General features: G+C 48.9%; 1 protein-coding gene across 5 annotated transcripts; it reads right to left on the bottom strand.

Moving 5' to 3' along the window:
* Positions 1-28,189: 28,189 nt before the first annotated feature.
* RASSF2 (Ras association domain family member 2) lies at positions 28,190-71,043 on the bottom strand. Of its 5 annotated transcripts, none has more exons than XM_084776877.1 (11): positions 70,735-71,043; positions 48,115-48,205; positions 45,238-45,313; positions 42,835-42,986; positions 40,451-40,539; positions 39,406-39,566; positions 37,873-37,974; positions 36,499-36,550; positions 35,885-36,006; positions 34,218-34,315; positions 28,190-32,429 (listed from the first exon to the last, which is right to left on the bottom strand). In XM_084776877.1, exons 2-11 carry the CDS (start codon positions 48,171-48,173, stop codon positions 32,360-32,362), a joined length of 981 nt encoding a protein of 326 aa, XP_084633003.1. In that variant the 5' UTR covers positions 48,174-48,205; positions 70,735-71,043; the 3' UTR covers positions 28,190-32,359. The 5 variants fall into 5 exon arrangements, with proteins under 5 accessions (XP_084633003.1, XP_084633004.1, XP_084633002.1 ...); XM_084776878.1 differs by having other exon boundaries at positions 70,761-71,043; XM_084776876.1 differs by having other exon boundaries at positions 70,794-71,043.
* Between the last annotated feature and the right edge of the window lie 444 nt (positions 71,044-71,487).

The raw sequence follows: 71,487 nt of genomic DNA, 5'->3' as shown, positions 1-71,487 counted from the left end.
CAATCTACTGTGCCTTGAGACATCTCTAAGCCCATCCTAAACTGTCCAAAGAAGGTCCCTAAGAAACACACTGAACTGGTTCATTAGCAAATAAGAACCATTAGTTGAGCTTGGGGTCTTGGGGGAGTGCCATCTTTGAACAGGAATAGGCACCAAAAATTACTAAGGTTTGGTCCTCTGGACCCTAAAGCCCGGAAGCTGTCACACAAGCACTGAACCCAGATAGATGGGCAGAAGAATTGGTTTCTCTGAAACTGTGCTGGAAAATTCAGACCAGAGTAAGCCACATGAGCTGACCACCCCTCATCCATAAAGATCTTGTGTGGCGCATAAGTGACCCTGCAAATTGTGCATCTTCCAGTACTCAATTGCCACCACTTTCCCCCAAAACACCTTTCCTGTGCACTGGTCTTTGTTGGCCTGGCCCACTTGGGGATTCCCAGATTCTATTTTGGGGCTAATCCTTTTGTGGAAGTGCTGCCTTCTTAAACAATGCAGATTGTTTTAACTCCAGCCAACTTGGCCGAAAGCTGTGAAAGGAAATTGACAGGAGACAGAAAGGAACTAGAGGAAGCCGGAAACAAGCAGGTCAGGGCCAGAGGTACTAACCTGAACAGCTGGGCCTCCCTGGAGGAAGAAAGGACAGTGTCTGGAAACTGTGGAGGGCAGTGGAGACAGCACCCATGGGTGTCCAGGGAAGAAGTCTAGACTCGTGTTCGTTAGAGATGAAGCGAGGATTGAGACCGAGACTGAGAGTTAAGTATTAACCCCATCTCCCCTCCCCCACGCAACCCTCACCAACAGTTCAGCACCTCGGAGAGAGGTTTTAAGGACACAGCGGAGAATAGCATTCATTGTTGGGTCAAGACTAAAAATGTGTTGGTGTGTGATTCTAGGACTCTCAAGCCCGTATTTAAGCTGCGTACATTTTTAGCTGGCCTTTTCCCCCTCTCGCAATACCTAGCTCTCACGAACAGAAAGGGATGAGGTATAAGTTAATGGGAGGACATTTGCCCAGCATCCACGAGGCCCAGGATTCAACCCACAGAACAAAAGAAAGAGAGAAGAGGAAAGGAAAAGGTGGGAGAAAACAAAAGCTTGACTAATCCAAAACCTGTCCTTGGAGTCTGGAGAGAGGTTATAGCAGTTCCCGTCACTGTCTGTTCTTCAGATGACCTTGCTTCCGTCCCTTGCACCCACATGGCAGCTCACAAATGTCTGTAACTCTAGCTCCAGTGTTGTCTTCTGGCCCTTGCAGGTACCAGGCATGCACACACTGTTCATAAGCATGCAGGCAGCATACCCATACACACAAAATAGAATAAAAATAAAATAAAGCCAAAAACAAAATCATGTTTTCCTCTCTGCTTTCCTGTGAACAAGAGGCAAAGTGTTGGTGAGTCATCCTTAGTCTTTGGCACACTTAGAACGACCAAACGGTGGAGACATGTCCCATCCCTCACTCTTACCTTAGCAGCAATTTCTGGGCTTCTTTGATTTCTGAGCAGAGTCAAGGAAGCACCCCTGGCTGAACTTGGTGTTGCCTGTAGTTTTGTTCCTCTTGTCTGAGAGGATGCTGACCTGCTCAGACAGATGCTCCCAGAAATGCAGCTGTTGGGCCTCACCTGGGGTAGGCTGGGGCCTCCATCATTTTCAGGGCCATTGGCCTTGGCTGATGGATTTGCTTAGGTCAGATAACTTTTCCCCTGGGTATCAGTGTCTCAGATGGCGTCCACTTTTGCCTCATCCTGGGGGATTCTGTGAGCTCAACACATCTTTATTTCATTTTTATATCTATAATTTCTGCCCACATCTGGAGCTCCTATGCTGTGCTGCAACACAGTAACAGATGACAGAGACACCATTTCTACATCTGTACCTGTACATAACCAGAGGTGTGCTAGTATGCCATATTGAGGTGGGAGTACACTATTGGTCAGTTTCTACAGTGTAAATGCTGACACAGCCAATTTCAAGGCACTGGCTTGATATTACTAAGTGTAGAGTGTGAGTGAGCTAACGTGTGTAATGCTGGACAGCCAGTCTGACCAGCTCCAACACAACTTTCGGTTCAAGTTTATGTTATAACCTTTACACATATTATTAGTTAATTTCCATAAACATTTTCTATGCCCCTCCCCTTGCAAGTCAGAGCTCACAGCAGCTCAAATGGATGGGTGAAAGGCAGCCCCTCAGCCAGGTGGAGACCCAGCACTAGGTGGGCCCAGGAAGAGAGGGAAAGAGATCAGCTACGATGGAGTTGAGGATAATTTAGCAGTGACTATGGACTTTTTGATACACGCCCAATGGTCCACCAGGCTGTTCAGACATCGCCGTGAGTGAACCGTTATCACCAGCTTCCCATGTTCATAGCCCGAGGGAGACATGAGAAAGTGCCAGCTAACCCTAAATGTCCTCAGGTGTAGCTCAGTGGCAGAGGGGAGGAGAAAGGGATGAAGGATGGATGGGGTCCAGAATCTTCCAGGAAGCCATGAAGGCTTTAGCAGCTACTTTGTGGACACCTTGTTCATCAAGAACATTGGTGAGAGGGAAGCGGCATGGAAGGCCGCGGTCAAGTTTGCATTTCTGGAGATGACTCCAGGCACCGTGGGCATTGGCTGCAGAACCGCAGAGGCAAGGCTGAGATGAGCCTGGGACACAGTGAGTTTGCGGGGTTCCACGGGATCCTGCTTCTGTCAAGCTCCCTCGTCCCCACCACCTGTTTTGTCTATTCCTCCTGAGTGGGCGTCGGAGCCCAGGGTCCCACCTGCTCCAGGACCTCACCAGGCTTCGGTGAGCCAGCCAGGCAGCCCCGATTGGCTTCTTCATGCTCAGAGTCTCCCAGTCCTACTGCGCAGGGACTCGGTTTCAGCATTTTCAGAACACCTGTCCAGGGAGTGTCTGTTTGAGAATGGCTTGTGTTTCTCCCCCCCCCCCCCCCCCCGCCCCCCTGAACTTTGCTGAAAGGGAGGTGTTACAGTGAAATCCCCAAAGATCTTAAGCCTGTATCCCACAGTGAGGGGGGAAAACAATAGAGGCTTAAAGGGTCTGTCATGTGACTATGAGAGCTCAGGATGGGGGCTTTTAGCTGGTCCTCAAGTGGGTCCTCAAGTGATCGAGATAAGACTTGGGCACAGTCTAACAAAAGGAAAGAATGGGACCACGAGGACATGTTCTCCTACAGAAGATAAGATGCTCAGGAGAATGAAGGGCCAGGAAGGAACAACACGTTCTGTACACCCCGCACTGCTGGTGCGAGTCCAACATAGACTGAGTGGGGAACGGTGAGAAATGAACCAGAGAGCAGATAGTAGGACACAGTGAGCCTCCTATACAGCCAAGCTGCCCACACTGGCCTCACGTCACTCTTGGAAACAGGATTGACTGGGCTGGCCTGGTCCCAGACACACAGTAGAGGGGTCCACTGCACAGAATCTTCAACAGGCCAATAGCTGATCAGTCTGGGACCTGGAGTCTTTAATTCTGCATGTGATAAGGGCCATTAACAAGTAAAGGGGCTTTGGGTATTAAATAAAAGGTTTTCACGGTCTGGAGGTCAGGGAAGACCTTCCTACAGAAGCGATGTCTGGGTTGAGATTGAAGATTTAATTAGAATGAAACCCATTAAAAACCCACTCCCAGGCACCTTGAGAGCCTGCTTGGCAATTTCTAATAGTTCAACACGTGGCCTAAGCAATCCCAGGCCTAAGCATGTACCCAAGAGAACTATTCACAGCAGCCTTCTTTCTGCCACAGCAAAACCTGAAGAAACCATAAATGTCAAACGGCAGGTTATCAAAGAGCCACCCAGAGCTACTCGGCAATGAAAAAGAGTAAAACTCCTACAACTGATTAGAGAGAACGGTGTGCACAAACCATACAGTTTATCACTGAGCAGGGACAGGTGCTCAAGATGTACACATTGCATGGTTCTGTTTTAACGGGGTTCAAGAACAGACAAGCCAACCTGTGTCGAGCAGGGCAGAATGGGGCAAAATGGCTATTTGAACGATGAAAAGAAATCCCAGAGGATGGAGGGTTCTGTATTTTAATCTGCAAAGAGGTTCTGCAGATACACACCTACTGATTTTTTTTTTAATCAAATAATTTAACCTCTTTGTTTTATGCTGCTGGGAAGGCACCCAAGCCCTGTACATCCTGGGCAAGTGCTGAGCAATGCAGGCAGCCTCCTCTTTGAATTTCAGCTTCCTCATCCTTTTAGTGAGTGTGGTACCCACCCTCTCTGGAAGCCCTCAAGCACATCAGACAGGAGGTTGCCTCAGAACTAAGGGTTGTGCCGCTGTGCCAAGATTTAAAAATGTAGGCTCTTAAGTCGAGAAGGTAAAACATACTTAATCCAGTCTAAAGAGGGAAAATCTTCCTGCTCCTTCCCTCCCCTTGCTGGCTTCGTCCCACCGTAGGTCCCCAGCCATGCCACTCCTGGAGGGAACGCAGTGGGCCAATGCATCATGGAAGTTCAAAGAGAAACTTAGTACAGGAAGTGCTGGCAAGTTCACGGTTTGTACAACTTGGGGCTCTGGGACACATGCCTCATGGTCATCCTCCCCACCAGCATCTCAAACACTACTTAAGGACAGCTCCCAAGAGGCCTTAATTCCCTTTAGCTGCAGCCTGCTATGAGCCTGGCCTCAAAGCACCTCAGATCACACAGGTCTCATCACCTGATGGTGACAGCTTGAGTCACAGGAGCAAATAAACAAACGGCAAAGACTCGAATCTGTGAGAAAATGATCCATCTGACCCTTGCCGGCTCTGGCAGCCCCATCAGTCCTTGCCATGTGTCTAGTTCAGCTGCTTGGGGGATGGGGTGGGGCAGTTTAGGGATTGGTGAGGTTTTGTTCAGACTTTTTGCCTAAAATTAGCATAAATCTGGGAGGGGCTCCACTGAGGGGCTGGAGATCAGATTACTGTTGTGACAGTTGGAAGCTGCAAATACCATTTTGACGTTTGGAAAGGTATCAGGGAGGGACCTATTAACTCATGCCTCAAGGGCTTGAGCTCTAAGCTAAACAAAACAACTTTCCTTAACTAAACTATGAATTTATACTAAGGGGTCAGATTCCTGGTCCTGGTCCTGGTCCCTGGCTGGCAGTGTCACGCCATGTAAAGCTCCCTGTTTCATAGAGAATGGCTAATTTATACATTGTTACCACAAAGATGGCCACAGGAGCTCTCAGATTCATTCCAGCTGGCCACCCCTCCCTTTCTAAGTTCCCTGTCAGCAGCAGCCGTAACTGAGGCCTCAGGTGCTGCTGGTTTTTTCTGTGGCTTTAGCTTCTGGGTTTCTCCAGGAGTCTGATCTCAGGTCACTGGGCTGTGGAAATTTAGCCTGAGCAGCTCTGGAGTCTTAAGGTGTTGGCTCTCCTGAAATGTAGAGAGGACAACAGCACAGCTTGACTATCCGAGCACCTCTGTCAAAGACCACGGGGTAGGGGTGGGGCACGGCGCACCCAAGGAAAGATGTAGGGGGAACCTACAGGCAAAACTTGAGGCCGCCTGGCCTGGCTTGCTGGAACTCCTCAGGCAGGAGCCTGGACACTTTCCTGCAAAGTATACAAAGTTTGCAACGTATACCAAGTTTACAAAGGGAGGCCACAGCAGGGGAGGTTTTCCCTGCAGCTTGAGTCAGCATGAAAGGCCAACAGGTATAGTCTGTCATAGCAAGGACGGCACTGCAAGCCTGAGTCTGGATCACATGGCATCTGTAGTTAGGAAGCAGAGAGACGGCTGCTGTGCTCTGCTCTTGTGATGGTTTGATTGAGAATGGGCCCCCAGGGGCTCGTGCGTTTGAATACTTGGGTCCCAGTCAGTAGAACTGTTTGGGAAGGATACGGAGGTGTGGCCTTGTTGTAGAAGGTATGTAACTGGGGGTGGCTTTGAAGGTTCAAAGACCCACTATTCCCAGTCTGTCTCTGTCTCTGTCTCTGTCTCTGTCTCTGTCTGTCTCTCTGTCTGTCTCTGTTTCTCTGTCTCTCTGTAGGTCTCTCTTTCTCTCCCCCCCCCTCTTTCTCTCTCTCTCTCTCTCTGCCTCCCACTTGCAGATCAAGATGCGAGCTCGCCACTGTTCCTGCCACCATGTCTTTGCTCAACATGGGCTCTACTCCACTTAAACTACAAGCCCAGATTAAACACCTTTCTAAGTTGCCATGGTCATAGTATCTTATCCCAATAGAAAAGTAACAGACAGCTCACGTTCTCCTTTTATTTATCTCAAGATTCCAACCCAAACTTAAGGTGGCTCTCCTCACCTTGGTTAACCTAACCTAGATAATTCCTTACATGGATGCCCAGAGGCTTGCCTTCTTAATGACTCTACATCCTGTCACAATAATAATCAATATTAGTAATTACACCAGGCAATAAATATGCTTTAGGATTCATTTTTCAACTGCAAATATGCACCATAACTCAGCCTAAAGGCCTTACAAAGCATATGCTAAAAACATCTGACAGTACTCAATGTGAAAAGTAGGGCAATTGCTTTTTTTTGACAGATGTTATTCTTAAGATAGGACCATAAACTGTGCATCGCACCTGTGATGAGAACAGCTTCAACTTCTAACTATAGAGAAGGTTCTTGAAAGAGCTGCTTAGTGGCTCACACTGAAAATGTGCATGTGACGGAAGAGACGGCTGCACCCCAAGCTCCACCCTTCCTGAGACACAGCTCAGGTCTATGAGATACATCCGGGTGTGAGGGCTTGCTGGTGAGCACAGGCCAGCAGGGGAGCCCTTCCCATGCAATCGGTCCCTGAGTGCACATAAGTCCTGTGCCGTGGAGACATGTGCCCATTGTACCAGCTTCCTGCACAGGACTATTCATCTGGACTGGCCATACCCTACTCCTAGAATTCTCCCACCTGCCTCAAAAACCGCAAAGATCATCTCTGAAGTCTCAGCGTCCTTACATTTACCAGCAGGTTATGCTGTACTGCCTTAGCTGTTGCTGGTCTTGTTCTCCCTCCCAAGCTGACTGGAGACCCTTGAGTGCAAGGACAAGACTCCTGCTCCTTTCATACCATTTAACTCCTGACACAGAGCTAAGCACATCCGGCCAGTGAGCGAATGAGCGAGAAAACGAATGTGCTGTGGAAGCCACATCTCTTCCTTCCTGTTGTCCCCACACCCACCCAGGAGACTCTGTTATGTGCGCCATTGGCATAGCAACATTTTTATAAGTAGCTCAAGGTTGTCTGGTTTGAATTTCTTTCCCTTCTCGTTCACACAAAAGTCCAGTTGCTCCAGAGTTTAACTGCACCCTAAAAAGTACACAACTCTTGAAGAGAAATATGAATATTTATAAGAACATCCTTTCTTCAGAAGCAACTTGAGCTGTAAATATATAAGTGTCTACAAAGAAAACAGAATAAACTGTTATCACATCGTTTCAAAAATCCTTTTAGGGATCCACCATGCAAAGCCCACAACTCCTCCAATAAGTTCAGGATATAGCCTAAAGCCTGCCTGGCTCCCCAGGCTTGCAAGAAGCTAGCATGTGCCTTAGGACATCCCACCAAGCTCCTCCAAGCCCTTTCCCCACCCTATACTTTATGCAGGATCAGGGTCACAAGCAATTCTCTTCAGGAATGTGTATGAATTTCTTCTTATTGGAACTGAACAGGGAGAGCCTGGGGGTGGGATTGAGATACAATCTCACTATGTAGCCCAGGCTAACCTCAAACTCGTGGCAGTCCTGCTTTGCCCTCCCAAGTGTTGTGATTACAGGTGTATACCACCATGCCTTGCTTGTACGGATACGTCCTTCTTGACACACGTATAAGCTGTTGGTCTTGAGGGGCGAAGGCACAAGCTTACCAAGCAGTCTTTTATAGCCATTGGTCACATATCTAAAATCAGGGAGGGAGTGCAAACCTTCAGCTTATACTTTTTCAAGAAGTGATGCAAGGTGCCCCCCTGGGGAGATCTGATCTCTAGGTGGCTCTTATTTCCGCCATTTTTTATCCAAGGGTCTTTACTAGACTTCCAGGCACATCTGGAGTTTAGGTTAGACCCTCCACAGACCAACTATGAGTTGGCCCCGTGCTTGCTCAGCCCCCAAGGCCTTCTCCATTTCTCTCATTCTGCACTTCAGCTGATGAAGCTGCTTCCCACAGAGGTGTAGAATGACAGCCCGACACAAACAAAGTAGAAATGTGTAATGAATTAAATGGATGGTGGGAAGGAGGAGTCGATCTTCTCACTGCTGTAGTGGGAATTTACGGATGAGTAAGAGGCGGTGCTGATGATTCATGTGGTAATTGAGTTGTGGTGAAGACATCCTATTAACTGGGCTAGCTTAATCCAGCTACAGAGATCTACATATAGAATCCTATGCTTATCTGTATGCATACCAATAGTACATACACATACGCATTTTCTTATTCTGTTGACTGAGAAGACCTAAAAGAAATGCCATCCCATCAGTAACTAACACACCTGGCACGCAAGTTTTTGCTTTCCAACTCCGAGAATCCTTAGAGAAATGGCAGTTTTTATGACACACAGAATGTCCAAGGCACAAGATGACTGGGGCATCATATGGGGCCAGAAAATAAAAGAAGTATCGTGAACAAATAGACACAGACAAACACAGTGGGACAGCTTGGGTCTTGGGTGTCTCCAGCCCGTCGTGCCATTGGGAGGTTGGCTGGTCTTTAGAGGATGGTGCCTAAAGTGAAGGCAGTTAAGTCACTGGGGATGTGTCCTTTAAGGCAGTAGTGGGATCCTGTCTACTTCTGCCTCAGCCACTATGAGGAGAACTGCTTCTTACCCTGTGTCTCCCCCCATTAGTGCTGCCTCACCACAGGACCAAGAGCAGTAGGACTGACCTGCAAGGACTAAGAAAAAGAAAATGAACCCTCTGTCTTACAAATCAAATATTTCAGAGTAGTGTTGCCGCTACAGTAACAGAAAGCTAACACATCCATATTCCCAGGTCTTTGTCAACAAAACACAAGGGCTATAGAAAGGGTCCCCAGTGACCAAAGCCAGAATATTCTGAGCCACAAAGCAAAGCAGTGCTGAGTTTAAAAACCTACCACAAAAACAATGAGAGTCCCTAGTAATGTGAGCAAGTGGGAAGAAGAGAGAATCTCCCAAGCCGAGTAATTGCAAGCAATGAATGCAAATATCTCTTCATCCTGGGGAAGGGGGTGGGGCACACATCTCCACTTAGGAAGAGTGAAGCAAGCTGGAGACAGAGGCTGTGCAGCTTCAGAGTGGAGGGACTGTCAACAGGACCTCAGCTGGTGGTCAAGGTCAACAGCAGGAGCCATGAATCCTACCAAGGTTCTCGAATGTTCTCCTGACATGGGGAATACTAGCTTTCCCTGTGTCTTCTTCCTAAAAATCTACACCCCTTGTCTAAGCACCAGAACGTGTCAGCTAGTCAAGGAGATAGTCACAAAGCTCTCCTCCAAACTCCCAAGCCATCCACAAGGGGAGCAGCACAGCCCAGAGGAGCCTGGAAAGACGTGACAGTGAGAACCACATCGGCACTGGCTTGGTCTGTAACTGGTTGCCTCACCAAGGTGGGGCGCCAAGTGTGGATGGAGACTCTGTGCTGTCTCTTTGGTTTTTCTATAAGTATAAAATCATTCTAAGCAACAACAGACATTCCTCTAAAAAAACACACACAAGCAATTGGGAGAGGGGGCAGAGGAGGCACTGGAGAGATGGCCCAGTGGTTCAGAGCCCTCATCGCTCCTGCAGAGGACCCAGGTTCTGTTCCCAGCACCTATGTCGGGTCCCTCGCCACCATCTGTCATGCCAGTTCCCAGGGAATCTGATGCCTCTAGCCTCCACTGTCACCCGCACCCAAGTGTGCAAACCTACACACACGTATACATTTATACATAACTTAAAAATAGTAAAAATACATCTTGGGGGGGGGGGAAACAAAAATGGAAAATAAGGAAATGTTTGCAGAGCATGAGAGACAGCAGAGTACTGTCCAGACAGCACAAAGCGCTTCCATAACTGGACTGACTATGCAGGGTGGTGGGTAAGGATTTGTAGACAGTCCCCAAGCTTGATGCCCCGCCCCAGTTTCACCCGCTAACACTAGACAGGAGACAAACAAGAATAGAGGGGAGAGTGGAAATAGGAAAACCCCTGAATCCAATTTCTTTCCTTTTGTTTCTTCTTTGATCACAGATCACGGCTACTAGCAAACTGCAACCAATCTCCATAAATGACCAACAGCCATCCAACCCCATGTATCGGGGCTCTAGCATTTATATACTTTCTGAAAAGTTCCCAGAATTCCAAACATCACATACTCTCAGAAACTAATTGCATCTGGCAAAACCATGCCTCTGCTAGAGCACAAGGCAAATCATAGTCAGCTGTTGAGGTCTGTCCAAAGCAGACCCATATCCCCACACCTGGGATTAAAATGAAAGCATATTCTTGTATTTCTGTGTTTATTTTTAAAAACCAGAATTCTCACTACAAGGATGAATGACAGTGTACTCATGCAATGTTTGTACAATTAAATGTAAGTCGACAAGGGTAAATTTTTTTAGGAAAATTAGAGAAACCTGGGCTGTGGTGGTTTAATTTAATCCCAGCATTGGGGAGGCGGGGGCAGGAAGATCTGTGAGTTTGAAGACAGACTGGTCTACAGAGTGAGCTCCAAAACAGCCAGGGCTACACACACACACACACACACACACACACACACACACACATCTGTCTTGAAAAACCAAAAAGAAAGAAAGAAAGAACATAAGAGAAAAAAAGGAAACAGTTTTTTTTATCACAGTTTAAAAGAAAGTACAAATAAAAAGTGAGGGAGAGCCACACCTGAAACCCTCAAGACTCAAGGGGCTGAGGCAGGAGAAACTAGATGCCAGCCAGCCTAGACAAGTCAGGAAACCCCACCTCAAAACCAAACAAGAAGGGGCTAGAGAGAAGGCTCGGTGGTTAAGAGTACTGGCTGTTCTTCCAAAGGACCCGAGTTCAATTCCCAGCACCCACATGGCAGCTCACAATTGTCTGTAACTCCAGTTCCAAGGAATCTGACACCATCACACAGGCATATACACAGGCAAAACACAGATGCACATAAAATAAATAAATCAGAAAGAATGAAAGAAAGAAAGAAAGAAAGACAGACGTGATTGGTGGCTATCCAATGTCGAGTAAGCACATATGAAAGCCCTCTGTCTCACTGAAACACAAATTAAATCCACAGCAAGTGCCACCACACACCAAAATGTCCAAAACAGATACTATGGGGGAAGAAGAGGGCTATGCCATACACAGATCTACATCAAAATGTTCAACTATTATTCACAACAGCCACAACATAGAAGCCGTCCAAAGACCCAGGTGAAGGATTACCATAATGACATGCTGCTTATACCATAGACTTCTATACAGCAACCAAAAGAGCTGATTACTGTAGTGCTACACCCAGAATAATTGACTCCTACAGCTTTCTTGAGCAGTGTGTGTGTGTGTGTGTGTGTGTGTGTGTGTGTGTGTGTGTGTACAGAGGATGATAGACAGACAGATAGATAGTGTCTTAGTTAGGGTTACCATTGCTATGATGAAACATCATAACCAAAGGCAACTTGGGGAGGGAAGGGTTTGTTTCACTCACAGTTCCCTAGAACAGTTCATCAACAAAACCAGTGAGGGCAGGAACCTGAAGCTGATGCAGAGGCCGTGGAGGATGCAGCTTACTGGTTTGCTCATCATGGCTTGCTCAGCCTGCTTTCTTATAGAACCCAGGACCACCGGGGTGGCATCACCCACTGCGGTGGTTTGGATAAGAATGGGCCCCCTAGGCTCCTATAGTTGAATGCTTAGTCATCAGGGAGTGGCTCCACTTAGAAGGACTCTCAGGGGTGGCCTCAGTGGAGTAGGTGTGGCCTTGCTGGAGAAAGTGTGTCACTGGGGGTGGAGCTTCAAAAATCCAAGCCAATCATAGTATCTCTCTCTTCTTGCTGCCCAAAGATCCAGTTGTAGAACTCTCAGCCACTCCCCCTGCACCATGGTTGCCTACGTGCTGCCATGCTTCCTTAAATGCTGACAATGGAATAAACCTCTAAAGCTATAAACCAGCCCAAATTAAATGCTTTTTTTTTTTAAATATAAGAGTTGCTATGGTCATGGTCCACAGCCATAGAAACCCTAACTAAGACATCCACAATGGGCTGGGCCCCATCAATCACTAATTAAGAAAATGCCAGGCCACGTGGTAGTGGTGCACGCCTTTAATCCCAACACTTGGGAGGCAGAGGCAGGTGGATCTCTATGGATTCAAGGCCAGCCTGGTCTATAGAGGGAGTTCCAGGACAGCCAGAACTACATAGAGAAACCCCATTTCAAAAAGCTAAAAAATAAAAAAATAAAAAATAAAAAAAAGAAAGAAAAAAGAAAAGAAAATTTCCTACAGCTGAATCTTATATTTTTTTATTGTGAGTGTAGCCTTTAACGGCTGAGCCATCTCTCCAGCCCTCTACAGCTGAATCTTAAAGCATTTTCTCAGCTGAGGCTCCCTCTCTGATAACTCTAGCTTGTGTCAAGTGGGCATAAAATAGCCAGGAAAGATAGATAAAAGAAAGAAAGAAACATAGATACATACATAGATAGATAGACAGATAGATGATAGATAAATGAGATACAGATGATAAAGATAGATGATAGATTTGATAAATAGATGATTGATAGTTGATAAAGATAGAAATAATAGATGATAGATGGATGGATGGATAGATAGATAGATAGATAGATAGATAGGTATTCTTAGGGTTTCCATTGCTAGGAAGCATGCAGTGTGCAAGCAGACACGGTGCTAGAGGGGCCCAGAGTTCATCTTGATCTGCAGGCAGCAGGAGACTGTGCTACACTGTGTGCTACACTGAGCTCTACACTGAGCATAGCTTGAGCATCCTCAAAGCCCGCCTCCACAGTGGCACACGTCCTCCCATAAGGCCACACCTACTTTTACAAGGCCATCCTGGCCTCAGGAGCAGCAGCCAGGTGTGAGTCAGAGGAGCCATTCTTGGTCCTGGTGACCTGGTTATGGAACACAGAGGTCCGTGTGTGGCCCTAAGGTTGACAGATGAGATCTGCTTGGGATGGGGACAGAGTGACACAGAGACAGAGCAGAGGCCCACTAAAGGGAGTCACCCCTAAACAAACCACTCACGTGCTGGACCACCTCTTCCTCTGTCAGGTATTACATAGGGACCCACGAGGACTCCTGCAGTGCCCATCAGCTCCAAGTTGTATAAAGATGGAAGATGAAGGCCAAGGCTGAGGCACTGATTGTCCATCTATTGACTTTAAAATTATTAGCCCTAATTGTGAGGCAGTAGCAAAGGCAAGAAGGTCTCAGTAGGTTCCACAAGCTTCCTCTGAGATCAGCGTAGCTTGTTGGGTAGTACTGTGGCTGTTGCTGAGAGCAAGGCCAGCCCCAAACAGGTCCCAAAGCTCTAAGCCACAGTGCTTCATGCAGATGACCTCGGGGTCGGGTGAGAGGGGACCACCTTGTCCACAAGGGAGCTCAAGGACCAGAGAAATGAAAGCCCATATTTTGCTGGAGGTTTACATTCCGTGTCTCATACTTACCCATTTCTCATGCACTTGACTTGCTTAAAGATGCTGCTGAGTTGGGGAGGTGGCTCAGTGGGTAAAACAGTTGCCATGCAAATGTGAGGTCCTGGGTTCAAATCCCCGGAGCACATCTAAACATCTGGCATAATAGTTGCATCCTTGCTCCCAGTGTGTGTCTACATGATTGGACGTGGGACAGAAGAACTCCTTGGTGTTCAAAAGCCCGCTTGGTGACACAGCACAATGTCAACTGACAGATGTGCAAAAGAGATCCCCCCTCACTCTCACACACACAGATAACAACTTAGTAAAAACTTTAATGTAACAAATGAAGACAAAATATTTAACAACACAGATGTTACTACTTTGAAAATGGCAAATTCGGCTGCCAGAATTATTGAGTGAATACTGTGCCCCAGGATCTCTTCCAAGAGTCAAGAGGAGCTTGCTTTATTCCCCCAAAACAACATACCAGATGAACCCTAGTAAAACAGCTGGTTTTACCAAAGAGGGGAGCCTGAGACTTGGTGATTCTGTACCGCTGTCAGACAGCAGGGGTACATACAGGCTTCAAAACACTCGCTGCTTTGTTTTTTTTTTTCTTTTTCCTTTTGTCGCTGTCTTAGTTAGGGTGTTTGTTTGTTTGTTTGTTTGTTTGTTTGTTTTGGCTGTGAAGAGACACCATGACCACTGCACCTCTTAGCACAACATTTCACCGGGGCTGGCTGCCAGTTCAGAGGCTTAGTCCATTATCAGCATGGCGGGAAGCACGGCGGCACGCAGGCAGACATGGTGCTGGAGAGGCAGCTGAGAGCTCTACATCTTGATCCACAGGCAGCATTAGGCCTAGCTTGAGCATCTGGAACCTCAAAGGCTGCCCGGTCAGTGACACACTTCCTCCAACAAAGCCACAGCTACTCCAAGGCCACACCTCCCACTAGTGCCACTCCCTATAGGCCAATGAGGGCTATTTTCTTTCAAATCACCACAGTCACATTCATATTTTACTGCCACATTTTCTTTCTTTTTTAAAAAAAATTGTTTATATTTCTATATTTACTTATTTACCGTGTGTACATGTGCTTGAGTATGAGTGTGTGTGCAGACATGCGCATGACACAAATAAGAACTCACGTTGCGGGAATCATTTCTCTCCTTTCATGTCATAGGTTTTGAGAATCAAACAGATCATTAGAATTGGAGGCGAGAACCTTTACTTGTTGAGCCATTTTGCTTGCCCCTCGTTGCCTCTTTTTAATAAGCCTTATTGCTTTCTACTTTCCACTAGGATGGCTGAAAGGTCTGCTGGAATCTCCCACTGAGGGTCATGGTTCCATGTGGAGGTGGAGAGGGGTAGGAGACGCCCTCTGCCTATGTGCTCCCCCCCCACACACACACACACACAACCCCCAACCTAAAGCAGGACATTCAGGACAGCAAGAGCAGGAGCCCTGACCGGAGGTTTGGAAAATGCCAGATCTGCAAGGATGCTCTCTGTCATGGTAGTGTGGCTGGTCCTTCTGCCTGTTAGCCCTCGCTGTCTGCCACAGCCTCTCAGGGGAAACCTGGCACCTTCTCTTTTGAAGGCCCTGCCAGTTGCATGAGACCGGGCCAACTAGCTGAAGAGTGGGGGGCGATGACACCTTCGCTGTTAATGGCCGCGTCTTCAGCTCTGAATGAAGTGTGGCTGGGCTCCCAGGGGTCCCTCCAAATACCATCCTGTTGGGACCACAGTGACTCCATTCCTTGCTCAGCCCTAGAGGAGGTCTCCACATTGTTCAATACATTCTTGACATGAAAAGGACCATCTTCTGTCCTTTATAACTACAGTTCAAAACCCAAACTTCCCAACAGTAGCCATACGAGATGGGGTGCATCCCACAGCAAGGCCTGAGGCAGGATTCAAGCATAAATGCTCTGCGTAGGAGCACAGGGAGGAGGGGCCAGGCATGGTCTCAAGCCACAGGAGGACGCTTTGAGAGAATGCAGAACACACCGCAGACTTCGCCTAGCCAGGAGCAAGGGATCCTCACCCACGAGCAAGCCTGCCACGTAAGGTAAGGTGGCTCTGGGCTGCTCCACATGGCTCCAGACAGACGGACACAGAGACAAAATCAGAGTCAGACAGAGATGGGCAGTAGCTCCTGCTGTGGTCCCAGGGTGGGACTGGGGTGCTGAGGGAGATCTGATGGAGCACATGTGTGGGGACCCTTAGAAAGCTCCCTACAGAAATGTAGAGGGAGAAGCAAGGCTTGGCCGGCCTTAGGCTCTGTCCTCTCGTTTTGAAGAATGAGAGACCTCAAAACCACACAAATGAGAAATTCAAGTTCACAGGCTACGTCCCAGCTTCGCAGCACAGAGAGTCCTTCCCCTGTGCCTATCCTGTACCTTACTCATTCCTCGAGGCACCCATTGCAGTGGGTGTCTCTGCCGGAGGAGCAAGTGAAATGGCTTCAGCCCAAACAGGAGGTGAGGAGGAAGGTGTCCGTCCTGAGGAAACAGAAGGCAGGCTTTCTCAAGCACCATTGTTCGGAAGTCTCCAGCACACCGAGGCACTCAAGGGGCCCCCGAAGGACACCCTGGCTCCGGCTTTTGTCACTGCTTCCTGATATTGGCAAGACTAGGGGCTGTCCAGAAAGGAAACCCACCGAACAAAGAAAGAGAGGAAAGTCGGACACCCCACCCCCAACACACACACACACACCCGGGAGAGGTTGCAGCTGGCCCAGCAGCTCCCGCACTGTGCAGAGAGATGGGAACTGTGAAAGCCTGGGAACATACTAAAGATGACATCACGGTCCAACCAGGCACCAGCTCAAAAGATGGGCACCGAGGTCAGCGGATGGGGATTTTTCCGCATCTGTTTAAGGCTCTTGTCTAAAATCCTGTTAAGAACTTCTGGGTAGGCAAACGTTGGGACGCCCATTTCCCCATTGCTTCTCTGTGCATCTCACTACTCCCAGCTCCTCTGAATGGATGTGTTTGGTGGCCAGGCCCCAACAGATAAGACAATATGGAGACGTTAGGATGAGCCTAGATCTATCTCACCTGCGTCCTTTCAAGAGGAGAAAAGTCTGTGCTTCTGTATCTGTCTCTGCATAGAAGGATGCTGAGGTTCTCAAAACCAAAGAGCAGTTAAGGACGTTAGAGATGACGAGACAGGGCCTCTGCTCAGGATCACTTATCCCCAGCCATCTCAGAACCGAGCATCCATCCTGACAGCATCCCTCACAGGTACTGATGCTTACTCCTAAATGACAAGTGTCATTAGCTTGTGTTCTTAGTGTTGTGCCTGTGGTGTGTGTACGCCCATGTGCACGTGCATGTGTGTGCATGCACAGGCGCTCGTGTGTGTAAGAGTGTGCGTGGGAGGCCAGAGGGCATTGCTGCTGGGTGTTTTTTGTTCAGGCACCATTCACTTTTCTGTTTAAGACAAGATCTCTCACTGGTCTGGACCTCACCAAGTAAGCTCAACTGGCTGGCCAGTACACCAGAGGGGTTCACCTTACCCGCCTCCCCTGCACTGGAATTGCAAGGATTTACCGCCTGGCCCAGCTTTTTCAATGACCAAGCTCAGCTCGTCATGTTTGCCCAATCGAGCTGTCTCCTCAGCTCCCTGAGGTTTTGCAATAGTTCTTGAGTCTTTTCAGAGTTTTGTGAGGCTTTTAGTCTAAGTAAAACCAATAACAATAGTAGCAGTAGATGGTGCCAATTGGGAAACCCAATGCAAGAGCCACCTCCACAGAACGAGAACAAATATATACCCATTAGGCTGATGGAGAACTGGAGGTGGGCAGCATAGGACACAGCCTCACAATAAAAGAAATCAAGATTTTTGAACCTGAGAATTCTGACTCAGTAAACATCAAAAGAGATAGGAATGGCAGTACACACCTTTAATACCAGCACACAGGCAGAGGCAGATGGATCTCTGCGAGTTCGAAACCACCTGGTCTACATAAGTCCCAGATGATCCAAGGCGACCTAGTGAGACCTTGTCTCAAATCTTGAAAGAAAGGAAGGGAAAGAGGAAAACTACCAAAGTGCAAAATGCACCAGAATTGTGTGTCAAAAACTATGTCCAAAACCATTGGCCAGCACTTGCCGAACAAGGAAGTGGATGTTATGTTACATTACCACCACCAGAGGGCATCCTAACACCACCCAGGACAAGCAAGGGCCCAACTCTAGCCCCTTTCACAGTTGCTGGAAAGATGCTTTCAAGGGAATTGGTTTTCTGGTGTGTGTGTGTGTGTGTGTGTGTGTGTGTGTGTGTGTGTGTGTGTGTGTGTGTGTGTGTGTCTGTGTGTGTGTCTGTGTCTGTGTGTCTGTGTGTCTGTGTGTGTGTCTGTGTATGTGTCTGTGTGTGTGTCTGTGTGTGTGTGTGTCTGTGTGTGTGTGTGTCTGTGTGTCTGTGTGTCTGTGTGTCTGTGTGTCTGTGTGTCTGTGTGTGTCTGTGTGTGTCTGTGTGTGTCTGTGTGTGTGTCTGTGTATGTGTCTGTGTGTGTGTCTGTGTGTGTGTGTGTCTGTGTGTGTGTCTGTATGTGTGTGTGTCTGTGTGTCTGTGTGTCTGTGTCTCTGTGTGTGTGTCTGTGTCTCTGTGTATGTCTGTGTGTGTCTGTATGTGTCTGTGTGTCTGTGTCTGTGTGTGTGTCTGTGTGTTTACCTGCTTGCTTGCTTGTTTTCATAAGCCATTGCCTAGCCAGGTTGAAAGAGAAACCAAATCCAAATCCTCCAAATCCTTCTCACATGACCTTCTCAATGACCTTGAAATTCTCCTAGAGCCACCAGGAGGCACTATTTCTGTCTTGACAGTGCCCTCTGGGATGAATTATATAAACCTTTCCCTTAATGAATGCTGGGGTAGCACAGTCAAAGGTCCTGCCTGAACAGAAATCCATGCTGAAGGAAGTGCTCCTGAGACACATGAATGCTCTCACACTCATCCTTCATCCAAAATTCGAGACAGAACCAGGAAGATGTTTCTACTGTGTGCCATCTCCTGAGGCAGGTGCTCCAAGATGTTATAATACTGTCACAAGTCGCATGATGATGTCATAATGATGTCAAAATTAGCATAATGGTGTCACAGGGCAGTATTGTGATGAACACTATTGCACTGTGATGTCACAATGACCCTCTGATGTTTTGTGATGTCAAAATGTAGCATAGTAATTGGCATAAAGAGGCAATATGATAACACAATGGAGCATTGTAATAGTACAATAGAGCACTGTGTGCTAGGCCTGGTGGCGCATGCCTTTAAACCCAGCACTTGGAGAGGAGAAGCAAGTGGATTTCGTGAGTTTGAGTCCAACCAGGTCTGCAAAGCAAGTCCAGGACAGCCAGGGCTACTCAGAAACAGCACTGAGCTGTCAGAATGGGATGCCATGGTGGCCAAAATGTGGCAGTGTGATGGCACAGTTCATTATTGTGAAGTCATGGAGCATTGTGATGTCACGTTCTAGTATTGTGATGTCACAGTCTAGCATTGTGATGTCACCATAGAGCACAGTGACACTGCACTAAAGCATCAAGATGGTACAGTGGGACTGAGCAGGGTACAGGTGTGATGGGGTAAAGAGGAGCAGAAGAAAGAACTCAGGGAAATTCTACCCCAGAAGGCAGAGGAAGAGCTCCGCCCAGGGGTACACATAGCTTGAACCCCATCCCACCAAGGGAAGCCCCTTTCTAATCCCACAGATGCTTGGGTGAGTTAGTATCAGAAATCAGCGGCCACACCCTCATTCCCCCTGGGAAAAGCATTCGTTTCTTCAGCACACACAAGAAAGGAGTCTTGAACAGAAGGAATACAGTAGTGAGCCAAATAGAGAGAGCTCTGTTTTCTAGAAGTTTCCACCACAGAGAAAGGAGCAGATAGTAAGCAAAGTTCAAGAGCTGCGTGCATGGAGGAAGTGAAGCAATGAAGAGACAGGACAGCTGAGAAAAGGCCGGGTTGGGACTGCATTGTTTTCCACATGGCTTTTGATTGTTCTGATTGTCTGAGGTAGTCTCGCAATGCATGTTGGGCTAGCCTCAAACTCACTATGTAACCTAGTCTCACTAGACTACTATCTCATATCCCAGGGCTGGGATTATAGGTCCTTGCCTCTGTCATGGCCAGATAGACAGTGACAAGAACGCCCGGGGTAAGGAGGCGTCATCTGCGTGTCAGGATGGACTGAGTCCTGGAAAGTGAGAACCAACTCAAGTTAAGTTGGCCATTGGCCATGCCAAGACCTGCTACCTCCTCCTGCAGTGGGGGTGTCGACAGAAGAGCAAGATCACAGGTGTGCAACGTGGGTTAAGGATTAGGGGGGCGGGGGAAGCTAGAATGAGGGTCTTGAAGACTGTGTAGGAGTTGTAAGTTCATTCTACGTGCAACTGGAAGCAATGGGGATTCAAGATGACAGAAAGGAAGAGAAACTTCTAATCTGATCAGTCCAAGGCAGAGACTAAAGAAGAGCAAGGTGGGGCTGGAGAGATGGCTCAGCAGTTAAGAACACTGTCTGCTTTTCCAGAGGTCCTGAGTTCAATTCCCAGCAACCTCATGGTAGCTCACAACCATCTATAATGAGATCTGGTGCCCCCTTCTGGCATGCAGGTGTACATGCAGAAAGATCACTCCTATGCATAAAGTAAATAAATAATTTTTTTTAATTATTAAAAAAAAAAGGTCAAGGAAGCAGCCACAAGGGTCCAGATATAGGAGTAGTTTGGAAATAGATAGACACTTGGGTACCAAGCAATATTTTAGCCACAGGTAGGAAACCCAGACAAGTAAGGCACAGGCTTACTGAAAGCACTGCAAGATCTGGGCTGCTCAAAAAGTAGACAGCAGTGCATGCTCCTAAAATGACTGCCGGCAGCACTGCTAAGCAGTGAGTCGGAAGAAAAGGGATAAAGCTGCAGTCCCTGAGAAGGAAGGACACCGCCAGGCCACTGGCCTGTGCTCTGTGAATGTCCCCTCCTCCTAGGGCTCCACAGAATGGACTAAGGACGCCTGGCAAACCAGAGCCGAGACACTGAGTTTGGCCCCCACAGCGCAAGGTGAGGGCTTCACAAAATACCCCTGTCATGATCTCTGGCTAGCGGTTGCCTGTAGGCTCTGAACACCAAGGCAAGCGCAAGCCCCAGTGGCTGGTCTCCTCAGACCAGGGAAGTCAACCCAGGACTGGAGAGGACCTCATCGGAGGTGAGGCTTGGCTGAGAATGAGAAAGCACATGACATGCTAACACAGAGCAAGCCAGCCTTCTAAGTCACCAGCCGGCTCCTCCCCAGGGATGCCCTGTCTTTGCAGAAATGAAAACGCCCTTTTTTTTGTCTCTGTGGCCAGGATCTTAATTGTTCCTAGTGTCAAGCTACAGGGTCGGGGGTTGGGGGGGGGGGGGGAAGAACCCAAGCATCCCCAGCTTTTGGGGAAATGGCCCAGCCTTGTGGGGTGACAGTGAAATGGAGAGCACCTGGGAAGGGAAACCAGGAACTGGAGCTGCAGTCAGCCCTGAGGGGTTTATGGTCCAATCTGCCCACGCTGTGTGTTTTCTTCTTGGGCTGTTGGGAGATGGTAGAAACTTCACGGAGTGGGGGCAGGGGTGGTGGTGGGAGCTTGTTGGAGGAAGTCAGGTCAGTAGAGGTCTGTCTGTCCGTGAAGGAAATATTTTTCCCTCCCCCTTTCTTTCATCTCCTGGTAAAAGTTTTTGTTCCACTTTGATGCAATGCCACCCTGAAGACCTCTGAAGCCATGAGCTAAAACATTTAATGTTTTATAAATTTGTATAAATCTGTTATACTTTTAAATTATATTGGATAGCTGAATGGGGCAGTGCATGCTTTTTGTTCCAGCACTCAGGAGGCAGAGGCAGGTGGATCTATGAGTTCAAGGCCAGCCTGGTCTACAAAGTGAGTTCCAGAACAGCCAAGGCTGCATAGGTAGAACCTGTCTCAATAAATTTTTAAAAACCAAAATAAAATTAAATGACTTATCTCAGGTATTTTGCCACAGTGATGGAAAACTGGCTAACAAATGTGGCTTAGACTCATATGCAGTTATTTCCACGTGTTAAACTGAGGCTGTAGGCTTACTAGACACTTAGCTGTGGCTCCTGTAAATGACTGGGCGCTCTGAAATTCTTAGAAGTACGGCCGCCTTCTTCCCTATACGTTGAATGTTAGGATGGAGTGGTGTCCAAAGGTCCTCTCAGAACTGTTCCTTTGGGTTGTTTAGAGCTCTTTAAGGATGGTTTGTGACATTTGGCACACTCGGGGTTTATAGAGGTTCTTTTGAGTGATTGGCAAGGTCCAAATCATGGAAATGGAGGTGTTCCACATGGCCAGAGAGATGGCAGAACAAGACTGTCCAGACGGAGGAAGGAACGGGGTCACGAGAGGAGCAGGGGCTGGACCATTTAGGTCGAATTTGGTTAGGGAATCTGGGTTTTTTTGTTCTTTCTTTCTTTCTTTCTTTCCTTGCTTGCTTCTTCCTTCCTTTTTTTTTTTTTTTAAGGTCATTTAGGAGACTGAATGTCTCCTAAGGTTTAGAATCGATTCATTTATGGTTTTGGGACTTCTAGAGTTGTTAGGAGCCACTAAGACGTCTGGAGATGTGGCATTTAGAATGTTGCTACAGCAGAGGATTCCTGAATTCATCTGAGGTTACTTAGGGTTATTAAGGACTTGAAGTTTAAAGTTTTTAGGCTAAGCATCCTCTGGGTCCTGTACTCGGTCTCATTGTGCCTTTTTATTCTTATGTGACTATTAGATTCTGTTCCGTTGTGGAGTGTTTAGGTGCCGGACCCAGACCCTCATGCGATCGCGCTACATGGAACTGTATCTCCAGTCCAAACTCACTCAATTAAGGGATAGATGCTTTCTGTGTTGCCCAGGCTAGCCTCAAAGTCCTGGGCCCCAGCAAGCCTCCCGTCTCAGCATAGTCAGGACCACAGGCTATGTGCCTGCTAACTCACACTGCGTTTTATTTCTCTAAGACTATTTCAGGTATTTTTCCATTGTTATGGTCCTTTGAAAGCTTTTTTTTTTTTTTTTTTTTTTTTTTAGGGTTTTGACCACTAGGGGTCATTTGGGATCCTTTAGGATTCCTTGGGGTCATGTGGGTTTTGATAATAGCAGTCTGGCAGCTTAGTGTTGTTTTGGTATGTCATGTCTTAGTGTTTTTCATGGGGCGATGCATCATTGCTTAGGGCTGTCTGCGTTTGGATTTGGAAGCTTATAGGACTGTCTGGTGACGTTGTTTAGTGCACACAGGAAGGCATACAGGCAAAGGTTAAGCTTGACCATAACTGTAGTCGAAAGCCTGCCTGCTGCAAGGACGCCCCCCCTCCCACTGTCCTCCTTTGTCACGGGCATAGGCACGCACCTGCACACCCAGGAGCTTACACCGTACACACAGACACCTCACTCATGCTCTGCACACATGCCGCGCGCACACACACACACACACACACACACACACACACACACACACACATGCATACTCATACTCACTCACTCACTAACTTTTTTAAAGAAAAAGATGAAAGCCAGCATTAGGAGCCACACCCTTAAAGAACTGAGTCTGACAGCAATATGTGCCTCTGATTCATGTGGGGAAGCACATGACTGTGCTGACCTAAGCCCCAGCATCTAGTGAGAGCTCAGAGAGATGCAAATCTCCACCCACCCCTCTGCAGAATGAGGAACTACTGCAGTTCAGCAGGCGAGGGGTCCAGTTCCTGTTGTTTCTGTTACTGACTAAGGCTGGGAAACAGACAGGAGGATTTACGTGGGTCTTGTTTTTACCCCGCAGGATCCTTGAGGTTTTGAGGGTGGGGATTCTAGGGGCACTTTAAGATCAGCTGGGTAGCCCTCAGGCTATTTGTTGTTGGTTGAGTGTGCTCATCCAGAGAGGATGCCAGAAGGCACCTGAGTCAATTATTAATTCTAGCTGATAATTATCTGAGTCAGCCCAGAAAAATTCATCACTGTCACTAGCGCTCAGCTCTCACCCAGTTCTTGAACTCGTGACCCAGGTCTCAGATGCCCATGAGGGATGGGGGAGGGGTCTGTGTGCAAGATCTACATTAGCCAGAACTGCCCACAAGAGGGCTTAGTCAGTGCAGTGCTAACCTCTGTGCTTAGCTCTTTTTATTTTTAGAAGATGGGGGCGGGAGGAAGAGGAAGAAAAATCTGTGTACCTTTGAACTTAGTAAACAGGAAACTTTACATAAAAGCCTATGTAATCAGAGCATACATAAAACACAACCTACCATTAGGTAATCGCTTTCATGGGCTTTTACATCTCTGCCTACATCTGTATCAAGTCTGACCTTTTATCCACTTTACATAATAACTGTTCCGGTTTCATTTCTGTTGCTGTGACAGATGCACCGGTGAAAAGCAACTTAGGGGAGAAAACGGCTTATTTCAGGGGACAATTCCAGGCCACAGCCCTTCATTGTGGGAAGCCAGGGCAGGATCTTGCAGGTAGAGCTGCTTGCTGTAGAGATGTGGGATGCTCATCACTGCCAAAGAAGTTCAGCGGTACCCAGGGAGAGTGCTGCTTGCTAGCTGGCTCGGAAAGCGCCTTAGATCCAGATACCTTCCTTATACAGCTCAGAACCACCTGCCTAGGGATGGCACCGCCCACAGTGGCCTGGACCTTCCTACGTCAATTGGCAATCAGAAGAATTCTAGACAGACACATTCGGGCCTCAGCTGATGCTTAACTCTCAGATAACTCTAAGATGTGTCAGTTTGACCGTTAAAGCTCACCGGCACAGTATCGTCACGTTGATTTAAAAATTATGCTTACCATGGTTGAAATAACATTTATGTTTATAGCTTAATTTTAGTTGAACCATTATCACAAGATCTGCTTATTGTAGTGAGGTTACCAGAGTCTACAGGTAAATTTGGGGAGCCTGCTACATTTCCAATCTGTGGATAAAGTATAACTCTCCACTTTTCAATTTTATTTTCTCATCTTTTATTAGAGTCTATACCTAGAAATATAATATTTTATACATTGCCATTGTTTTAACAACTTTGGCATTCATTTAATACTTACTCTAATTCATCTCTAGACTGTTATGCCCATTTTAAATTCAACCTTTACTTTCTGGTCTTTTTAATGGATCATAGATAGACACTGCTGGCATTTCTCGTTTTCTTTGTTCATGCGCTTTGGACCAAACTGCTTGATTTTTGTGGTAATTTGTGTTATTGCCAAAATCTGGTTAGAGAACTTTAGCCAAAATTATATTTCTCATGCGTAGTCCTCATCTTTGGGATCTTTACCAAGGATCATATTTGGATCAAAGCCTTTGAATGTACCAGACAGTTATTTGGTATGTGTGGGAGTTCTCAACAGTTTCTTCCCAAAATTATACCCCAGTCATCTCTGAGACATAATTATCCTTCATTAGTTGGGCACACCCACACTGTCCTGTTCCTTCTGCCCCTGTGTTGGCACCAGTTACCCTCCTGGAAGCCTGGGACGCTCTGCTTTGGTGCTGTTGACCCCAGGAGGCTATGCAGGTGTGGGTTCGGGAGACCACAACAACTCAGAGGGCCTTAGTGACTAGGAGGGGACACTCAGGGTCACGAGCTGGGGAGTGACACTTGAAGTACTAACCTCTTGTCTCCACTCTGTGGGATATCTTTGCATTTTGCTGTGGAGAAGTCTTTCAGCTCCATGTTCCAGCTACCTGGTTCCAGGTATTTGCTTTTGCTGCAGGTGCCTTTAATGGCATATCCAAAAAGTCAGGGAAGAAACTAGCATTTGGAAGATGTATCAGGGCTGGGTGCGGTGGCACACGCCTGTAATCCCAACACTCAGGAGGCAAAAGCAGGAGGATCGCTGTGAGTTCGAGGCCAGCCTGGTCTACAAATCGAGTCCAGGACAGCCAAGGCTACACAGAGAAATCCTGTCTCGAAAAACCAAAAAACAAAAAACAATGAATCAGGGCTGGAGAGTTGAAATGGTGGTTAAGAGCACTGGCTACTCTTCCAGAGGATGTGGGTGGGGTCCCCAAGACCCACTTCCAGGGGATCTAACACCTTTCACTGGCCTCTGGAGGCACCAGGCATGCACATGGTACACATATATAGATGCAGACAACATGCCAGTACATATAAAATTAATTGATACGAATCAGTTCTAGAACTCAGCATAGTGAGCGTGGTTGTCAATACTGCATTGTTTACTTGAAATTTGCCAGGAAAGCAGAGCTGAAGTGGCCTCACAACCCAGCCCAACACACTCCACACGGTACCTGCATGATGATGCATGTGTTAATTAATGTTACTGTGGCGACCATTCTATGCTGGTTATCAAAGCAATGGTATTGAGGTATAATTGATAAAAGGTGTGTTTACTCAATGATGACTAGGATGATAGACTTGGCTGCTAATTTTCTGCCCAGTTCCAACCAATGTGCCTGCAGGTTCAAAACTTGTAACGTTAATTTACATATTCATAAAGGATGTGTTAGTAATGTGTCACTTATACTTAGAGAGAGAGAGAGAGAGAGAGAGAGAGAGAGAGAGTAATTTACTGATAATTTTTTGTGTCTTTTGGTTTTGGATCTCTTGAAAAAGAAAATAGTAATGACGATTTTACCCAAGTTCAATTATGAGTATCGTTCGCTTATACTTAAGCATCTCGGTAACTCACTCAGGCGCATCACAGACTTGCCAGCAGAGTATTGCACTCAAGAGAGAACTCAGGGTGAGAACTGCAGCGTGTGGAACAGACAGCACTAAATCAAATCCATTTCCGCAAAGCACAGCATGAACCGCCAGCTCCCTTGCAGGTTGCTAACATTTGTTGGATAATCTAGGCATTGCTATGTTTATGAGGCATACTGCCTGCCTGGATGCATTTTGGGAAAACATCACTAAAATCTTGTCCTGGTGGTTTTCTTGTTCTAGAGAACAAATTATAGTTAATTATTTCTCCTTCCTGGCCAGGTTCCCCAGGAAGACAACTGTTGATCAGGTGTTCCAGCTTTATAAACCATCCGTTCTCCCTCTCTGTATTAGTCAGGGCTCTCCAGAGAAACAAAAAGAATTGTGATTGTGTGTGTGTGTGTGTGTGTGTGTGTGTGTGTGTGTGTGTGTGTGTAATTACCAAGGGATTAGTTGAATAAGCACTTACTTTCAACCTTTCAACCTACTGTTGAATACAATGATGTGAAATCTGCAGATAGAGAGGTCTGACTATATTTACACACACACACACACACACACACACACACACACACACACACACACACACACGAAAGAGAGAGAGAGAGAGAGAGAGAGAGAGAGAGAGAGAGAGAGAAACTGTTTTAGGGAACTTACTTATGTAGCTGAGGTTACAGTTCAAGTTGGAAGTACAGTGTGGTTGAAAGCAGAACTTCTTCCTTGGAGACTCGGTCTTTTATTATTATTATTATTATTATTATTATTATTATTATTATTATTATTATTTTAAGGCCTCCAATTGCTTTGATGAGGCCCACCCTCACTGTGGAGATAATCTACTCAAAGTCTACTGATTAGATGTTAATCTCATTACAAAACAAAACAAAACAAACAAACCTCCCAACAACATCAAGCATTTGACCAAACGTCTTAGACCATGGCCTAATTGCCTAACCAAGGTGACAATTACCCCCAGCCACCGTGCACTCACACCTTCACCAGAGTGGGACATAGGTGTCAGTCTGAAAGCCAAGTTCCTGGAGACCTCTAACTGGGTGCCTCCAATGAAGCCCAGTCTGGTCCGGTCCCCCACATCCTAGTTTACACTCAAGAAAAACAGGCGTAGAAACAGACTCATCGACAGAAAGGATTCATTCCGGATCCTAATGAGCCAGGGGTGACTTCAGCATGAAATCCAGCATCACTGTGTGCCAGGTCCCCCCTACCACACTCATGTGCACCAGTGGCCGCAACTCAAGACTCCCAGGAGAGCATGCTTGTTTTTCTTCTGATCCGAAACAGCTAGTGGTTTGAGTGTGTCCCCCAAATTCCCATGTTGGAACCTTGGACCCCAGTGAGGACCCACAGAAGTCCTGTGAGGTGACGGGTCATTAGAACTCTGCCCTGGTGAATGGAATGTCCTGTGCATGGATTGATGGAATGTTGTGGGAGCAGCTTTATGGTCAACACACACTCTCAGGCTTGGTGGCAGCATGTGTGCTTGGCACGCACAAGGCCAAGTTCATCCCCAGAACCAACAAAACCAAACAAATACCTAAACTGAGCCCTCTCTACCACGTTTTTTTTTTCCTTTCTTGCTACGTGGCTCCCTCTGTGGTATCATGGTAGAACACAAAGAATCCCACCAGACACTGACTCCATGTTTGTAGACCTCACAAGCTCCAGAATACGAGCTGGATAGACCTTCAAGTCTTTATAAGTTTCCTCTTCTCTGCTATTTTTTTTAATCCACACTAAATGGATGAAAGATGTTATAGCTGGGTCTGGGCACATTCAACCCATAAACCCTGGGGGAAGGCAACTGGCTTAGGGACTGAGCTGAGTGCTCACCTTACAACCGACCTCTAGAGGCAAAGCTCCCCGCCTAAGACCACAGACCAAATCCACAGGGACTCTCTTCTAAAGTGCTTTATTTAAATAAGGTCTAAGTTGGGTACATTTTAAAAAAAAATTAAAAGGTTACAAGAACCACGGATCCCCACTGAGGCCTCATCAGATCATGTTAAGAAGCCTACGCCCACGTGACTATCAGTTCATAACCAACGGCTGGACCAAATGGTGTACCATTCCTAACAGGCAAGCTATGACAAAGGAGAAGAGGCTCCACACAACTAAGAGGGAAAACTAAAGAAACATTGGTAGTGACCCCAGAAACCAGCAGCCTGGAGACTGGGGCTTTTCCAAAAGTTCACAGCTTAAGCATCTCTGTGCTCAGTTTAATGGGAGTAGGAGGCAGGAAGGGAGGTGTATCCCAAGATACGGCCAAGACTTTCGAGTACGTCTGAAAGAAGAGACGTCGCACCAGGTTTACGCTCACCTGAGAGGTCTCATCTGGCAGAAGCCAGGCTTTACAGAAAACAGCCTAAGTAAAAACCTTCAAAACACCTGGGTGTGGTACCACATGCCCTTAATCCTACCACAGAGGCAGGGGGATCACTGTGAGTTCGAGGCCAGCCTGGCCTATAGAGAGAGTCCTAGACAGCCAAGGCTACACAGGGAAACCATGTCTCAAAAAACCAAAGATAAAATTTAAGTTGGTTTTTTTTTTTTTAACTTCAAAATGGGCAGTGCTGTGGGAGCGAGGCAGGGCAGCCCTTCTGTCTCCCTCGCCCTGGGCAGGGCTTACTGCTGTGGAACACTAAAACTCTTCGGTCACCAGATATATTTCTTGCAAATGTATCCCTGACCCCAAGTTCTCCACGCTACAAAACCTCAAATAAAGTATAGGTTTTCTTTTGAGGTTTTATTGTTTTTGTCATTTTAAAGGCTGGTATGTCTTGAGTGCCTCGTGCGCTGTTTGGCCAATTTCCTCGTCTACCCCACCCCCACCCCCACCCCTGACACCACATTAACGCTCAAAATCACAAAACACAATCCTTGCCAAGATGTTTTTGCACGGACAACAGATTTTGGAGGATCACCATATACCACAGATAAAATGATAAAATTCCTTTATCTGGAAATTTCTAGTTAGGAAAGGAGAGGGTGCAAATATTTCTTCCCAAAACATCAACATGTTTCAGGCCAACGTCTTGGCCTTGGCCGTGGCGCTGTCCTCCTGAGGTTGTCTCACCCCAGCGCAGGCTCCAAGCTGCACCTGTCCGGGGTGTCAGCAGAGTGCCTTTCACTAGTAGCACAGGCAGGCTGCTGTTTGTGCTCTGTGCCCCTTCCCAACTCACACTCCCGCCTGCTTTGCACCACCACCTCCCACTGAAGTCTGCCGTTCTCCTCACGTGATCACTTTGTAACTCAAGCCTTTGCAGGGGGGGAAAGAAAAGAGTCCAGATGCAGCCAAACTGCTTTTCACACGTTGGATTACCCACCCCCCCCCCATGCATTGTGCTCTTTTATTCCTCAGGATTTCCGGTTCATGGTACACAATTATGTAAACCCACAACAAATCAGTCTTGGAGTTCAAAGCTGCGAGGCCAAGTGAGACCAGTGAGAAAATCCAGTCGCCACTGTAGAGGTCTGATCAGTTGCAGCTATTTCAAAGGTGTCCAAAGTTCACATGCCACTTGGTGCTGGAGTCAGAAACCAGGTCCTAACACTCTAAGTAATCCTTTCATCACTGGACCACCTGCCTCCAACTGCTTGGTTTTCATTCTTTTCTTTCTTTCTTTCTTTATTTCTTTCTTCTTTCTTTCTTTCTTTGTCTTCCTTCCTTCCTTTCTGTCTTCCTTCCTTCCTTCCTTCCTTTCTTCCTTCCTGTCTGCCTGTCTTTTTCCTTTTCTTTTCTTTGTGAGTGTGTGTGTGCATGATACTAGCGATTGAAGTCAGCTTCTCACACACGCTAAGAAAGTAAGTCACATCCCCAGCCAGAGTTCCTAAAACTCTTTATCAGTTATTTGAATGTGAGAAATGATCTCTAGGCAATGTGCCAAGATGGATTAGAGGACCTGTACCCCGAATCTCTTTGTGAACCCCACGCTTTAAAGGCCATGTACCTTGGCACCACCTTCTTGAGGTGCCTGGCAACCTGACACTCTGCAACAGTCACATATTAACAGGACCACAGGGAAATCTCATAAACCAGAAATACCTTTCCAGTAAGAGTTAGTGTGCTCTGTGGAAAACCCCCAGGCTCCCAAAGGAGAATTGTGGGGCAATATTGACTCTGAACATTCAAGATAAAGATAGCTGGAAAGGAAATTATCCAAATCAAATTTTTCTCAAGATATTTGCATCCACAAAGCTGTTCTGCATGTGCTTTGGCCTCCGCCGCCTGTGTGTGCAGGAGCTCTCTCACCTCCCTCCTGAGTCCTGTGTTTTACTGAAGTCTACTGAAGGGTATGATTATGAGGGATGCTGCATCCCCCAGCCCTAGTTCTGTGCTTTGCTGGTGCCTACTGGGGTGTATGATTAAAGACTAAGACCCTCTGGGTTTCTATCCCTCTGCCCCTGGAGCGGATGGTGGTGTCCCAGTGAAGAAGCCAGGTTGCTAAGCGATACCCAGCAAAATGGCCGGCCACAAGCCATCTTTCTGAAAGCCCACAACGAAAGCACAGCTGTGAGCCTTCTAAGGAGGGTGGGGGACAGTAACATGCCTCCACAGGAGCAGGTCTGTTGCAGAGGTCCGCCTTCCTTAAAAGGCACACTGGTCAGGGGCCTTCAGTCCCTCAACTGCTAGAGCTTCCTTGGGAACAGGTAAGAAGAGACTCCGCTGCAGCAGGGCTCAGAGATGCCTGAGTTACAGATTGCTTATCTTGCTTGGTTGAGCTTCATGGACCAGCACCAAGTCCCCAGCATCTGTCTATCCTACCTTGAATGGTACAAGCCACCCGGGTGGCCTGCTGCATGATGGTGTCCCTAATGGAGAGGGTGCAGGGCCACCCCTGCCCTTTCTGCCAATGAGCCTGACTCTAAAACTCATCAGCAAGGCTTCTCAGAGGCTGAGTGAGCACTGTCCTGTCTGCTCACACTCATGGGACCTCCCCAAAGAGCTTCCCTAATCCACAACAGGACAAGTCTTTACTCTTGGAAGCCACCTCCACGGATAAGGTGAAGGGCTTTGCAACTGTGTAGGGGTCAGAAAGAATAACGTGTTAACTTCAAACACAAAGCCTCAACTCTATGTTGGGGGACACTCTTGCTGATGTGATAGTGGCCTAGGCTTGAAGGCACCTGCCATCTCAGCCGGTGGCCTCTAACCTTCCCTTCAGTCTACCAGTGCTTAAAAACTTTTGAGTGCCATTTACTCCAGTTCACACCCAGCCTGGGTACATGATCAGGGTCAATACGTACTCCAGATTATTCTTCAGATGTGGGAGGAACCCGAGCATTGGAGTGGCAGCTGAGAAGGCAGGAACACCCAGAAGTGTCCAAAAGGCCAAGAACAGAGGCTGATGTATTGTTTCCAGGTGCCCACATAGGACAGGGTGGACAGTCACTGTGCTTTCTACAATGATCACTTTTCCAGTGCGAAAACTCACGGGCTCATTGCATCTGCCCCCGCGGCGATGGCGATCTCACTTGGCCACTTTTGTTTGACTTGCCCCAAGGGCATGGGAGCTGTCACTTCCCTAATTCCCAAGAATCTCACAGTCATCTACCCTTCTTGGCAAACGAGAAGAATCTCTGCTACAAACCTTCAGGCATTCCAGAGGGTGAGCCTGCAGAATCCTCTTCCCTTCCAAATGTGGCAGATGTGTGTGGCTGCCGTTGGCACGGGAGGAGGCGCGGGGCTTCAGCTACGCCCCTGTTCTTCCTGCACAGGAGCAGTGAGTGTGCCAGCCTCGTGGCACCTGCTGTCTGCTTGTTATTTAATTGCATATAAAAACATCAGGGAGGCACATGGACATAGTAAGTACACACACGCGCATACACTCAGGTATGTGAGCATACGCACTTTGTGGGTCCTCCTTAGAATGAACGTCTAAGAACAGCGGAGATCCAGAGATGGGGAGCTGCCTGCTGCTTCTGCGTCCTCCTCCAGAGAGCAGCGCTGGCTTTCAGAGGGCTGCAGAGGTTTCTGTGGAAGGACAGCACTTATCTTGCCATGGGTCTTCTCGGGTCAGCCGCGGCTCCTGGAGTGATGTCTGCATTTCCCTTCGTTCTCACAGCTTAGATGGTCTCCGGGGTCCCTGCTATCTCCTCTAGCCTTTGCCGAATCATTAGCCGGAGCACCGTGTACCTGGGCACAAAAGCAGCCTGAAGTAGGTGACAGCCTGCAACACACCCCTTGTGCCTTTCCCGCCACCCAAGTGACACTGGAGCCCAACCAACCTGCTCCTTAGCTCTCGGCATTGGCCACCCTCACCCACCTCACATGTTCTTCTACCCCAGAATGACAGGGAATAAAGAGGCCAGCTCCAAATTAGACTCTTTCGTTATGGTTACGAAGCGTGGCAAACGGTGACAGGAAACATGAAGATGCCAAACAGCAGCAGAGCCAGGTTCCCCGAGTGCTTACTGTGCTGGAGATACTGTGCACAGTACTCTGTGGAGCCACTGTGCACAGTACTCCACATGCAGGGTATCTCATGGACCTTCATCAAAGCCGGAACATACACAATTACCCGTATTTCACCTTTTAGGGGAGCCTATCAAAATGGTGACCTCATACGGGTCCACCTAGACCTATGCCTGCTTTTGAAGAAGAGGCCCTAACAACTACAAAGCACATAACCGCACAGCTGGTGGGTGAGTTCAGTTTTCTTGTGACGTTCCTGAGCTGTGCCACTGCAGATGCTGGAGTGGGCACATGGCACAGGGGCCAGGGGGCATAGTCCTCACACTTGGAGTTTGCACTATGAAGTAAAAGCCATGTTCCACAAAAGGTCTGCTACTGTAATACTAACTACCGATAGCAGCAGATATGGATTTGGATTTACTCTCCAGCACCAGACTAACAGTTTGCCATTATATCCACAAAGGAGGTCTGTTCTGTAATTAAAATGAAATAGTCGATTCCTCCCCAGAAAGAAGCTTTGCGGAATTCTTCAACCTGAAGGAAATTTCCAGAAGAGACACCTCTAAAGGAAGGAAGGACAAGACAGGAAGGAAAGATTTTAGAGTAGGTGCTCAGGCCATCTCCACCTCGAAGACCCCCTTTCTAAGGTCCCAGGAGCCTCTGCATCTTAGCGTTCTTTGCCTTAAGTCCAGGTCCTGTGCTGACCCTCAGGTGACCTCCAGACTTTGTCCTCAACCAACCTCAGGCTCTAAGCCTCAAGTGAAGGAAAAGCTGGCTTGCTGCTGGGAGCCTAATCATAGAGCTGAGAGAGCACCTGCCATCCCCAGCGCAATCACTTGAACATGCCTCCTCCCAAAAGTTCCTGTGTTTGGAGCCTGGTCTTCGTGTGGTGATGCTGAGTAACAGTAATTAATATGGGCTCACAAGGCTCCAATTAGTTCATAAAATAACAAGTTGTTATAAAAGGCTCAGCCTAAGTCCCTCTCTGGCTTCTTGCCTCACGTGTAGCCATCACTGTCCTGCTGTCTGCCATAAGGCCCTCCCCAAAGCCAAGCAGGCGTGGACCGTGTGCGCGTGCGCTCTTGAACTGTGAGCACAAATTTCATCATGTGCCAAACCAATCTCTTTTCTCTTTTTAAATTACCCGGCCCCCCGAGCAAGCGTTTGGTTACAGGACTGACAATAGACTAGCATGCAAGAGAAAGTGAACCTTCCTATTTCGAAATCCAGATTCCAAAGAGATTTTGAAGCCAACCCGTTCTTTCCCAGAGTTCTGATAGAAGGATATAAGGAAAGATGTTTTGATATCTAGCTCACATCCAAATAAGCAGCTGACACAAGAAGCAGGAGACAGGAAACCAATGTCCACGTCCCCAGTCCAAGATCCGGGTCTGTCGATGGGCAGCCCCCCTCCCCGCCCCCCCCCCACCAGCCCCCAGCAGGCAGCTGAACAGCAGTGCTCCTTGCCCAGAGCCCTGAAACAAACCCCACACCCAGCCCCCTGCTCACTTGTGCATTAGCTTTTCCACCTCCCTGTCTTCTTCTTCCTGCAGTTTCTGAATGAAGCTTTTAAGCACTGGCATCTCGAACTTTATGTACTGGGCCACCTGCGGAGGGGAAGCAAATCCCATGGTTATGGTGGTGCATGCCTTTAATTCCAGCACGGGGAGGCAGAGGCAGGCGGATCCCTGTGAGTTCGAGGCCAGCCGGGTCTACAAAGCGAGTCCAGGAGAGCCAAGGCTACACAGAGAAACCCTGTCTCGGAAAGAAAAAAAAATTGACTTTGCCATCACTCTCCTCAAGGCACAAAGCCAGCAGAAACCTATTTTCTCACTAAGCCAGGATGTCCTGAAAGACAAAGGCCAGGCCTCACTCTACCCCAGGTTGGCCACAGCTGCACAAAGAGACCTGCATCAGCATGACCCCATATTGTTACTTTTCAGTTTTTCGTTTAGTTTTTTGTGATCCACAACTCTGGTGACTTGGAACAGAAAAGCACTTCCTTTCATACGGTGATTCAGAGGGTTGGGGGGTTCTAGGGTTCCCTTCTGGGGCTGGGGGGGGGGGGCTGGGAAGCTCTAGGATTCATCCTCAGAGCTGCAACAAAACGAAGACCAGAAAAATGACCTTAATAAACTGCTTTGTTCTCCCCAGGGGCAAGATGAAGAGTCAACACAGCCCAGATTCAGGTCTCTGTCTCTGGACCCCCAAATGGGCGCTTGTTGCCAGGAAGTGAGTGGTTCCAGAGAGTTAGGGAAACAGTGTTCTCTCGCCAACCAGACCGCCCCTACCGGATCTGCTCGCCCCCACCCCCCACCCCATCCCAACTTTCCTCCCAGCGGTCCTCTGCCTACCACCTACTGGGTGCCTTTGGAGGCCACTGGAATTCCTGCAGATTGGAAATCTGAGAGGATTTCCAATCCTCTTCAAACAGTGCTTCCAGGGTTCGGACTAGTTTCTTCTTTTAAAAATTGTTTACAAGTGTGTGTGTGTGTGTGTGTGTGTGTGTGTGTGTGTGTGTGTGTTTTAGTACAGGTGCTTAAGTAAACGGCTTGCATGAAGCATGGTGTGTAGGTCAGAGGAAAAAAACTTCACCTTTCACCTTGTTTGAGATAGTCTTTTTGTTATTTGCCACCACATGTGACAGAGTGGGTGGCCCAGGATGGGAAATAGACTATCAGGGAGTCTCCCACTTCCACCTGCCCAGGAAGCCACTGCTTTTCACCCAGAGCCTAACACCAGGCTTCTGTTACCAGCTGATAGAATCATGAGAAAAACTGTGAACGCTATAAGGTACGTGGGTGTGGGGGTGCATGCTACTGTATCACCTAATGCCTGAAAAAAGAAATTCCCTGCTGAGCTCTTGGTGTTGAGACCTTGCTTCCAAAGTCCTCAGGGCCCCAGCATCTCAGGGGGTCAAAAATTCAATCCTCTCTAACAATCCCCACAGAGCCCACCCTCAACGGCTATCAAAAGAACCTAGTGTTAAAGAAAGGGAGCCACAGGGGACAACAAGATGGCCAAAGAGCTATGCCGCAATCCAATATGCCTCCTTCCCATCCTGCCCCATGCTCCCCACCCCTACTGCTGAGGACAGACCTCCAAGCTGAGGACAGACCACCAAGCTGAGGACAGACCGCCAAGCTGAGGACAGACCGCCAAGCAGAGGGACTCACGTCATAGGTGACCTCCTCCACCTGGTCCTTCTCCATCAGGAAGACTTTGGAGATCTGCTCACACGGGCCCTGGAGGATGCGGGCGATCAGGGGGTAGTCCGAGTTCTTCAACTTCTGCTTTTCTGAAAGCAACATAACCAGGATAGGCTGAGCTCAGCCCAAGACCTTTCTCCCCAGGAGTGCTGGCCAGTTCAGGGGTCCAAATGGGCCAGGCATCTCAGGAGGCACAGCTGCACAAGTCAGACTGTGGTGTAAGATAAGCTATTCAGCATCTGTTTTTAAAAGTACTCCCGCCCCCCACGCCCCAACATGTACATACGCTACTCTGTCTCAGACCCTAGGGAAGACGCCACTCTGGAGGAATTGGGCATCTGCCTCTAGAGAAAATTCAGTGCATTTTCTAACACCAGTTAAGTGGGATTTAGTGTTGTTGTCCACACGGCATTCCTCTGGGGCACTTGTTCCAAAAGCCCACCAGGCTTTGGGGGACAAACAACATTTGTTATTTTAGGGAACCTCAACAACAGAATAGAGGGTGTTGTTGTTGTTGTTGCTTTTCTTAACGTGCTATTTTGAGTTAATTGAAGGATTTGAAGTGCGCTCTTCAGACTTACCGCCGCTGGTATGGACCACGTACAGAGCGAACTCCTCTGCCGAATTCTCAATCTGCCTCAGGAGCAAAAGAAACCCAGTGAGACATCCCAGCCTTGAGCCATTCCCTCTGCCTCCGCTCTGCGCTCTGCAAGGCCAGGCCCTAGGCTTCTGCAAAGTAAGGGCCTTTTATCCACAACCAAGGAGGACAGGCAACAGGCAGCCAGCTGTCAATCATGCTAGATAACAGCAGCCGAGCATCTCTCCTCTGCAATGTTCAGGAGAAGACATATTTACTATTTTTTTCAGGTTTGAGGATTTCAGCAGAAGCTTTACCAGCTTAGCAACCCTTCCACAAAACCTGAGACCTGAGGTGATATCTGAGTCATGTCACTGTGCAAGTTCCTGAGGTGGGTGCATTTCAGATTTCAAACTTTTGAAACTGAAGTAGTTGATACATATCAAATGTGAGGCCCACACACTTAGTGCGTGTTCACTTATCTTATACTATAGCAGTCTCTAAGAGGTGGGTACCACCCTCCTTCTACAAATAAGAACTCTGGAGTGCAGGGTGGTTTAGCAGCTTGTCCCACTCAGCCATCCAGCAAGAGATGCATGGGGACTCAAACGCAGAGCCTTGTGTCCTGGTTTGCACTGGCTTCCATGAAAATTATAATATCCTAGCCAGTAAGATGGCTAAGTGGGTAAGGGTGTTTGCTATGTAAAGCCTGACCACCTGAGCGTGAGCCCTGGAATCTACACAAACGTGGAAGAAGGAAATCAGCTCCACAGAGCTGTCCCCCGACTTCCGACTTCCGACTTCCGCACATGCACCTGAATGCACACACCATGGATACACAATTAACAAGTAAAAATTTACAAACACAGGAATACAAGGGCTGAGGGTGTTGTTGCTCAGTGTGAGGACTTGGATTCGAGGTCCTAGCACCACAAAAACTAAACATATAGATAAAAAAACATAAAACCGTGGTGCGGGGGTGGGGGAGAACACTAGCCAGGCTAATACCTATATAGCCCTAGCCAGTCAGGAGGCTGAAGGCATAGGATCACTTGAGTCCAGGAGTTTGAGGGCGAACTGGGCAATACAGTGAGGTCTCATCTCAAAAAAAAAAAAGGAAATAAATAATACGTGGTATTTTAATTGTCAACTTGACACAATCTAGAGCCACAGAGGGATGTCTAGAGTCTGTTGGTCTGTGGGAGTTATCTCTGTTAATGATGTTAATCGAGGCAGGAATATCTGCTCCCTGTGGGAGGCACCATTCCCTAGGCAAAAGGGATCACGGGTTGTAGAGGAGTGGGGGAGGTTCTACCCCCCTCCCCCCCCCCCCTCAGCCTGACCGCAATGCTGCTCGCAGCCAATGGAGAGAACTTACCTTAAACTTGTTGAGCAGCAGCTTCAGGACCTGTGGGGTAGTCATGGTGCTATTGATGCGGACATTGGTGACAGAGCCATAGGCTGGTGTGAACACTGATGTCTGTCAACAGAAGAGTGCTGCTTAGGGGAGGAGTCGGGGAAAGGACTGAGCATCAAAAGCCATGGAGTAAGGGGTGCAGTGACAACAGTACTCAAACCGTGTCTGTGGAAAGCCCCTAGCGCTCTGGCCAGCATCAAGCTCGAATGTAGACAAAGTGGCCCTCAGGGTTTGGCCCACTCAGACTCTGCTCTCCTGGGAAGTTCTGGTCTGAGCTCCAAAGAGCAGGATTAGAGTAGAGATGAAACCAGACAAACAAGACACTCCTAAAGATCCTTCCCTTAAGAGACCAGCCTCCCAGTATGCACTTGTACGTGAGGTGGTCTCTGGCTACCCTCCCTTCAGGCACTTGCTTCTGGTGGGATTTAAGCATCAGAAAGGAAGAGTTAGCTAGTTTGGGGTTCCTCACCCCCACCCCACCCCCCACCCCACCCCCACCGAGGTGGCATTGTGCAGAGCTGAGACCTGCAGCCTTGCCTCAAAAGCAGTCAACAGCTGGGGGTGCAGGGGGGGGGAGGCGGGGAGCGGGGATCAGACGACCCTAGGAAAAGGAATATGTCATTGTAGTCCACACTCAGGGGGTGCATTTGCAGCCCATCAGAGAATCCCAGAGCTGCAGGAGGTACCAACACAGAGCCCTTGTCTGGCAGCCCATGCTTACTGGAGTAAACAGCCTCAGTTCATCCTAGGATTGAAAAGCTACAGGCAATCGGCCACGTGACTAAGCCCACAGATCAGAAAAGGAGGGAAATCCAAGCCCTGGGACAGAAATTAGAAAAGGTTGCCGCCTGAGCCAATAGGATGGGGAGTCTGGGGAAATGGGCAATACTGGACTCTGGGAAGAGCACCTCCCTAAAGAACTCAACCAATTAGGGACTTAAAGGTCAGTTAAATGTAACTGTTTTGTTTTAAAAACAAAACAAAACAAAACACTGTGCCAAACAGCACTCTAACCTTCTTGCCTTTTCTCTGGGGTGCCACTAACTTTGCAAAGTCATGAAATAAACCTTTGTACTTTCACTACTGCATCCTGGTGTTCTTATTATGAAGTGAGGATCATTGCTTCTCAGGTCAGGAGGAAAGAACAGAGCGCTGGGTGCTGGAGGAGGCCAGAGGTGAGAGCAGGAATTAACTACCCAGACTGAGCTGCCAAGGCAAGGGGAGGGTTCGTGTGATGTGTTCATGAGCTTGGAAGGCTAAGTCGGCTTCATACAGGCTCCTGAAATCTCCCACACCTATCCAGGACTATTCCTTACCCAAAGCCCCACCCCCACCCCCCCTGTATCTCTCAAGCCAGCAAAGCCTCCATCCCATTCACAACCCTCAGACTGAACCAGAAATGCCTGGCTTCCCAGGTGTGCCCCAGAGACCACACAGCAGCCCCCAGGAAGTGGTGACATCGCCTCTGAGATTTTTCCTACATGAGGCTTCTACCTTGTGGTTGTAGAAATGGCCATTGATAGAGAAACGATGGCGTCTGATTTTCCGCTGGTCACTGGACGTCCTCACATTGCCACGGCGACGCACCCCAACATCGCTGCGTGTGCGCATCAACTGTGGGGTGTCCTCCTGCACGGGCTTCAGGCCCCTGGAGTCTGGGAAGAAAGGGAGAAGTGAGCTGTTTGCCTGAGCCTGGTTCCCTTTGAGGCCGACACTATGGCACTCACTGTCTCTCCAGAAAACACACTTTATAAAAAGGATTTCCTGCTGGAGGAGACACAGCATGTAGTTTACTGAGGAGTAACAGTGCATAGGTTCCAAGTACAGACCTCAGAGCCAGCTCCCCAGGCTCAGATCCGAGATCTATCTCCACCCTGTTTCCCTAGCCTCTTGTGCCCCTGTTTTCTAAAGGAGTAAGTAACAAGAGCCTCTGCCTTGTGTGATCATAGTGAGGGTTAAAGTAAGTTAATATGCATAATGAGACTGAGAACAGCTCCTAGCTCAAGCTAAGCATGGCCCAAGGGCTTGCAGGGTGTATGTGCAAACCTTGAGGCCTTAGGCTGAATTGTTATCAGCCAGGCATAAAAAACGTGTCCTTTGTGAGTCAACTCACACGAGGTGCTCAGAGCGGACAAAGCCACAGACAGGAAGGCAAAGGGTGGCTGCCACGGGTGAGGGGACTCCAGGACCAGAGCTACTGCCAAAAGCTGCCACTTGTTTGGAGAGAGGACAAGAAGGCGCTGCACCCGCTCCAGGTGGTGGCAGCAGGCCATCTGCTTGGATTTGTATGAATCTGCATGCATTTGCTTATTTCATCATGCAGGATGGTGCAGGTTGCTTTGAAGGACAGAAACTGAAGGGGAGGAGGTGGGAGATTTTAAATTGTTTTCCTTTTAACTTTTTAAAAGGGTATTGGATCCATGTGGATCTTACATGTTTATACAAAGTCATGAGTTAAAATACAGCAGTTGTGACTCGGCTGGCCTCTAGCAGGAAGCCCCACCCCCACCCCCACCCCCACCCCCGACAGCTCACATACCTGTTGGGCTGAGTGTCTCACAGCTTTCAGCAGGCATATCCACTTCTGAAATCTGAACGGTGGGCATGGTGAGGGGCTTCAAGGTGGTGCTGGGGGTTGGCAAATAGAGAGTGGACTTATTTAGACCCTGAGAGGACACATCCCAATTTTATGGCCTCCTCCCTGCAATGGGAGCTTTTACGTATGCCATGCAGGAGAGCATTAGCACACCAGACAAGCGAGAGGCAGGCAGGCTGAGCTGAGCATCCAGGAGGCTGGTCTAGAGCATCCAGGAGGCTGGTCTAGAGCATCCAGGAGGCTGGTCTAGAGCATCCAGGAGGCTGGTCTAGATCTCATCCTAAGTGGTGGATGGGGTGAGGAACTCAGGGAAAGGTGTTCAGTCCCCACCTCTGCAGCGGCACAAGAACCCAACTCATCAGACCCAGAACCAAGCCTGAGAGTGGTCTGTACCGAGTCTCAAAGCACATGTGGGGTCTATGACTCGTTTTCTCGGGACATGATGACAGGCTAGGTTTCTTTTTTCTTTCTTGGGGGGGGGGGAGGGATGTTTTGGTTTGGTCTGGTTTTGGTTTTTTGGAAACAGGGTTTCTCTGTGTAGTCCCAGACTCACTTTGTAGACCAGGCTGACCTCGAACTTGCAGAGACCTGCCTGCCTCTGCCTTCCGAGTGCTGGGATTAAAGGCGTGCACCACCACAACCAGCCAGGCTGGGTTTCTTTCTATTGAAGGGATATCTTAGAAGCTGTCTGTGGCATTTACCCATCAGGAGCAATGGATGCTCTCAGGGTTGCAAGCTGAAGAAAGGACCACAGCAGGCTATTTGAAGTGAGACCTGAGTTTGCTGTGGCAACTGAGAAAACATCCTCAAAGCTCTAAAGAACAATGGAGGCAGCTCAGAAAAACACATCCAAAATCGACAGAGGATTCGGTCCAAAGGGAGGGTCATGTTTGACAATAAGGATCAAGGTGAGAAGAGTGGGGACTTCCTGTGTTCCAGGGATGGATGGTGGCTTTAAGGAAAGAAAATAAAAATTGAAAAGCTTAAAGAAATTCTCCTCATAGCTGGCTAAGCCTCAGTCTGTGCCCTTCAGAGAAATGCAGCCACTTGGCCCAAGTGGCACACCTCTCTCCAGGGTCCAAAGCAGAAACTGGCCTGGGCATCTCAAACACACAGACCTGCGGGCAACATTTAAGTTCTGTTGGCATCTGGGACATGCTTCTGAAAACCTTTAAAAAACATTTACATGCCTCACGGACCAGCTTATTGTCACAGAGAATAGAGAAAAACCAAGAGTGCAGACTGAAGGATCCCCTGGGCAGCTGCAGCCCAGGGCATCATGGGAAAATGGGATTAAAAAAAAAAATCACTTGGAGAAGAGAATGTAACAATCTAGAGGTGAAATCCGGGCATGGAGAGGGTCTGGCCCACTGGAACTGACACACAGCGGGAGTGCTGAGAGCAAGCCCGAGAGCCTTGACCAGGGTTCTCCAGGCCCAATGGGTCGGACAACTTCACTCCTTCAGTTCTCTTGGGAAGAGGCACGGCCGGTTCAAGGGCTTGGCTGTTCTGTAGGGATTTCTCAACGACGGAGAATGATACACTTGGCTGTGGAATGTGACAACGTTCCAGGAAGCCAGTGGAGAGGGAAGGCTCACTTCCCCCTTTAGACTAGAAAGCACATCACTGTGGTTTTGGCTGAGTGGCCAGCACACTCCACCCAGGCTCTGGCAGGAATGCCGCCCACCTCAGCAAGTTTTAAGGGGAACCAGGCTAGTCGCTCCATCTTAAAACTGAAGCCCCAGAGAGAACGAAAAGATCTGCCCTGTGCCAGCGTCCAGCTGCTCACTTGGCCAGAGAAGGTGGGAGATCAGATGTGGGCTTCAGTGACCTTGCAGTGAGGACCAATAGGGTAACCCCCCCCCTAGACTGTTGCCTTGAGCCATGACTTATTCCAGGTGTACAGGAGACCCCTGGCTGACTTCGCTTGGCTGGCTCACACAGAACATTCCTTTTCTTCTACTAGGTTCCACCAAGAAGGAGAGAGCTTTGATCAGCGGGTTCACATTCTATACGGTAGCACAGGCTCGTTCCAATAGGGAAGATGTGTGTGGGTTGGCACCCTGTCAGAAGCCTCAGGCTTGGATCAGTGACCACTAACAGGAACCCTGGAGAATCAAGGCAGAGGGTGGACCCTCTGCCGCCCATTCCTCAGTGTTTCCCCCTTGCTGACATAGAACCATCCCTCTTTACTCTGTGCCTGTGGAGTCAGATCAGAGGCCCCTTTCTCCCCATCCCATGGCAGGCAGCAGTGTGTGTGTGGGTGCTGTGACCTGGACCAGGATCACCTGGACCAGACACCATCAAACCCATCTCTCTTGACTCACCCCTGTGCGCCCAGGTTGCAGCCAGAGTGCCAGGAAGAGGAGGATGGAGGGGGGCGGATGCGTTCGTGATCATCCTGCATCTGTAGCCGAATGGGCCTGCGCAGCCCCCAGGAGATGTTCAGCAGCCCCTCCACGATGAACTCGTCTTCTTCCTGCCGTGAAGCAAGTGGGGCGCTGAGCCCAGAGAGGATGCCAGCGTGGGCAAATCCTAGCTCTGCGGCACATCCTGCTGTGGGGTTCCCAGCTCCCTGCAGCTGACTTCCAAGGCCAGCAGCACAAATGTTTTGGTGAAGGGGGTTCTCTGAGGGAAGGCTAGGGGCAGCGTGTGGGAGGCCCCCAGCTGCATACGGCCCAAACCCTGTGTTTCTTTAAAACGGAAATACGCAAGTGCAAGTCATCACACCTTCTTTCTGTCTTTATCTTAACGACTCGAAGGGAATCAGAATACAATGTCCAGATGTGATAGCACATACCTTTAGTACCAGTACTCAGGAGGCTGAGGCAGGAGGATTGCCATCGGTTCCAGGCCAGTATGAGCTACAGAATGAGCACATAAACAACAACAACAACAAAAGACAAGGAAGGGAGGGAGGGAGGGGGGAGAGAGAGGGACGGAGAGAGGGAAAAAGAGAGGGAGAGGAGGAAAAACAAAGATGAAAAAAAGGAGAGAAGAAGGGAAGGAGGGAGGGGAGAGAGGGAGGGAGAGAGGGAAAAAGAGAGGGAGAGGGGAAAAACAAAGATTAAAAAAGGAGAGATGAAGGGAGAGAGGGTCAGAATCTTTCTTAAAATAACAGACTGGCCTTACTAATTAGAAGCTAGAACAAAACCCTAGAACTGGCTGTTTTCCCCTTGTGTTTAGCAATCCAATCTAACTTTGGGTAACAGAGATTCAAAGCTTTCCCTAAGTTTGCTTACAGAACACACTCCCAGAGCAGAACTGTTGCCTTAAAAGGTGTCAAGTGTCTGCTAGCTGCTAGTTGCCATCCTGGTCTGATTTTTTTTTTCTTTTTCTTTTTCTTTTCTTTTCTTTTTTGGTTGTGAGCCTAGCCTTTAACAGCTAAGCCATCTCTCTAGCCCAATCTGATTATTTTTTAAAACAGAATTTTCCAGTGGGTTTTGGTTTTTTGTTTTTGTTTTTTGGTAATCTAATATACTACTATGCCTCCCATGAGGTGAATAAATCCTTCAGGAATTTCAAAGATTGTTGACTAACAAAGGGTTAAATGTAAGAGCAGTCCCTCCAGTCTTATTTAGACTTTGACTTCTGGGAGAGCTGACTACAGGTTTGTTCCAAAAGGGCTGTGTGCTAAGTGTTTGCCTCCCTGATGGCAGAACCCTTAGGAAGGAGGGTCTAGCTGGAGGAAGTGGGTACCTCTAGTAACCTTCCTGTGTGTCTCTACTTCCTCTCTGCCACGACGTGAAGAAATTCTTCCGCCATGAGCGCCCACTTCCAGCACGTTCTGCCTGTGCACGTGAAGCCAAGTGACCGCAAACCAAACCCTCTGAAACCGTGAGCTCAAATAGATCCTCTCTCTGTTTAAGTTGTCTGCCAGGCTGTGGGTGCATTCACAGCTGCACAAGGATAGGAGCAGGATGGCTATCCAAGGCCCTGGTCCTCGCTCACGGCCCAGCCACCAGTTAAGGGTCTGTTTTCTTTTCTCCCTTCTGAACCCAAGCTTTCACGGGTGTCAGAGAGGGACTTCAGGATATCTGTTCAGTGATCAACCTACGTGGGCCAAACGATCCTCCTCGTGGGGAGGGCAAGACAAAACAAGATGGGAGAGAGAGATGGGGATCTGGTGATCCTAAGGAAGAAGACTTTATGTTCTCAGGCTGTTTCTGTTTCTGTGGTTTCCAGCTGGCCAGGCCCGGCATCGCGCCTTTATATTGCCCAATGGCAGGGTGGGATTTAAATTCACAATAGGACTCTAAGTGGAGTGCTCTAAGAGATGGGGTGTGGGGGTGGGGGTGGGGGGCGGAGGCCTTATTCTCTATTGCCCATCAGCTGCCTTAGCAGCTGAAGTTCAGCACTTTTCTTTCTTTTTCTGTGAACTAAATCACCAGGGGCTAGCCACCTGACAATGTGCTCTCCTCAGCCAAGATCATCACTTGGGTAGACGTTATCCCGACGAGATTCTTTATAGTTTACAGAAACAGATCTAGGATGAGTAAACTTGGCTTTGAGACAGAGCCTGGACAGCAACGCCTCTTGAACAGAACACCCATCCTTTCTGGATCAAAATTGGAACTGGGGAACCTTGCGAAGAATCTCAAGGACACCCATGGGCATCCTGAGTCCTGGGTGGGGGAGGGGGTCATCTGCCATGGCAGGAAGGACGAGGAAGAGGCTGGACCCTAGCAGGGCAGGAGCCTCCAGGTCTCCTGTGGGTGGGGGCACCTTACCTCTCGGTGTCGGAGTTGCAGGTTCTGGCCTTCGTAGTACAAGTTGTAGGTCTTCAGATGTAGGAGAAGTTCATTCCTTGGGGGGAGAAAGACGTTGCCAGCTGAAGCCGCCACAGGGTGGTCATTCTCTTTCTTGCTCACCCTGCAACTGGTCTCAGTGGACCTTTGAGTATATGTACACATGGGTATGCACACACACACACACACAAGTGTGCATGCACACACACACACATGCACGCATACATACAGAGTTCTGCACCGACCACCCATCAACACCTTCTCCCACGATCAAGGTCAAGAGAAACATAAGGAAGCACCCTGGGAACATGACGGCAGCCTGTAGACAAAGGCCAGCATCTCCAGTATTCTGCCACAGCTCACAGGCAAGCAGGTGTAAGCCACAGATTCAGAGACAAATGACAGCTTGCCTGGGCAGGGGCTCTCTGCCTCTCCTTGGCCTTTCTTCTCTCGGGCTTGTTGTGAGTGAGGACAGGTTAACTGCTATCGGCCTTCACAAAGCTCTGAAACGTTTAGCCCTTTCAGGATGATAACATGACTTAGGCTGTAGGAGGCTGAGCTTAAAGAAAGCATTGGAGAAGCCAATCACAGGGGCTTATTTTCTTCAATGGAAGAAAATGAATGACGCCTCGTGATCTGGAATGCCAGAATGAAAAGTGATCATTCTGTCTAGTAACCTTTTACTGTTCTGTGAGGAGCCAGCCCCTACCTGAATCCCCCAATAGCCTGATCCTGGTTAGACCCTAATCCTGCAACGAGTAGAACACATCCCTGTGAAAGAGGCCCCATGGACTTTGCATCCTCTGCTAACAGACTCTATCCTTACGTTTATCACAGATCCTTCTCTAAGCCCTAACCCTGAGCTCTGGTTATCAGCCAAAAGAATTCATCCTTACTGTAAAGGTCCCAGGTCACAAGTTCTACTATGTTTAAATGTGTAAGGAAAGGAAACCACCAGGCCTGTCCCTGGAGGTCTTGCTCGGGGCCCGAAAAGAGAACACTGTCCTGAGTTTCATTTTTCACCCCTCCCACAGATGATCCCACACACACAGGCCATGAGGTTTGCAGGGGGCATGGAGATGTTCCCAACATTACGTTTCATTGACTCAGCCCCTGTTGTGTTTAGCAAACTCTCATCAGCAGCAGAATAGATGAATAAAGGGAGTTATTGTTGTGCAATGGAGTAAGCCCGCAATGAATATACAAATGTACCACATGTTACACTGATGGATCTCCTGTGTCTTATGCTAAGTGAAAGAAGCCAGACCCCTTGAAGAGCAGTGAACACAGGGGCCAAGAGGGGCCGTCAGCACCCTGGGAGTCTTCCACTCTTGATACACGAGCCTGCTGTTATCACTCCATGAAGGATATCATGAGAGACAGCTTGGGGGAGGGGGCAGCCTATCTTGTGTGTCTGCCTGCATCCCAGGGAAGAGGTGACAGGTCTCAGCCTTTCTAAGCCCAGTCAGCCAATAGAGAGATTTTGGATGCTAACAGAGGTCAAGGAGAGTCCTTGAAACTCAGACAAGTTAACCCTCAGTGAAGAAATCATTCTACACAAGCCGGGCCGAGTTAGAGGGAACATGTGACTCCACAAAACCCCCAACCAAAGGCTCGCCGTGCTATTCAAACTTCCTGCTCACCACGAGTCCCCAGGGAAGCCCTTGGTGAAAACGTAAGAATGTTCTGGGTCTCATACAACAGCCACCTCTATGTGGCCAAGTGTAGTTTCTCAAACAATTTAGTCTCAGGCGCGCTAAATAACTTTTAAAGGTGGGGTGCACCCAAGAGCTAAAAATCCCTGTGCCTGGTATAAAAATGTATGATTGGACAGGCTCAAGGCTCAGCTCAGTCACACATGAGGCCCTGGGGTTGACCTCAGAGGGATGCGAATCAATCATCCTCTGTCGTTTCATCAGCAAAGCTTGTCCCAGTGAATAGAAAGCCATGGACCAGTTCCTTCTCCCTCCTCCTCCCTTGTAATATGGAATGGAGTGGAGGTGCTAGGCGGACACTCTAACTCTGAGCTACATCCCCAGCTCTCTTTTTATTTTTAATTCTGAGTGGGGGTTTTACTGAGTTACCCTGACTGGTTTTGAACTCACCACAGCCCACGCTAGCTTTGAACCAGCAGTTCTCCTGCCTCAGCCTCCTAAATTTCTGGGATTATAAATGTGTGTCACCACTCCCCACTGACCCTGCCTTTTTTTTTTTTTTCAATCCAGAGGGTACCTGTGCCTGTTTCAGTCAGAGCCACGGCAGTCCAAGGCACACTGTCACAGCCTGGTCTTTCCCTAGGCAACACCACAGTAGGGACAGAGAGCAGTGTTTTTGTCCACTTATGGCAGCTGTGACAAAATACTTTAGACCGGGGAGCCTAAAAGCAACAGGATTTCACTTCTCAGCTGATTCGCTGTTTAGCGAGGGCTGGTTCTTCACGGCCTCCTCCCTGCTTCCTACATGGCAGAAGGACGAGACAAACACCTTCTTTTCTGAGGGGATTCACCTCACTGGGGAGCGTTGCACCCTTACAGAGGCCCACATCTTCATCCATCCCCTTAGGTTTCAGACTTCAGAGGGAATTTGGGGGCGCAAAGGGCAGGCCGGTGGCATAGCAAGCAGCCAACTCCTCCCTCTGGAAGCCTCCTTTGGGGTTCCCAAAGGTGCAGTGTGTCCTGTTACCCCTTTACTGGCCGGGCTAGTCTCATTGGAGCATTGTTTTCATCTATGGCTGTTGTTTATCTCCCCGCTGCCCACACAAGTTCAACTCCTTTTCCTGGTAGCTTCCATCTATGCCCTGCAGAGTCCCAGCACGCACGGGGCAGGCCACTGGCCGAGCAACACTACAAGGCGTCTTACTTGGACATGTGTTTGTCTTGCCCGCACGGGACCAGTGCAGTCTGGTGAGCGTAGTCCATCCTTCCCTCCTTTTCTCATCAGAAGGAGAAGCCTGTAATTGAAAGGAGAAGCCAGAGTTTAGAGCTGGGTTGTGACCTTGGTTAGATCTAGCCGGAGACGGAAGGAGACAAGTCTGCCAGAGCGGATCTCCCTTCCTCCAGATCCACAGCTAGAGCTGCTTATAGTAAGTAAGCGGAGCCCATGTGGCGCCATATTGTCCCTGCTGGCCTCGGCCTCTAGAAAAAAACACCCACAGGAAAGAACTGGACCTCTGCCCCAGCCAAGGAAAATGCGGAAAACCAAGTTGGTCCCAAGGATGGCCAATGAGTCTCCTCTCTCAAAGGATGTTCGCCACACGGAGCAAAGTCTCATCTGGCAGAGAGATCTCAAAGTCTACTGAGGTTGAGCAAGGACAGGAAACCACGTGAAATGCCCAAATAAAGCTATGTCTGGCAGTGCAGCATAGCTGCGTGAGTGTCATTGGAGCACAGTGTGTGAAGAGAATTCGTTATGGGAGAAAGCAAGTACTAGATCAGGAAACTAAGAGTCTCACTTTGTTTAATTTTATGTTACAGTAACATACACATATGTCTACACAGCCAAGTATATGAAAGCATACATTCAAATCTACTATCCAATATGCCAGGTCCTCTGCTGTCACCTACAGAAATGTGCAGATGGGCTGGGCTCTCTTACGCCTCTGCCCTCTGCATTGGAAGATGCTCGCCAGGCCCCCCTGGCCTCTTCCTGCTTGAAACCAATAGCACTGTCCCAGTCATGATGACCACAAAGGTGTCTAAACACTGAGCGTGGCAGCACATGGCTGCAGCAGCACTTGGGAGGCAGGAGCAGGAGGATCATGAGTTTGAGGCCAGCCCAGGCTACAGGGAAAGTTCCAGACAAGCTTAGAGTAAGTGAGATTATGTGCACTAAAAAAAAAAAAAAAAAAAAAAATCCAAGTCTCCAGATATGATTTAGTGCCCTGTCAGATCAAAACTGCCTCTGGTTGAGGAGCCCTGGCCCTTGCATGGATTCATGCAAAAGTAAAACACTGACTTTCTCTCAGTAGTGACATCACTAGCTTCTCCCCCATCCCTAAATATTTCAATAAGGGAATTCTCGGGGCTAGAGAAATGTCTCAGTAATTAAAAGCAGCCACTCTCTTCCAGAGCACCCATATTGGATTCCCAGCACCCACACAGCAGCTCACACCTGGATTTAACTCCAGTCCCGGGGGGAATCTGATGCCCTCTTCTGGCCTCTGTGAGTACTGCATACACTCTGTACACAAACACACATGCAGACAAGACACTTCTACACATCAAATAAAAATAGATAAATGTCACACACAGAGAGAAAAAATAAAATAGAGAGTTATAAGTTGAGCATGGTGGCACATGCCTTTAATCACAGAACAAGGGAGGTGGAGGCAGGCAGATCTCTGTGAGTTCGAGGCCAGCCTGGTCTACAAAGCTAGTTCCAGGACAGCCAGGGATTCACACAGAGAAACCCTGTCTCACAATAAAATAAAATATAAAAATACAGAGTTATAAAATGTAAAAGTGACATAAAACATAAAAATGACAACAAATAAGGCTTGGCTGGTGGCTAGCCCATCCTCAACACTTTGCTATCCTATCTCTGGCAAGCATGTTCAGCCCTTCCTGATGGTTACCAACCCCTGTTATTTCTGAGGCACTCTGGCACCAGGTGCCTTCCCTGACATACTTCAGCAAGTATATCATTAAACTGAACCCACTGTGCTTGTGGGGACAGAAGGGACGTGCCCCGTCACAACTTGAGTTTGACTTCATGAGAATGGAGATAGACCTTGGACTTGCAGAACTGTAAAACAATAAGCTTGTGTGGCTTTAAGACCCTGTATGTTGGTGATTTGTTCTAGCAGCCACAGGAAGTAAATAAAAGGCTTCCTCAACTGGGGTGAGACTCTCAGACCATCTGTGTACCCAACAATGGAAACATAAGGACAGTGAGTCTAAGTTCTAAATACTTGTGTTTTTCCAAAAGCCCAACATAATCTGACTATAAAACCACAGTAAATATGTACTGTGCAGAGAGAAGGATAAAAATAGGACAAGCAGACTGGTTTGAAAGCTTTTCTTTCTTCCCCCTTTTTTTTTTTTAACATGACAGCTACTTGTGTCTAGCAAATATGCCAAAAGGCCTCTTTGTATGCACTTGCAGGTCTTCACAGTCTATAAGCATTCACTCACTGTGTGTCTAGCTGTGCAAAGCCTGTTAACAGTTTCCTGCCCTCAGTGCGCAGGTTGAGTAGGAATGGACAGGGGTAGATAGTTTTATGGGCGGGGGTGAGGGTGAGGCTGGGGAGACCATGGTGGCCCATAGGAAGGACACTGCATCTGAGTTTACGTTGGGTCCTGGGAGCCAGCCGGATCCATTGACCTCTTCCCAAAATAAAGTGTCAGTGTAAACCAGTGATGACAATGTGCAGGACAGATGTATCAGGCAGAGGCACACCCTTTCTACAAGATGGGAGTGTGAACCTCTAGTCAGAACACACCAGAAGGGAGAGCATAGAGAGGGTTAGGGCAAGCTTCCAGGTAGCCCAGCCAAGAGAGTGGGCAGAGGGGAAGGAGTCCCTGGAGAAGAGACGGGAAACAAGAGACGCGGTGTTCTAAAAGCCTTTATAACAGGACACCCAAGACAGATGAGAGTGGAGCCAGGAGCTGGTGGTGAAGCCCAGGGGATGGATGAATGCTTGGGGCCCGGCTGGTACCACACGAAGGTCATACGGGACCTTGGTCTGAGTCATTCAAATACCAGGTTCTGGTGAAAATCAGATTAATGATAAAGAATGAGCCTGGCCACTGGCTATTTTCTCACCTCAAACACAGAGGAAGTTACATTCTTTTCTGTTTTTCTGAATCCCTGTCTTCCTTCCATTGTTGGTTCTTCTGAAATCTCTTATCCCCTCTGTCTAGTACCATCAACCCACCTTCCCAACTTGCTGATCATCCATCTTCCCATCCATGCATTCTCCCAACCATGCATCTTTCCACCCATCCTTCCATCCTTCTACCCATCCATCATCCTCTCATCCATCCATCTCCCATTCATCCTTCCATCATCCACCCATCCTCTTCCATATCTCCATACCATCCATCCATCTTCCCAACTCCCCATCCTCTCATCCATCCATCCATCTCCCAGTCATCCATCCATCCATCCATCGATCTCCCAGTCATCCATCCATCTATCTCTCAGTCATCCATCCATCCATCCATCCATCCATCTCCCAGTCATCCATCCATCTATCTCTCAGTCATCCATCCATCTATCTCTCAGTCATCCATCCATCTATCTCCCAGTCATCCATCCATCTATCTCTCAGTCATCCATCCATCTATCTCTCAGTCATCCATCCATCTATCTCCCAGTCATCCATCCATCTATCTCCCAGTCATCCATCCATCTATCTCTCATCTATCCATCTATCTCCCAGTCATCCATCCATCTATCTCTCATCCATCCATCTATCTCCCAGTCATCCATCCATCTATCTCCCAGTCATCCATCCATCTATCTCCCAGTCATCCATCCATCTATCTCTCATCCATCCATCTATCTCCCAGTCATCCATCCATCTATCTCCCAGTCATCCATCCATCTATCTCCCAGTCATCCATCCATCTATCTCCCAGTCATCCATCCATCTATCTCTCAGTCATCCATCCATCTATCTCTCAGTCATCCATCCATCTATCTCCCAGTCATCCATCCATCTATCTCCCAGTCATCCATCTATCTCTCAGTCATCCATCCATCTATCTCCCAGTCATCCATCCATCTATCTCCCAGTCATCCATCCATCTATCTCCCAGTCATCCATCCATCTATCTCCCAGTCATCCATCTATCTCCCAGTCATCCATCCATCTATCTCTCAGTCATCCATCCATCTATCTCTCAGTCATCCATCCATCTATCTCCCAGTCATCCATCCATCTATCTCCCAGTCATCCATCCATCTATCTCCCAGTCATCCATCCATCTATCTCCCAGTCATCCATCTATCTCTCAGTCATCCATCCATCTATCTCCCAGTCATCCATCCATCTATCTCCCAGTCATCCATCTATCTCTCAGTCATCCATCCATCTATCTCTCAGTCATCCATCTATCTATCTCCCAGTCATCCATCCATCTATCTCCCAGTCATCCATCTATCTCTCAGTCATCCATCCATCTATCTCTCATCCATCCATCTATCTCTCAGTCATCCATCCATCTATCTCCCAGTCATCCATCTATCTCTCAGTCATCCATCCATCTATCTCTCATCCATCCATCTATCTCTCAGTCATCCATCCATCTATCTCCCAGTCATCCATCTATCTCTCAGTCATCCATCCATCTATCTCTCATCCATCCATCCATCTCCCAGTCATCCATCCATCTATCTCTCAGTCATCCATCCATCTATCTCCCAGTCATCCATCCATCTATCTCCCAGTCATCCATCCATCTATCTCCCAGTCATCCATCCATCTATCTCCCAGTCATCCATCCATCTATCTCCCAGTCATCCATCCATCTATCTCTCAGTCATCCATCCATCTATCTCTCAGTCATCCATCCATCTATCTCCCAGTCATCCATCCATCTATCTCCCAGTCATCCATCTATCTCTCAGTCATCCATCCATCTATCTCCCAGTCATCCATCCATCTATCTCCCAGTCATCCATCCATCTATCTCCCAGTCATCCATCCATCTCCCAGTCATCCATCCATCTATCTCTCAGTCATCCATCCATCTATCTCTCAGTCATCCATCCATCTATCTCCCAGTCATCCATCCATCTATCTCCCAGTCATCCATCCATCTATCTCCCAGTCATCCATCCATCTATCTCCCAGTCATCCATCTATCTCTCAGTCATCCATCCATCTATCTCCCAGTCATCCATCCATCTATCTCCCAGTCATCCATCTATCTCTCAGTCATCCATCCATCTATCTCTCAGTCATCCATCTATCTATCTCCCAGTCATCCATCCATCTATCTCCCAGTCATCCATCTATCTCTCAGTCATCCATCCATCTATCTCTCATCCATCCATCTATCTCTCAGTCATCCATCCATCTATCTCCCAGTCATCCATCTATCTCTCAGTCATCCATCCATCTATCTCTCATCCATCCATCTATCTCTCAGTCATCCATCCATCTATCTCCCAGTCATCCATCTATCTCTCAGTCATCCATCCATCTATCTCTCATCCATCCATCCATCTCCCAGTCATCCATCCATCTATCTCTCAGTCATCCATCCATCTATCTCCCAGTCATCCATCCATCTATCTCTCAGTCATCCATCCATCTATCTCCCAGTCATCCATCCATCTATCTCTCAGTCATCCATCCATCTATCTCCCAGTCATCCATCCATCTATCTCCCAGTCATCCATCCATCTATCTCCCAGTCATCCATCTATCTCCCAGTCATCCATCCATCTATCTCCCAGTCATCCATCCATCTATCTCTCAGTCATCCATCCATCTATCTCCCAGTCATCCATCCATCCATCTCCCAGTCATCCATCCATCTATCTCTCAGTCATCCATCCATCTATCTCCCAGTCATCCATCCATCTATCTCCCAGTCATCCATCCATCTATCTCCCAGTCATCCATCCATCTATCTCCCAGTCATCCATCCATCTATCTCTCAGTCATCCATCCATCTATCTCCCAGTCATCCATCCATCTATCTCCCAGTCATCCATCTATCTCCCAGTCATCCATCCATCTCCCAGTCATCCATCCATCTATTTCTCAGTCATCCATCCATCTATCTCCCAGTCATCCATCCATCTCCCAGTCATCCATCCATCTATCTCCCAGTCATCCATCCATCTCCCAGTCATCCATCCATCTATCTCTCAGTCATCCATCCATCTATCTCCCAGTCATCCATCCATCTCTCAGTCATCCATCCATCCATCTCCCAGTCATCCATCCATCTATCTCCCAGTCATCCATCCATCTCCCAGTCATCCATCCATCTATCTCTCAGTCATCCATCCATCTATCTCCCAGTCATCCATCCATCTATCTCCCAGTCATCCATCCATCTATCTCTCAGTCATCCATCCATCTATCTCCCAGTCATCCATCCATCTATCTCCCAGTCATCCATCCATCTCCCAGTCATCCATCCATCTATCTCTCAGTCATCCATCCATCTATCTCCCAGTCATCCATCCATCTCTCAGTCATCCATCCATCCATCTCCCAGTCATCCATCCATCTAATCTTCCAAGCCTCATGTCACTTCACCCATAATCTCCATCCCTTACTTTCTTCAGAATTATTTAGCCAGCCTCGAATTCACCAAGTGTATTTTCCATAAAGCTTTCTTTGTTCATTGCCTCCATCACAACCTGTAATTTAGTAATTTTGTTTTGCATCTGAAAGCAATCTACCCTGTTCTTTAGACAGTTCCCTTTTGATACCACATCCTCTCAAGCCTACTGGGAATACCAATTAGAGAATAGAAGCCTTCCATGTAGTTATTAAAATCTACTTGATACTAGAGGCAAACTAGGCAGATCAATGAAACAATCCACATCCAGAATTAGACCACACAGATCTGTAGATAAGAGAGGAAAGGCGCAGCAGCCACAAATGTCACTAGAGGGCTGGCTGTCTTTGGAAAGGGAAGGTGGGGGAGATGGGAAACAAATCTCTTTTATGTCTTCTGCCAAAAGGTCATATATGCATTGAAATTTAAATATTAAAAAAATAAAATTACAGCTGGGCATGGTGGCACATGCCTTTAATCCCAGCCGTTGTGAGGCAGAAGCAGGCAGATCACTGTGAGTTCAAGGCCAGCCTGTTATATAAAGTGAGTCCAGGACAGCCAAGGCTACACAGAGAAACCCTGTCTTGGAAAACCAAAAGTAAATTAAAATAAAATTACAAAAGAAATCATGAGGTGTGTGCAAGACAGAGAGAGAGAGAGAGAGAGAGAGAGAGAGAGAGAGAGAGAGAGAGAGAGAGAGACCTTTCCCAGTCAAGACTCCAAATCCAAAGACATAATAATTTAAAAAAATACTTCTGTTTAGAAAAAAACTTTTCGCCCATAGAAAGTCAAAAGGCAAATAGAAGAAATATTTACAGCACATATTACAAAGAGCTAATGTGTGTGTGTGTGTGTGTGTGTGTGTGTGTGTGTGTGTGTGTGTGTATATAAAGAAATTCAAGTTATTAACAAATCTTTGAAAATTTTCCACCTCTCTTGTGACCATTTTTACTTGCCAGAATAGAAATCAAGTCATCTGGCAACGCCAAATGTAGGGACTCTCCAGGACCTCACACTCTTTCTAGCTGCCGGGCAGTCTTAGCAAGGGCCCAGCCAGAAATGGGCTGCTATTCTAGCTACATAAAAGCCTGCCCAGTAGACTCTTGTTATGCTGCTCTGTTTGCTCTGGCCGGCTTCCTCCTCGCCTTCTCCCCCAACCCCCATTTTTACACTTCTTAGAGAAGAGTGTAAGGAGAACGCTTCCACCGCGTTGTTCAACCGACATGGCAGGCAGGTGGTTGCAGGACCCATCCTCTCCCTCCCATCTTTCCAGAACGTCTCCGTCTCTCTTCCTGGACTTTCCAAGCATCTTTAGAGATCCCTAACTACTCCCAACCAGCTGGACAAATAAAGCTAAGTTCGCACACACTACAAGGTGAGCCCCAGAGGCATCATAACAGTGGGATGAAAATTTAGAGTTAAGTTCCTTCTAGAAGGAGGGTCAGAGAGGGATGGTTTGTGGAGTGGGAACATGGGTTCAGCTGGAGACTTCCTTCAAGGATGACCCACAGCTCCTGCAGCTACCTGAGGTAATCTTCCTGTGTTGCCTGTTATTATCTAGAATTCATAGGTTGCTGGACTCCAAATGCCTTGGAGGAATCATTTACAAGCATCATGTCCCACAATGCCTTGGCACCAAACTGGTGGTTGCCATGTCTTTGTAGAAAAGACAGGAAAAAAAAAAAAAAGAGAGAGAGAGATCAGAGGCCACACCTGCTGACACCCTAGGCATGGGGCAGAACCCCCACCCCCACCCCCACCCCCTCGCTGGCTTATGATGTGGAAAAAAGATGGAAGAGAGTGAAGAAGAAAGGAGAGAAAAGAAAGGAGAGAAAGGGGGAAGAAGTGAGAAGGCAAGCAGGGTATGGTGGGGCATGCCTTTAATCCCAGCACTTGGGAGGCAGAGGCCAGGCGATCTCTGTGAGTTCAAAGTCAGCCTGATCTATGTAGAGAGTTCCAGGCCAGCCAGGGTTCCATAGAGAGACCCTGTCTCAAAAGGGGTGGGGCAGATCTCACCCAATCACTAATAGGGAGCTGCTCTTTGCCTCTTTACCTCTACTGACCTGTGAACAGGGATATCACCTACTCAGGGTTTCTAAGTCGGTGCATCAAAAACTAGGGTAAATACTGACTGTCCCTTAAATGCAGAACACAAACACGTCTGCTGAGACATTTGGAGATGTCACTACTGTTGGACACAGGCCACCAAAGTTCAAATCACACTGAAGCCACGATGGGCCCAGCAATCACTCAGATCTCCCTCTGGTCCTGGCTTCATACTTTGGCAGAATGTTCTGGATTCTCCTTAGCAGTATCTAACTCCATGGAATATTATCCAGCTCCTCAGGGGGACCTAGTTTGTCCCAAACAAACAACAGTCAGGACTTCTTACCCGCTTGCTGTAAAGTCGCATCCAGATCACAACCTTACCTCCCTAAGAGCCTAGGAGAATGTCCTTCCAGAACATAGTTCCTTGGTCATTGACCATGACCACATCTCAACCACAGAGAAGCTCTGGGCTTGCTTCTTATATGCTTCGGGTATCCTTCACCCTCACTGCAGACCCAGGCAACCTCCTGTGTTCTCTAAACCCTCATCCAAATTTTCCTTACCAGCTGAGCTAACACTGGCACCCCTGCCCGGGCCATGCAGGAGGACTCATTGTCAGACTGATTTTCCTTACAATACTTAACAAGAAAGCACCTGTCCGGGCCTTCTTCCTTCAACCCTCTTGGGCCAGGTGCTCCCATCCTGCGCCCCGCCTTGCCCAGATCCCTGGAGACTGATCACCAATGGAGAGCCTGGGCTCAACCACAGCCATGAAGGAGAACCTGCTCTCAAGGTAAGGGATTCCGTAGGAGCAGGGCCCAAGCCGAGAGGACAACGCCTGCACCTGGGGTGTCTCAAAGAAGCGAAGAGGCGCGCCTGCCCAAGAAACAAGTGACAGGGCTGGTGGGGAGGGAGCCGGGGTGTGCCGACTCCTCTAGAGGCAAGCAGTGTGAAGAACAGCGGGGAGCTGTCCAATGACCAATGACTTAAGTACTATCACTAGCCAAGCCCCTCCTGCTGAGAGGAAGGGTGACCTCACATACATTCCTTACAAGAGCCTCAGGGGCATTCCTTGCAGGAGCCACTCTCAGGGTAAGGGCATCAGCTAAGACTCCTAGGTGGGCAATACTCACAACACGCAATAATAAAAGGGGCCCAGGTGGGTACCAGCAACATCCACCACACTCTAACATAACAGCCACTCCAAACAGCTCTGTCTAAAAGGTGTGCAACTAAGGAACTAAATGCTGTATAAAGGTGGCATTTCTGCCTTCGGTGTGTTTAGCTTTGGGTCCAACTCACTCTAGACTCCGCACAAGCCTACCAAGCACTCAAGGAGTGTCTGTCTGTCTGCCTCGCCCTTCCTCAAGGCTGAAGGCACCAGAAATAAGTCACTGTCCTAAACCTGCACTCTCCGCTCACTGTGGATTCTGGGAACAGCAAAACTCCACAGGATAGGCCACCCTGGAACAGGCAGCCATCAGTGGAAGATGTGTCTTAAAGCAACCGCTCTGATTCTCTCAAGTCATGACCACAATAAGAACCAGAACGGAGACAGTGGTCAGTCTGAGAACAGACTGCTTGATTAGCCAAACATTTGCTGTTACTGGTCTCGGTAAGCGGCATAGTGGGATGGTGCCTGAGCCTAGCCAGGTATGGCTGCAGAGCCAGGTCTTTGCCCCAAACCTCTGGTTACAACACCAACCCCACATCTGGAAATAAACACTCATGGCTTGACTATAGTATATAAAAAAAAAATGCTCACCCAAGGCAGGCCTTGAGCTTGGAACAGCCAGGTGGTAGGATGGGGACACATCTGCCAATGAAGTCACTGTCACTGACCCACCAAGAAGCCTCCCTCTTCCTTTCCACCAGCCTCTCTCAGCTGGCTCCTCAGAATTAGGGAAAGGCTGCTCAAGTCTGAGAAGTTCACACGCTCAGCTTCCCATGAGGAGAGCAAAGGCCAGGGCCTCAAGAAGCCCCTGGAGGTGACCTGGAGGTGACGAGAGAGAGGCCACAGTTCCCCTTACCAGAGCCCTGCGGTTGGCTGGGATTCTGTCCCAGCCCTGAGACTGCCTTTCCTATTTGCCCACTGAAAAGGCCCAGGGGAAAGAAGCAGGCACAGGATGAAAGGCAGGGCCCTAGCAGGACAGCCCAGAGAGAGGCAGACGGAGAGTCCCCTTGGATGGCTGGAGCTGTTTTCTACTCCTAACCTGTCTTCCTGGATGTGTGGCAGGAACCAGGCCCTGCCCCGACCCCACCTCATCAGGCATGAAGGGATAGTGTAGGGTAGCACTCGGGATGCACAGCCCCCATGGGGCAGGGAACAGGACAGTGAAGGGATTGTTTCAAAAACCCATGATGTCCAGGCCAATGGTCCACAGCACCCTTGGGCGCCTCCCCAGGCCAGGCCAGTGTAAGATCGAGGGTAAGAGTCACTGTGAAATCTGACAAAGAGCTGTGCAGACCCAGGACAGCACCAGATCCAGTTCGAAGCGGGAAGGAGTAGGGTTGTGTAAAGGAGACCTGAGTGGCTACTTAGCGTCCCGCCCTGTGACTTCGAGAGAGAAAAGAGCCAAGAAAGCATCTCTAGGGAGAGAAGACACTTGGAATCTTTTGGAGTCACTTCCTGGCCCTGCTGGCAATAGGGTCCCCAGGGCCTGTGTCTGCTCAGGATGAGCTTCCAGGCCTTCCCTACACTGCAGTAGCTGGCAGTGCGGGGCCTGCCGAGTGATGACAACGTGGCTGGCTGTGCTCTGGAGGACGTGTCCACGGCGCTCTTCCCACCAGTGTTCAAGGAGGCCTTCATTAAAAAAAACAAAAACAAAGACAGTGCAGGCCATGGGAGCTACTTGGCCATCCCCCTGCCTCCTCCCTCTCCAGGCCCTGATAGAGGATTTCTCCTGGGATAACTTCCCGGCTGTGCTGGATGGAATGGATTTGCTGAGTAGCCAGAACGCTCGACCTAGGAGCTGTAAACTACAAGTGCTCAATCTGCAGGGTGCCCACCATGAGCTCTGGGAGGCATGGGCTGGAACATAGGATGAGGGTTCCTGCTTTCCACAGACCAAACTAGGGGAGAAAAGTTCCACAAACAGGCTTGAAGCAGCAATTGAAGCTGGTAGCTGAATGTAGCCTCCAGTCCAGCATTCTCAATGAGAGCAGCGAATGCTTGCTGGGGTGGCTCAGAAAGAGAAGAGATAAGCTGTGCAGCTGTATGTCTTTACGTGGGTGCTTTGGGGGAAGGAAGGTATCCACAGAGGCCAGAGGAGTTAATTTGGAACGCTCTGGACCTGGAGTTACTTACAGGGTGCTAGAACTCAAACCCTCTGAAAGAGCGGTGTATGCTTTTTCCCTTCTAGGCCACAAAAATAATCATTATGACAGGGTCTCATCATGTGATATGGGCTGCTTGGAATTCACTATGTAGACCACACTGGCCCTGAACACATAGATTGGTCAGCTTCTGCCTCTGGAGCATTGAAAGTAAAAGGGTGCACAGCCGTGCTTGACTTTAAAAAAAAAAATTCTCTAGGGATCACAATGCGCAGGCACAGAGCTGATGCAAAAACCCCTTCTTGCAAACTAGAAGCAGGAAGTTTGCCCCAGGCTCTGGCCAGATACAAAGGAAGCGCTTGCCAGAGGCCCTAGCTTCCCCTTTTGGGGCTAGTCTCTACCTCTTCTCTGCATCCCCACCTCCCTGAGAGCACTTAACACACTGCTTCATACTCTAGTGATAAAGACTAACTAGTCAGGTCACACACACACACACACCCCAGAGAATCAGCTTTGTCGGAGAGCTGTGACAGAGAGGAGACAGTGCCAGGCCTTATGTGCTTCAGTCCCCTCATAACAGGGCAGGAAGAAGGGCTAATGGCAAACAGGAAACCCCAGCCTTGTTGCACCACTCCAGGAAGGAGGCTTGAGCTGTGGGCTGAGGCCCTGCCAAGATCTACAGATGACAAGAGATTCCACACAGTGGCTCACAGCTTTGCATGAGTAAATTCAGGCTTTCAACGCTCTGCCTTCATCTAAATGCCTTCATCAATGGAGGGTCCACTTCCTGGCCAGGCTGTGTCCTTTTTGGGACCCGCTTCCTCTCCATTCTTCCTCAGATGACCCCCATCCTTTGCACTCGGCCCCTGAGATCCCTGGGAGCACACAGTACCACAAGGAAGGCTGGGGCTGAGCAGCAGGAAAAGTGTCCCACACAAAGCTACACTCTCTGAATTCTTTAAACATTTTAAAATGTGTTTTACTAGGAGAAAGCACCTTGAAGCCGGATGGTGATGACACACACCTTTAATCCCAGCACTCAGGAGGCAGAGGCAGGTGGATCTCTATGAGTTTAAAGCCAGCCTGGTCTACAGAGTGAGTTCCAGGACAGCCTCAGCTGTTACACATAGAAACCCTGTCAGAAGAAGAAGAAGAAGAAGAAGAAGAAGAAGAGGAGGAGGAGGAGGAGGAGGAGGAGGAGGAGGAGGAGGAGAAAGAGGAGCAGGAGGAGGAGCAGGAGGAGGAGGAGGAGGAGAAAGAGGAGGAGCAGGGGGGAGTGCCTTGAAACTGTGAGGGTCAAGATCAGACCTTGAGGTGGGATCGTATCAGGAAGTACATATGGGCCATATGTATGTAATGCATACGTACATATACCAGCCACATCTAGTCTTGAGGAGGAGAGCATTTGAACCATTTTGAATGCTAGAAGAGATAAAGTGAAAACGTGGGAGAGTTAGTCAGCAAGGACAGCAAGGGAGCATATGGAGGCAGGAGGTGAGAGACAGCGTGAGACTCTGACTATGAGGGAAATGCTTTGACCCCACACACCACAAAAGAAGAAGCATCAGAGAAGAAATGAAAGGTCCAAGGTGAGGTGACTGTCCCAGGTCCCACGCAGAGCCCAGTGTTCCTGGTGCAGTGCCTGGCTGAGATGGTCTCGGGAGGTGGAGACAGCGCGGCCTGGATCCAGCATCAGCCAACGGGGGTTGAGAGTCTTGGGATAAGAGAAGGTGGTTGGGAGTGGTCCAGCAAACAGGCTCTAAGAAAGACAGATCCATAGAGGCAGGCCCAGGGCACAGTATAGAGGCCCCTCTCCAGGATCTTGCCACTCACCCTCGACCATAACAACCTGTCAAGGGAATAAACTACTTTTCTCCATCACTGGCCGCACAATCTGTCCCCTCCATGCTCCCACCCTCAACAAAAAGCCTCCACTACTGGTAAAGGCACAAATCCTACCCAGGCCACCTCGCTCCCAGGGGGCCACTGGGCAGATACAGAACTGAGCCACATCGGGGCTGGGCTGGGATTCCCCCAACAGTTAGGCCTGCAAAGACCAGCTCCTCCTCCACCACCTGGGCCTCTCTGACTCAGGCCCTGCATGTTCAGGTCTGAATTCCCCAACACAGCTACTGCAAAAGATCTCAGGAAGTGGATCTGAGGTAACTACCCCAAACACCTGCTTCCTGCTCCACACCAAGCAGGGGCTGGCCGAGTGATTGACTGGAGCCACCCCGAGACACCAAAAGAGTCAGGCTGGCCAGAAGAGAGGCTTGTTTATAGAGGGACATCCCTCAGGCATCCGAAAGCTGTGGGCCTTTTCAATGGATGTTTATTGGACGAAACTCAAAGGCCCTTCATCCGTAATGAGAAAACAACAGCCATGGTGCATACTAAAATTGGCACAGAAGGAAGTAGAAACTCCATCCGAAAAGGTTGTGTGTGAGTGGATCTGAAAGTACAGGTATCCCTATACCTTCTTACAGGTGTGTAGGAGAGAGTTGTATAAAGATAGGCATGGCTGTGTGAGTGTGTGTAGAGTATTATGGGATGTGAAATGAGGGTGGGGGAGCTGTGTGTGGTGTGTATGTATGAGTGTATTATATCCAGAGGGGGGGTGGTTCAAGGGAAATGCGTGTCAGAAGAACATGTCAGTGATTTTCCTTGTCACACCACAGTCAACACAAAAGCCTTCTAACCGTGGGATTGCTCCCACCAGCAAGTAGCAGTCAGTCATGCAGTGGACATCCAGTGTCCCCCTAATCCAGTTCAGTCCTGTCACTAGCTATCTGGAGGCAGCATCAGATGTCACAGATTGAGGGCTCAATCTCCTAAGCTATCTACCCCACCCCACCCCCCTGCATATGCCAGTAGCCTGTGCTTCCGACCAACTGGGTAGCTGCCAGTCACGATCCCACAACCCCTCCTCCAGTTGCGCTAATTTGCAAAGGCAGCTCAGGGATGGACTTAGGCTCGCAGGTTTGCTAGAAAGCATATCGCAGAGGTCGCAGGAGCCACACAGTGTGAGGGCCGAGAGGCCTCTGCACAGCTTCCATGCCCTCTATTGGTGTGAAGTCCTGGTAATACTCTAAATTCTATCCTTTCGAGCTTGCAGACCTCCCTACATAGTATGCCTGAAGCACCAACAACTGTATTGTAAGTGTGACTGAACAAAAAAGGGCAGGCCCAGGGCGGAGTATGGAGGCTCCTGTCAGAGATCTTTGGTCTGGCAGTCACAGCCACCGACTGCGTCAACCATAGCAACCTGTCAAGAGAATAAACAGTGCTTGAGCCACGGGCGAGGAAAGCCAGCCAGGCCCTACGTGGCTCGGCCTCGCTGCTCAGCAGCCCCCCTCCCAGGATATGAGGCAGGATCACTCTGGAATAAAGAGAAACAGTGTGGTCCACTGTCAGACAGGGTGGATGAGAGAGCTCAGATTGGCTCAAGGAAAGCAGTCGTAGGATGCTGGTCCTCGGCTCCATTATATACAGACCCTGTCACAGCTCTGTGAAGCTGGCCGTCTGTCTGCCATGCAGAGGGGCCCCTGCCACTGTGTGCATCCTGCAGCCTCGCTGTGAACTAAAATCCAACCATGACAGAAATTTCACGGGATTGGTTTGTCTCAGAGTGATTAGGGGGTACTGGGGAGTCAACACCGAGCTCAGCTGAGTGAAAAGAGGGAAACACTCCCGGCCTGCAAGGGCAATTTTACTAGGGTTGTTCAGAAGTCATCCCTGGAAAGACAATTGACCTTCCTTCTGGCCCAGTATTTGGACCCCTCAATCCTCCCTGCCCATCTGTGGCTGGTCCCCCAGCTCAGTGGACTTGCCAGCGGCTCCCAGCAGGTAAGGAAGGGCCGCCTCTGGTTTCCTCCCGTGACAGGTTTCTGTGAGGGCCACACGTCCTGTTTACTGCATGGTTTCTAAGTCACTGGCCACACTGAGACTCACCTCTGACTTCACATCCCCTTCCTGAAGGGAACCCCCCACGCGGCTTCCTTTTTTGGTGCTATAAGCTGAGAGTCTGAACTTTGTATACTGGGATCTTGGGGTTTCCTCTGCCTCTTACTTGAGACCAGGCTTGAAAACCAAAGGCGAGAATGGCTGACTCCCTTTGTCACCAGAACCCACAGGGTCCTTGAACTAGAGCAATGGTTCTCAACCTGTGGGCCACAACACCCTTGTGGGTTTAATGACCCTTTTTACAGGGGTGGCCCAAGACCATCGGAAACCACGGATGTTAACATTACAATTTATGTTACAGTTATGAAGTAGCAATAAAATAATTTTATGGTTGGGGGTCACCACAGCATGAGGAACCGTATTAAAGGGTCACAGCATCTAAGGTTGAGAACCACTGAACTAGAGGGAAAGGCCTGGTAAAATTGCACCCTCCAGGGTGTCAGCCATAACAGGGTGCCATGTTGACCTCTTTTAAGGTAATGCCCAACCACCCACCCAGGGAAATCCCAGCACCAGAAGGGACTGCACATCTGGGGGTTCCCATAGCATTTCAAGGGAAATCCTCCACAGCATTATAATCCCATCTGCTCTGCGGCCCTGCCACCAACTGACTAGGGCCATGAAAACAGAGCCTCTCTAAGGTCCTCCAAGGCTGTTTTCACAGAGTCCGCTCCACACTTGCCTAAGTGCCTGGGACTTAAAGGGTAGGTTCCCACTGGGCAGATAAAAAGGTAGAACCAGGTACGGAGACTCCCAGATCCACTTTTGATCAATGGTACTGAAGGCTCACAGGCCCAGCAGGACCTCCCTTACCAAGGATCTTAAGGCTTTCATCCTAGAAGACTGCATCCGAGAAAAGCATCCAGACCCATAAAGTGACCCTGGAGTACCCGAACAGATCCATAGACCTGGCTTCCCAGTCTTGGGTACCACAGCTTCCTGATCACCTTTACCTCAGTTCCAATTCAAAGTACACACATAATTGCTGGACCTTTCGCCATACAGCAGCCCCAGCTGTCCCTCCACCCGCACGGTGGTGATTCTCACCCTCAGTGTCCCCGTGGCTAAGGAGATCCTACACAGAACTTCATAAAGGGGGCGCCTATTATCTGCTGCTTCCCAGAAGACCTTCACGGACCATATCAACTAAAGTCCCCCTTGGGCCCCAGGCCATACCCATGGGAGGCATTCAGCAAGTCCAGCTCAGCCACAGGGTTTGGGGACACACAAAAGATGCTTAAAACGGAAACGTTGAGACTCTATATTTAATGTAGCTGGTCTTACAACCCATCACTGAATCTCACTCACCACAAGACAGCTCCCGACCCACCCTCCCAAAATCACCACCTACACATATAGTCATGGCTTGAGATAGCTCAGCAGCAAAGGGCTAAGACCCAGCAGCCAGCAGCCCATCAAGATCAGCTATGATCAGCTCCCAGCCAGCAGGGCTGTACACCTCTGCTTCAGCCATCTTCCTCCCTCCCGCTGGATGGATGGAGGTAGAAGCTTGACACTTGTCCCAAGGCAGGGAGAATGGCCAAGGCCCTGTGGCCCTGCGTGAAATGAACCATAAACACCAAATACCACACTTCCCTCACAATGTGTATATTATTTTTAATATACAAATAACACACACATTTTTATTTGTTTGTTTTTTAAAATATACATAAACAGAAAGTTTAGTAACTATAAAAGAATAAGTTTCAAATGATCCCACTTATATAGCTGCTTCCTAGAATAGTCAAATTCATAAAGACAATCTATAGAGTAGCAGTAACCAGATACTGGAGAGGATGGAATGGGGTTGACTGTTTAGGGGTACCCAGTATCTGTTTAGAGTGACACATATTCTGGAATTATATCATGGTGATGGTCCTATAAGATTGCAGATGGATTTCTCGACACTGAGTTTTATACCTAGAAATGATCAAAGGGATAATTTTTATGGTTTTCAACAGGGCATTAAAAATGTAAAGTTATTACATGTAGAGGAGGGAAAAGAAGATGAGACTCAAAATATCCCAAAATTCTGCCACGTAGAGATACAGGCCATCAGCTCTAAGTGGATGGCATGTATCACCAGAGTAGTGCCTTGCCTGGTAGCTTCCTTCTTGGAAATGCATAGTATCTGTCCGTGTTTACAGCCTCACATCTGTAACCTTTATTTTTGAGGCCACATGATATTCCATACCGTAATTAACTAACTCGAGATTGTAGGCATTGTAAACAGTGACTTAAGGGATGTCCCCAAGCACTTGTCCAATTATATCCTTAGTGGAGCGCTGTGTCAGGGGCTCCCTCAGGAACGCTGTCCTGAGCAGAGAGAATAAGCTACTCCAAGGATGCGGAATTCTGTCTTACAAATACTCTGCTCTCCACACGCATCTTTCTTAGGCTCCACTGTGATTCCTACAAAATTACACAGTTGACTGTCTTTTCCACAGAAGCCATCCTAACTTGCCTTCCCTGGGGACACAGCTTGTGTGGGCCATAAAAGGCAGGCAAATGGAACATAACAAGGCAGGGTCATCCTGGGCCTATATCCACTGAACTTTTTATCCAGCAGGAGATTCTAGCACCTATGTGAAGGTGCCCAGGGAAGCATGGTTTGGAAAGCCTTTTGTTGTTCAAGATTTCAGCCTTGAGTGGACAATTAAACATTTCCCTAAAATGTAATGGGCCCTTCCTAAACCGACCAAAGGCTAGAAGGGACACATAGATTCACCTCCCTTGCCTTGGAGATGGGGAAGTAAGGCCCAGAAGGACCAGTATAATAACTCAATAACCATCTTAGGCCCCAGTACTGTCTCACATGGTGATTCGACCACATCAGAGCAGATTTTGAACACCCAGTGCTGTCCTTACCATCTTTCATCAGTGTATAAAATGGAAAGTGAGATCGCTGGGTCATATCCCAGCGCAGTTGCAGCCACAGGGTTCACACAAACCATGTCCTGCCAACTCAGTGTTCAAGGATACCATGCCGATAGTGAAAAGTCAACAAAAACAGAAAGATCTACACTACAGAAACAGGTGAACACCCCAAAGCGAGGCTCGGCCACACCAGCCTTCTGAAAGCCAGCTGTCACAACGCTACAGACTATATCGCTGGTCACAGCCTAGCTATGCACTCCTGAGTTGCTGACCTCCGCTTTCTCACCTAACGGTTTCTCTTTCCAAATCCAGCTCTTCGTCTTCCACCGTAATACACACTCCCAGATCTATCACAGCCTCCTTCGTGTTAACCAAAGAACCAGAGGATGTTTCCCTGAAGGCAGAGGCAAGGATCCAAGCTCACGTGGAAGGAGAATGGGGAAAGAGTGATGGCTCGTCGCTCACACGCACTGGCTGCTCTCTAGACCAAGTTCGATTCCTACCACTTAAATGGCAGTTCACAACCATCCAGTTCCAGGGGATCCAATGACCTCTGCAGGTACCAAGCATTCACACCGCGCACTACATACATACAGGCATTTACCTATACTCATACAATAAAAATGAATCTTTAAAATACAGAAGGAAGAGAGAGAGAGAGAGAGAGAGATAGTCATTCCTGTGGGCTGTTGGAAGAACAGTGTCCCCAAGAAGGAACTTTAGAGACAGCACAGAACATGTCCCAAAGTAATCCCGTGGGAGTGAGGGAACTGGGGTGTACTTATGTAACTCCCCCCAATAGTACCTGGCAGAAGCCAAGGACACATAAGGAGGACCCTGACCAGCTCTACTACATGACCATGTCCTACACCTGAAACATGATAGAAATGAAGACAAACTCCAAACCCATTGCACCTATAGAAAGGAACAGTTAACTAGCCAAACACAACTGAGTGCCGACCATTGGTAAAACCGAGTAGAAATGGAATATGCCTGCTTTGCCAATCTTTCTGTCAGCTGTTAGAGAGGCTGGGGGTTTGGAGGTGGTGCTTGGAAGTCACCAAATGCTCTTCACTCTCTGGTCCAGCCAGAGTTGCAGGAGTCCACAGAAGCCCCCCCCCAAACTACTAACCCAAACAACTGCATCAAGTTGTGCTTGTAGGCTCTGGCATCTTCATCCAGGGAGGCTCAGCAGACCCATTCAATGGACTCTAAGCATGCCCATGCTTATTACCTATTGCTCCATCTGCCTCCCCCACAGCCATATCCTCTGTGGACACCCATAAGCAGACTGGTGGTCACAGGGAGCTTACCCCTCCTCAGGGACTTCTGGGAGTTAGCTGGGCAGTGGTGGTTCATGCCTTTAGTCATCTTTATGCCTTTAGTCTTTAATCCCAAAGACAAAGGAAGCTGAATCTCTATGAGTTCGAGGCCAGTCTGGTCTACAGAGTGGGTTCCAGGACAGCCAGGGCTACACAGAGAAACCCTGTCTCAAAAAAAAAATCACTTTGGAATCATGGATGTTTATATGTGACAGTGTGTCACTGGAATAATAGTGAGAAATGGCATGAAAACTGCTGCCCTGGCATTATAAGCACAGCTGAGGTGGCTCGCAGCACCTAAGACTTGCAATCAGAGACAAGACATTTTCTACTGCAAGCACACAAAACTTGGGCAGCTTTTCACTGGAGGCTTGGGTAGGCCCTAAGGCTGTTCTTAGTACCCACCTCAGACTTTCCTCAGGACTCTGGCAGCCACACTAAGCACTGCCTACCTCCGTCTCCTCCCAAGCTGTGAGGACACTTCCTGTCTAAGAATCCCAGAGAGGACTAAAGCGACAATCAGCTCAGGTTGTCCTGTGATTGGACAGTGAGACTCCTTTCTGGCAAGCCCCAGAGTCCAGCCCAAAGGAAAAGCAGAAGTCCTAAAAGAACAGCCCTGGGCACGCCTCTAGCTGGAATCCTTAAGCATCCCTAAGTAGCTCACTCACAGGGCCAGACTAGAAGCCTGGCTCCGAGGCTCCAGGAAAGAAGTCAGCGTGAAATCACTGGGCCTCTGAGATGTCGCAGATGGACCCGAACACCAGAGCGAGGAACAGAACTGAAAACGAGGTGTGGCATCTACTGTCCTCCCCCTAAAATACCACGGGGGGGGGGGGGGCCAAGCAGGTACTTCTACAGAGAAGACACAGTGAGATGGAGAGAGGTCTGCTTGGGAACACTTCCCTCAGCAAAGTGGGGAGGATGCTGGCTGAAGACACCACAGATACAAAGCGCAGAGCAGGCACTGACCAACCTGGCCCATTGCACTGATGTTGGTGTGGGGATCTTGGATACCCTGGTCTCCTCTCAGCTGGGAGTCTCAAGGCTACCCCTCATCGCTTGTGCTTGGTCCCCCAGCTTGGCTGTGTTTCTGCAGCAATCCACCTCTGCTTTTCTATGTGTTAAAGATGGACTGGTGTGGCTTCCCATGACACAAACCCCCCAACACAGGCAAATACTACTAGTCCACACCCCCAGGTGGCCAGGCAGACTGTACGCAGTTCCCTCTCCCTCTTGACAAACTAAGGTGGTCTCTTACTCTGCCATGATTTGATACTCCTCTGTACCTTCCTGGACCCCGCTGGGCTGCAGCAGGAATCCCAGGAATCCGGCTTTAGTTCAAAGCAGGAAATGGCCCCCACTCAGCAGCCCTACTCTAGGGTCTCCAAGCTCAAATGGGCACCACTCAGGAAGATGCCATGGTTAGTCCCCAAAGACAGAAAGGAAGGGAGGAAAAAAAAAAAAAGAACACTCTTCTCAAACCCAGCACAGCTTAGTTACAGAAGTTTCTTTAATCCTCGAATCACCTGTAGGAAAAGCTTCCACTTAACAAATGTGAGTTGAAAGTATAACAAATCAGCTGGGCCTGGTGTGGCATGCCTGTAATCCCAACGCTCAGGGAGGCAGAGGCAGGCAGATTTCTGTGAATCTGAGGCCGGCCTGGTCTACAAAGCAAGTCCAGGACAGCCAAGGCTACACAGAGAAACCCTGTCTCGAAAAAAACAAAAAGGAAAAAACAAACAAACAAACAAACAAAACAGGTTTGACAAATTAACCTCAGATTCTTCCTTCACATGCTGTTTAAAAAGATCCCCTGGCTGAATTTGCCCGTTGTATCTAAGATCCGTGATTTTAATTCTGTCTTCCTACCGCCCTGGACTGGTTACCGCAGGGACAGAGCCTGATCTGACAAATGGTCATTTGTCCATCGCTTCCTCAGGCAGGAATCCTCCACTTGTGGAGTGTTTATGGTAATCCTGGCTTCTGCTCTAGGGGAGAAGCGTTTCTAACCCCCTGGTTTCCAGACCTTCGGGACTAAAGCACAGGCAGCGCGTTGAGAAGCCTCGTGCTGAGCCTGCCACTGAAACACAGCGGTGATGTGACCGGTGCGGATCTGTTCCTGTCGGGACACCACCACTCTGCTGTCTGCAGGGCTCTTTCAGGGATAGAGCTGAGGGCAGAGTACGTACTCTAGATGCGCCAAGTGGCTTTTTGAAAGCACCTGCTTGGCTCGGCCTCCAGCGACCTCAGGCACCACCAGCTCTTGAGGCGACTCGAAACCTAGGAGGGGGAAGTGCGCCAAGCAACGCACCCTCTGGAACTCTGAAGGCCTAAGGGGGACCGGACCGGACAGAGGGCGCACTACAGCCCGACCCTCCCCTTAGCTACCCAGGCCTGCACCTGCTATCCCGCACCATTTCGCCAGGGAGTTCAGGACACCCTGCTCTGGGGAGGGGGGCAATTTCCTGCCACTGCACTTGGTGTCGACCTCAGGAAAGACCTCAAGGGGTCAGAGCCACAAGATGAGCTCCAAGCCACAACTTTCTGCCCGGAGAAAGCGAGTGGGCAGGGGCGCTCGCCTCGGTTGTTCCTAGGGCAGCCCTCACACCTAGGACCACGTTGTGGGTTAGGAGAGGGGTGGCGAGCGGTTGCAGAGAAGACTCAGGGGCAGGACCAGGCGGGGCAAGGGCCGCTGAGGGAAAACTTTTGGGCTGGGTAGAGAGAGACAGGACAGCCGGCGCCCGCACCTTGCGCCCACATCCCACGCCAATACCCGGCTCCGCGCGCCCCGCGCCCGGTGTCTTGCCTGCGTCCCGGACCAGCTGCAATCGTGCTCACCGCAGGGGTTGGAAAGTGGGGGCGCCGCTGCGGGGGTTGGGGGTGCTCCAGCGTGCTTGGCGGGCGATCCGTGGGACCCGCTCGCTTGGGCCGGGCGGGGCGGCGACAGCGGGGTTGAGGGCGGGCGCCCCGCCCACCTGGCCCCTCCGCCCCGCCTCCCCAAGCTCTGCCTTTTATCAGCCGATCCCTGACCAACCCACCCTTCACCCTCGTAGTTCTCCTCTCCCCACCCCTCTTCTCTTGCCTTTCTTCCCTCCTCACCCTCCCTCCTCTCTAGGAGGCGGAGCTTCTCCCCTCCCTTCAAGACAGACAATGCTGTGGCTTCGCAACGCCTCCTCCTTTTAGGCCCCCCCACCCCCTCGCCAGCTCGCGCGTTTCTTCCCGGCGGGCCAGAGTGAAAGAGGAGGGGGCGGAGAGCATGGGTGGAGGGGGTAAGGTGGCGTCTCTCACCCCATCACTCCTGCCCTCTCCAAGCAGCGGGGAGATTTGGCCCAGGCTCTTAGGCTTGCCTGGCACTGTGACAGTCACTCCCAGGGAGCAGCCCGCCTAGAGAATGCAGATTTCCTAGCAGGGGATGTGCAGTTGGTGGAGTGGGGTGGTGTTTCTTTCAACACCCGGGCTTGTGCTCTTTAAAAGGCTTTGAGCCGCTAAGTGGGCCCCTT

Source organism: Acomys minous (assembly GCF_964271855.1).
Source record: "Acomys minous genome assembly, chromosome: 3".
In the NCBI taxonomy this organism is placed as follows: domain Eukaryota; kingdom Metazoa; phylum Chordata; class Mammalia; order Rodentia; family Muridae; genus Acomys; species Acomys minous.
This window is presented reverse-complemented; position numbering and strand designations above follow the sequence as displayed.

Bases quoted from the DNA above. Each gene is read 5' to 3' on its own strand.
- RASSF2 (XM_084776877.1), bottom strand. From the start codon at position 48,173: ATGGACTACGCTCACCAGACTGCACTGGTCCCGTGCGGGCAAGACAAA. The intron at 40,540-42,834 runs GTGAGTCAAGAG...GCCAACCCCCAG, and splicing joins TGCAACCTGGGCGCACAGGG to CACCACCTTGAAGCCCCTCA. The intron at 34,316-35,884 runs GTGAGTCCCTCT...TCCCCTCCGCAG, and splicing joins TGGAGGAGGTCACCTATGAC to GTGGCCCAGTACATAAAGTT.